This window comes from Pleurodeles waltl, chromosome 12, assembly GCF_031143425.1.
Source record: "Pleurodeles waltl isolate 20211129_DDA chromosome 12, aPleWal1.hap1.20221129, whole genome shotgun sequence".
NCBI lineage: Eukaryota > Metazoa > Chordata > Amphibia > Caudata > Salamandridae > Pleurodeles > Pleurodeles waltl.
This window is the reverse complement of record NC_090451.1, coordinates 43658892-43730980: the sequence shown is the minus strand read 5'-3', so window position 1 is coordinate 43730980 and position 72089 is coordinate 43658892.

The window sequence follows — 72089 nt, the reverse complement described above, 5'->3', positions numbered from 1 at the left end:
ACTGAAAAAATAAGTGAAACCCCGTACACCCCTCTGGGGACACAATGGAAAAGGAAGTGAGACCCTCTTACACTGCTCTGGGGACACAATGGAAAAGGAAGTGAGACCCCCCCCATACACCGCTCGAGAGAGACACTAGTAAAGGAAGTGAGAACCCCCACACACCGCTCTCAGGACAAACTGGAAAAGGAAAAAGAAAGTGAGACCCCGTATACCACTCTGGGAACACACTGGAAAAGGAAGTGAGACCCCGTACACCGCTCTATGGACACACTGAAAAAATAAGTGAAACCCCGTACACCCCTCTGGGGACACAATGGAAAAGGAAGTGAGACCCTCTTACACTGCTCTGGGGACACAATGGAAAAGGAAGTGAGACCCCCCCCATACACCGCTCGAGAGAGACACTAGTAAAGGAAGTGAGAACCCCCACACACCGCTCTCAGGACAAACTGGAAAAGGAAAAAGGAAGTGAGACCCCGTATACCACTCTGGGAACACACTGGAAAAGGAAGTGAGACCCCGTACACCGCTCTATGGACACACTGAAAAAATAAGTGAAACCCCGTACACCCCTCTGGGGACACACTGAAAAAATAAGTGAAACCCCCGTACACCGCTCTGGGGACACAATGGAAAAGGAAGGGAGACCCTCGTACACCGCTCTAGAGAGACACTAGTAAAGGAAGTGAGAACCCCCACACACCGCTCTCAGGACAAACTGGAAAAGGAAAAAGGAAGTGAGACCCCGTATACCACTCTGGGAACACACTGGAAAAGGAAGTGAGACCCCCCCAGTACACCGCCCTAGGGACACACTGGAAAAGGAAGTGAGACCCCGTACACCGCTCTATGGACACACTGAAAAAATAAGTGAAACCCCCCGTACACCGCTCTGGGGACACAATGGAAAAGGAAGGGAGACCCTTGTACACCACTCTAGAGAGACACTAGAAAAGGAAGTGAGAACACCCCCACCATACACCGCTCTCTGGACAAACTGGAAAAGGAAAAAGGAAGTGAGACCCCGTATACCACTCTGGGAACACACTGGAAAAGGAAGTGAGACCCCCCCAGTACACTGCCCTAGGGACACACTGGAAAAGGAAGTGAGACCCCGTACACCGCTCTATGGACACACTGAAAAAAATAAGTGAAACCCCCCGTACACCGCTCTGGGGACACAATGGAAAAGGAAGGGAGACCCTTGTACACCGCTCTAGAGAGACACTAGAAAAGGAAGTGAGAACACCCCCACCATACACCGCTCTCGGGACACACTGGAAAAGGAAAAAGGAAGTGAGACCCCGTATACCACTCTGGGAACACACTGGAAAAGGAAGTGAGACCCCCCCAGTACACCGCCCTAGGGACACACTGGAAAAGGAAGTGAGACCCTGTACACCGCTCTATGGACACACTGAAAAAAATAAGTGAAACCCCCCGTACACCGCTCTGGGGACACAATGGAAAAGGAAGGGAGACCCTTGTACACCGCTCTAGAGAGACACTAGAAAAGGAAGTGAGAACACCCCCACCATACACCGCTCTCGGGACACACTGGAAAAGGAAAAAGGAAGTGAGACCCTGTATACCGCTCTGCGAACACACTGGAAAAGGAAGTGAGACCCCCTCCAGTACACCGCTCTAGGGACACATTGGGAAAGGAGGTGAGACCCCCCCCCCGGATACCGCTCTAGGGACACACTGGAAAATGAAGTGAGACCTTCTTACACTGCTCTAGGGACACAATGGAAAAGGAAGTGAAACCTGCATACACTGCTTTAGGGACACACTGGAAAAGGAAGTGAGACCCCCGTACACCGCTCTAGGGACACACTGGAAAAGGAAGTGAACCCCCCCCCCCCCATACACCGCTCTAGGAACACATTGGAAAAGGAAGTGAGACCCCGCATACACCGCTCTAGGGACACACTGGAAAAGGAAGTGAGACCCCCCATACACTGCTCTAGGGACACACTGGAAAAGGAAGCAAGACCCCCCATATACCACTCTAGGGACACACTGGAAAAGGAAGTGAGACCCTCTTACACTGCTCTAGGGACATAATAGAAAAGGAAGTGAGACCCTCTTACACTGCTCTAGGGGCACAATGGAAAAGGAAGTGAGACCCCCCCATACACCGTTCGAGGGACACACTGAAAAATTAAGTGAGACCTCCGTACACCGCTGCAGGACACACTGGAGAATAAAGTGAGACCCCCATACACCGCTCTAGGGACACACTGGAGAATAAAGTGAGACCCCCATACTCCGCTCTAGCGACACACTGGAAAAGGAAGTTACCCTCTTACACCGCTATAGGGACACACTGAAAAAGGAAGTGAGACCGCTCTAGGGACAAATTGGAAAAGTAGTTTGTGGGGGGGTGGGGACGGTAGGGAATGCTCCGGGAATTATTGGTGCTTCCTACAACCTCGTTAAAACGCAAAGTTGCTTTGGCACAATATATTATTAAAGGTAGTATGTTACTGTTGCCAGGCAAAGTGAATTACAGATTTGCAGTGTTTTTACTGCACACAGTTATTGCTACAGTGACTTTGAAGGTTGAATTAATGCAAAGGACTCTTGGCTGAGTACTCAACATCAGACTCGACCTCCTACGGTGGCCACCCACATACTAAAGGGGCAGTTTAAATGCCTTAGCTATGTCAGTGAATGGCACTGCTCCCTTGGAAACGTTAAGTTACTATTACCCGTACGGCAAAATACTGTCAATTGTGGCATTGCCTACCACGTGGTTCATCCGTAATTCAAAAGCAACTAAATATATAAAAATGAAATGAAGGATAAGGGAGGCCGGTCGGCCAGGGCCTGTTGAAAGGGTGGTCTGTTGTGGGCGGCCCACCCGTAAGATGTCGGGCAGCCAGAGTCCACATGCGCGTTAATGGGAATAAAACCATGAATAAACAAACGGAGGCAGACCTTCAGGAATGTGCGGACGGCTGCCACGGGGGAAGCGATGTTCTGTCCCAGGGATGGGAAGAGGGGGCCGGATGCAAGCGTTCTTCCCTGCTGCTGTCTCTGACTGCTCCACTCCATGGAACAGAGGTCCGCCGGCGCCCTCTGACCTCTGGCGACATTACAAGGTGACCTCAGTTTACCCAGTTTCATCACATGGCACAATTTTCGGCGAAAAAACGGCAAGTTTGAGTCTTTTCCCACATAGAAATGTTTAAATATTCGTGGTTTGTAGTTGTATGGAATGTCACACAACACAATGCGAAATATTCAGAAGTACATTAACGGCCACGCAGTAAATTCAGCTATACATTTCACAGAATTCCTTCACAACCCCTTCAGACCTCAGTCCCCTGTCACTGTCTTTGCGTCACACTCGCCCACCGATCCCCTTGCTTTCCTTTTCACAAAAGGAAACAGTGAGGTACCACCGCCGTCCTGCCTCTTCCGGTCTATCCTGTCACCGGACTCATAAAATCCAACAGTGAGGCGCAGCAGTCATCATACCTCTTCTGTTTTTTTTTATTCTTCTGTTTATCCCATTATCACACTCAGAAAATGTAACAGTGAGAAGCAGCCGCCATCACACCTTTTTTGGTTTATCCTGTCACTGGAGACACAAGATCCACCAGTGAGGCACAGCCACTATCTCACCTCTTCTGATTCATCATGTCATCAAACTCACACAATTTAACAGTGAGGCATCGCCGATATACTACCGCTTCCGATGTATCCTGTCACCTTACAACGCGTCATGGTGGGTGCCACCGCCATTCTACCTCATCTGCTTTATCGTGTTTCCGTGGTCACAGAATCTAACAATGCGGTGCTGCCGCCATCTTACTTGTCTAGTTTATCCGGTCATCTCACTTGCAAAATCTAGCTGTGTAAAAGACAAAGCGGTTTTGAGAAAAGAAATTGCATCTTTATTTAAAACTTACAATACGCATAACATGTCACAAGCCTGTTTTTTTCAGGTAGCCTGTACCAACCAGCCAAAAATAAAATCCTAAAACAGCTAATTAAGCTAAGCCTCTTTCAGACGTAGGGAATGCACAGAAACCTATAAAATCACTATGACAGAATTAAGCCTTAGATTAGGAAGGCAAGACATTTATATTTTAGAACTCACTTTACGTTTAAGCTTAGGCACTTATATTATTAAGCTTTAATTTTGTAATAACGAATGTAGGTCCTCCTCTTGTCAGATTCGCTTTAGCTCATGTTTATGTCGAGCGCTCAAGCGCTTTGCCCTGCTGTAAGTATTGTGGACTTTTAACCATGCTTCTGTCACACCCATCACTTTCACTCGTGTGTGGGCTTGTCTTTCAAAAATCACTTGATGTCATTGATGGCTTTACATTTGTCCTGCCTTGAGGCTGTTTTTGTCCAACCTTGCAGACAGCCCCTGTTACATGGATTATTGCACGAATACCAATACACTTCAGCGTGGGCGAACAATTTCTTCTGTCTCCCCTCCCCCCCTTCGTGCTGCATGGCAGCCATGGCACTCACAGCTCTAACAGGCACAATAGCAATAACTCGATCTACGGTATTGGAACGCTGGTCACATTGTTCACAGTTACGTACCCCGAGTAATATCTTGTGGCTCTCCCCTTAAAACACTTGAAATTGGTGAATGCTTTACGTAAAACAGAAATCCTCAAAGCAAAAGGGGTTCTCCCGGCACAGTGGGAGAGCCCATACTACAATATTCACTGCACTCGGTGAAAAAACAACCCATAATGCTTTGCAGGGCATTACTTTTACAAAACAGTTTTGCTCATAACTCATCCTATTGTGGTCCTAGGACAACGAGTCCACCACCAAAATGTTTACAACACTGCGTGCTCTGTCTACACCATCTTTGGGTCCCCACACTAGGTTAGTAGGGCTCCTAAAATAATAACCTACAACGCATATACAACAATGGCCATGTACACAAACACACACAACATACTAGCGCTGGGCATCTTTCGCTTTGTATTAGCAATCACTGTACTGTGCCATAGAAATAACCTTGAATGGACTTAGGTAATAAAACAGAGTATAACTTTGCGCATTGGTGAGACGCTCTCGGCCAGTGTCAAATTACCAGGACCACTGAAATTATGTGATTCTGGAGGTATGGCATTTTTTGCATAAATATGGACTTGCCACATTTGCCACATAATCTATCATCTGCTGCATAATTTGTAGATTTCAACGGAAAAAAATGCTTGCAGCTCAAACAGACCAAAAGTTAACTAAACATGCGGTGATGCTTGTTGCTGTGTTGCGTAAGGCAGTTCGCAAAGGTTGAATGTTCACCTTTCAGTTGCCTATTGCTTTATTTGGATGTTTAACTAGTCCTAATGAGCTGATCCCTTGTTAACATGTGTTAAAATGACAAAATAATCAACTGACATTATCACAAAATATGTCGCATTAGTTGCATTTTCTTGCCGCATAACTGAGTAAATAATAATGATAATTACAGTGGTCCTGCAAATAACTCATTCTTTAGTGAATATAAGCTTCCTTTCACACAGAATAGTTTGGGAAGATCATTAAATTAAACTTTCTAAAAGAAGGCATCTTCCTAAAGAAGGCAGCTGTGCCACCGACCCATGGGCCGTGTTCGGACCCTGCACCAAGCTTGGGATAATCCTAACTATGTTTTAAAGGGATGCCCTAGGCTTTGTACACAGCAGGCTCGGGCTCTTAAAGGTTAAATGATTTGGACACTTTAACTCACTTGTTTAAGCTAACTGCCCCAGGCATGGAGCACAGTATATAATAATATTTCTTTCTACAACTTACATTCACAGATTGTTGCTACTTCAGGAAGCTTCCCACAATATTCCTGAAACCATACATGAAAAATTAAAATTAACTGTGCCTTCCTTCCACTTGATTCCTCTTCTTGCTGTCTCCAGAGTGCCCCCCTTCTTACCTTACATCCTTCTTGTGCATTCTTTTTCTTAGCATAGCATTTTGCAGCAGGCATATTAACTATCTGCTGTACCTTGTAATAAGTCAAAGCTTCCACTAGATAAAACTACATTCCCTCTCCATAAACAAAATTAATCACCACAGTTATTTTTACAGTTTTAAATTATTTATACTCTGTGATCTGCCTAGTACACGTTCTTTGAAGCAGGCACAGTAACCCTCTGTGTTACCTTATAATGAGTCCAAGCTTCCTCTAGACAAAAGTACGGTCTCTCTCCAGAAAGAACATGAATCCTCTGCGCTACCTAAGGAGTCAAAGCTTCCGCTAGATAAAACTATGTAAAATTACGTTCTCTTTCAAGAAACAACATTAATCACAAGAGTTCTTTTAAAATTTTTACATTATATGCATTCTGATCTGCTTAGTATAGTTATTTGTAGCAGGTATATTAACCCTCTATGCTACCTTATAATGAGTCCAAGCTTCCACTAGACAAAAGAACGTTCTCGCTCCAGAAAGAACATAAAACACCAGAGTTATTTAGACTTTTTTTTACAGTACATGCACTTTGTGATTTGCCTAGTACACGTTCTTTACAGTAGGCATATTAACCCTCTGCACTACCTTATGAAGACTACAAGCTTCCACTAGACAAAACTACGTTCTCTCTCCAGAAAGAACATTAACCCTCTGTGCTACCTTATAATGAGTCCAAGCTTCTACTAGACTAAAGTATGTTCTCTCTCCAGAAAGAAGATTAATTACCAGAGTTATTTTGACATTTTTACATTATATGCACTCTGGGATCAGCCTAGCACACGTTCTTTGCAGCAGACATATTAACCCTTCAGCGCTACCTTATCATGAGTCCAAACTTCCACTAGACAAAAGTACATTCTCTCTCCAGAAAAAAATTAAATCGCCAGAGTTATTTTGACAATTTTACATTATCTACACTTTGTGATTTGCCTAGTACACGTTGTTTTCAGCAGACACATTAACCCTCTGTGCACCTTATGAGTCCAAGCTTCTACTAGACAAAAAGACGTTCTCTCTCCAGAAAGAACATTAACCCTCTGCACTACTTTATGAGTACAAGCTTCCACTAGATACAACTATGTTAAAACTACGTTCTCTCTCCAAAAACAACATTAATCACCAGAGTTCTTTTGACATTTTTTACATTATATGCACTCTGATCTGCTTAGTACATATTCTTTTCTGTAGGCATATTAACCCTCTGTGCTACCTTATAACAAGCCCAAGCTTCTACTAGACAAAAGTACATTCTCTCTCCAGAAAGAACATTGATCACCAGAGTTATTTTTACATTATATGCACTTTGTGATCTGCCTAGTACACGTTCTTTGCAGCAGACATATTAACCCTTTGCACTAACTTATGATGAGTCCAAGTGTCCACTAGATGAAACTACGTTCTCTTACCAGAAAGAACATTAATCACCAGAGTTATTTTGACATTTTTACATTATATGCACTTTGTGATCTGCCTTCATACATGTTCTTTGCAGCAGGCACAATAACCCTCTGCACTATCTTACGATGACTACAAGCTTCCACTAGACAAAAGTACACTCTCTCTCTCCAGAAAAAACATTAATCACCACAGTTATTTTGACATGTTTACCTTATATTCACTTTGTGATTTGCCTAGCACAGGTTCTTTGCATCAGGTACATTAACCCTCTAGGCTACGTTATTATGAGTCCAAGCTTCCACTAGACAAACGTATGTGCTATTGTCAAAAAGAACATTAATCACCAGAGTTATTTTTACATTTTTACATTAGATGCACTATAAACAGAAAAACATCACAAAAGGAAAAATGAACAGCTTTAACAGTGAGCTGAAGGGGCCGGGAGTGGCTGGACATGGAATATATAGGCCCGATATGGCTTTAAAATTATGTTGCCTCAGTAGTTAGTACTTTAACATTAATATGCAGCAGCTGTGTTACTGCATAGTGCTTTACAGCCATTTTCTGCTTTGAAGGTGTTTGATTTTTTTTTGGCCTCCAGGAATAACAAGTTATTTGTTGGAGCATAATATTACAACTTTACTGAACTCCTTAAGAAATACCATTGAAATGTGTGCACTCCGGCCACTTCCAAGCCCTGTACAGTCAGTCAACCCTGGCTCATGAGCTGTAGCTGCAGCGCAGGATGAAAACAGTCAGGTAAGGTTTTGAAATCCTGGCTTTGCCGTATTTTTACTTTGATTTACACTACTATACAAGAAGGCATTCTAACTGGAATATCGTAAAGTTGGAAGCCAGCCCTTGAAGTAGTATTCATAGAGTTGTCTAGCCCTCTAGTTGAAAACATGATTTGCTCATTTAGAGTATGCTTCTGCTTTCCATTCTGGGACTTGTAGTTTTATTTTTATAACGTGATACAAGCTCCAAATAGAAGCAGAAACCTGGCTAGATGAACTACACACGTTTGAGTCTGAAACTTGAGCTGTGTGTGTGTATTTATGAAACGAACCTCGAGGAAAGCTTGCAGTTGATTATGCTGTACAAGGGTCAATATTTTATAACTAATATTTCAGTTCAAGACTAACTGAGGATCATTATTATCATGTAAGATCGCTTTCCTCAAGAGTGTGAAAAATCATGGGCATTTTGTTTGACTCCCCAGACTGCAGGTAAAGGGCAGTGATCCAGTAAGCATGCATTCTTGGAATACAATTATTTATGCATTGCCCCAACGGCAATGTCGCCTGTACCAACTGCAAAGTAAATATGTTTTGCACCTGGGAGTAGTTTGTGTTTTAAGGGTCTTGTTTAAGAAAATATTCCAGTAGGCCTACTAGCCCTTTAGTGACATGCAGAGCCAGTGGAATCATGTGGCAGAAAGGACCAGTTAATATGCCAAAAAAAGTCCAGTTATGCATTTACAATGCCAATAGCTCCAACTCAAATAAATGTGAGACCTATTGCGTTGTTTGTTTGTTGAGCACACGTGACTAATAACATTAATTAACAATAACCACTGGATTAACCACTAACCTTGGGTTTCGGGTTAGCGTGCTAATCGTTGTACAGTGTTTCATCAGGGGTAGAAAGTGCTATATAAATGGAATTACAATAACTATAACTGGTGAAGTTCAGTGTTTTCTTATTTAATTTAATACTTACGCCGGCACTGACATTGTCACCTATTTATAACGTCGCTTTAATCGTTTTTTTCCAGTGGGGAAAATATATATATATGTGTGTGTTATATATATATATATATATATATATATATATATATATATATATATATCACCATTCACTTAACACAGCAGAACCAGAAATAAGTTATCGGAAGAACAATGTGACAGTCTTTTCACTGAGTTAAATAAAGGTCTCACAAATAACAGACTCGCAGTGTGGGCTCTTTAAAATGTTTTGAAGCCCCCATTAGCCATCTTATGATCTGGCAGCGACTGTGTAATTTTTCGCATTCCAGTCTTTGGAAGCCGCAGGAATAAGTGACTTGGGAGCTGGGAATAGTTGTGCCTTTTTATTTGGAAGCGGAATTACAGAGGCAGCGCCTGGAATCTGACATTCAGACCCCAGACCCGGACCCGGCCATGGTAGATGTGTATGTACATATAAATATATATATTTTTTCATACACAGCCGTAACCACAGACGTGCTCACATTCATGGCTACCGCTAAAAAATGTTGCCAGCTGCACAAATACGCCGAGCTGAAGTTAAAATACAGCTTCTGTTTCATGTTTCAGCTTTGAAGGACCATAGTGCTATTTTCTACCTGGAATATCGCTTTTCTCTTCTTTTCTCCGCATCCGGTACGGTTTGTGCAAACCAGCCGCACTGAAGCCAGGTTAGTCGCAGCACATTCCGGTGTCTCGACGCTTGGAGGGGTGAAGGCCTTGCCTTGGCTTTCGTAAGTTCTTCACTGATCCCTATGTTCTACAATGTCAACTTTTTACAGTGGCGCTTGGAAAACAATCTATTTCAAGTTATTCCCCTCGTGGGTGGTTGGTGGTCTCATTCTGTGTGCTCCAAAGGCCTACATCTCTAAAATAAATCTCTTAAACAAATCACCTCGAAAATATTCCCTCAGTAGGAAATCTACAGCGTCGGACTGGGACAGTAACTAAGCCCAGGCATCAAAATAAACAAGCATTTACAATGCAATAGGTCTCGCATTTGCTTGAGTTAGACCTACTGGCGTTGTATATGCATAACTGGACTTTTCTTGCCACGTAAATTGATCAACGCTGCCGCATAATTTGGTCTTTTCTGCCTCATAATTCCAGTGGCCCGGCATCATAACTATCAAGAAGGCAGATAACAGTGAAGCCTCTCGCTACAGTGCTTTGAAACTGGTATGAAAAGCTACATGAAAATATTATTATGATAATAGTTGTAATTTTTACTTTTATTAGTAGTAGTGTAAGTGTTCCTATTCTGAACTTTGTTTTTGTTGACTATCAGCTCTGTTGTCCACATTGTATTTGAGAGAATAAACTGGTCCCATATCATAAGATTGCTTTCAATTGCAGACCAATTCAATTAGCATTTTTATTCCACAGAAAAACGAGAGATAACATTATCGCAAAATTGGAGAAATAATATTGCTGCATTTGACCTTAAATTTGCTCCCGAGTGGCACCTGTCTGTTGTACATGGACATGTGAACCTGCGTGGGTCACCTTACGACAGTTGAAAGTCTGTTCTCTTATGTTTGGCCTAGAGTGTGCAGTTGGTTGTGCGCCCAAGATCACCCACTGTGGCAAGGAGCGCAGCCGGGACTGATCAGCCACCATCATAATAAAATTTTAAAAAGGCCAAAATGGAAGTGGCACCTTTCGAAGGGCATTTGGAGCACGTGAGAAATGTAATGAGCTGCTAAAGACAGAACACACAACAGTATTTTCGTGATCTAGTGAACATTTCTGCTGAAGGTACGTGCATCAATTTTTTTTTAATCAAACTTAATTGACAAGAATGATAACTTTCTCCCAAAAAAGTAGGAACTGTCCAACAAATGTCGAGACAGGTGGCAACAACCCGAGCAATGTGCTATGTGAGAAAAAGTAGCAACAGCTATTCAGGGAAGGCACATGCCTGAATTAACACCCTCCCTCCCCCAACCCATCCCCGAAAAACCTGACCAATGCATGCAGCAAAATACAAAGGTTACAACCTGAGTCGAGAATAATCAGCAGTGGCTTTAAATTAAGTGGGGCCTCTCAAGGGTCTCTGAACCTCTTCGGGCCCGTATAAGTATGTGGTGGTGCCATTCTGTGGTTTAGAGCTTCAAATAAATAAAGGACAAGTCCTAACCATTCTGGTGATGCATAAAATAGAGAGAATCAACAATGCCGAAATTGCCTTCCAAAAGAAATAATGAGATTGCATCAATGAAAAGACTGAGAAACAAAGAAAATGGCAGCAAACAGGAAATGTTATGGCTTCCTGTCTGACAAAATTTAAGTGGTGCACTTCAAACAACTGCACCAAACATGCACATTGTGACCGTGTAAAAGTATTGTTAGGAGTTTGTAATATTTCCTTGTGTGTGACTTGATGAATGACTGAAGAGTGAGTTTTACAACCCAGGTAAACTGGCCAGCCTACGAGGAGCGTGTATATGATGAATAGTGAACTTTAAAATAGAGGTGACAGGTGAAATTCTTTCTATGACAGAACCGCTGTGCAAAGGAAAGCGTAACGAACCGCGTTTACAACGAAAACCAACCCGACATCTCTTTCCCCACTCCAGTACTCGAAACAGATCAATACCACTGACCTGGTCAGTGCATTGCTCTGCCTTCCGTGGCTCCACCCTGTGAGTAGAGCCCTTTCCCTGGCTCCTCTGAACTCCTGACTCTTGTCAGGAGTTCGAGGCCCTCCTCCACCCACAGGCTTCTGCCTGCGCCTCAGCCCTGGTGTCTAGTGGGAGAGCTCTGCTTTCCTACTAGGCTACCTTCTGCCTTTCTCCTCCTTTTGCTTTGCTCTCTGCTCTTCTTCACTACTGTCTCTTAGTGCTCCTTTTCCTTGTTCCTCTCTCACTCTGCTCTCTCACTTTTGCTCTTCCTCTCTGTCTCTCCCCCGCAGCTGCTGTCCACGCGGCCCCACCCCCTTTTTCGTCCCACCCCCTTTTTCACACTGTTTTTATCCCCCTCCCGCCTCCCAGCTGTCCTCTCCTCCTGCCACCTCCCTACTTAATGGTGCCAAAGACAAGCCTGTCTGTGCCCGTCTGCGCCTGGACCGCGCCCAGCGCCAGGACCCCTGTCTCCTGTCCCCCCCCACCGCCGCCACGCACATCTTCACTAGGACGCCGCCACCCTCCGCGCCCTCAACACCGGCTGCTCTACCACCTGCCTTCAAGCCTCCCCGCAGACCACCTGCGAACCCTTCTCCTGCTGGAATAATACCTTTACCAGCCTCCACGTCAACGACCCACCAAGGCAGGACGCAACCATCTCAGATGTATCCTCCTCAACACCCGCTCTGTCCACAAGCGCGCAGTAGAGCTATGGAATCTACTCAACTCAGCCTCCCCAGACGTCGCCCTCCTGACCGAGATCTGGATGAACCCCTCCTCAGTGCCTGACATCGCCATAGCCATCCTGGACGGCTACAAGATAACCCGCAGGGACTGCTCCGGCAAACCAGGAGGAGGCATCGCCATCATCCACAAGAACACACTCAGGATCACGACCAACACCGAAGACACCCTCAGCACCTCCGAACACCTGCACTTCCAAATGCACACTGACCCAAACACCACCCTCCGAGTGACCCTCATCTACAGGCCCCCCGGCCCACGACAGCAGTTCAGCGACTCCCTTACTGATATCATCAGGACGTACGATCTTGCATCCACTGACTACATAATCCTTGTAGACTTAAAATTCCACCTCGAGAACACCAATGACAACAACACCACCACCCTGCTCAACAACCTCTCCAACCTCGGCCTCAAACAGCTCGTCACAACACCAACCCACTCCGCAGGACACACACTCAACCCTATTTTCTCCACCAGCAATCACGTCTCTTTCAGCCACACCACTGAACTCCACTGGACAGACCACCGCTGCATCCACTTCTCCTTCAAGAAACCCACAACACAGCACCACCCACAACGGATCCCCACCGCAGTTGGAACAAAGTCACCGAAGACCAACTTATTGCGACCCTCTCCCAGAACCCACCCACCCACCCACCACAGACACTGATGCAGCTGCCTGCAACTTCGGCAATGGGTCAACACCTGTGCCAATACTCTCGCCCCATTCAAGAAACCCTCCAACAGATGCACCGTAAAGAAAGGCCTTCTGATTTACCGCCGACCTCCACAAATCTAAGCAGAGCTGCTGAAGACTTGAAAGAAAGTGGAGCCAAGATCAGACTCTGGACAACCTCACAGCCTTCAAAAACGCCATCCGCAGACACCACCAACTCATCCAAGCTGCCAAGAGAACCGCCTTCGAAGACCGAATCAACAAGGCGCACAGCAACATCGTGAAGGAACTTTCCAGCCATAGCTCCAACGCCAACAACATCCCGCCATCCCAAGACCTCTGCGACTCCCTAGCCTCCTACTTCCATGGCAAGATTGCAGACATCCATCACAGCTTCAGCACCTAGACCCCCCCCGGCAACCACCAACACCACAGATTCACCTCCGACCAACCTCCTGATCTGGACCCCTGTCAACGACAACAACACCATTGAAATCATGAGCACCGTCCACTCCGGCTCTCCATCTGACCACTGCCCTCACCACATCCTCAACAAAGCAAGCTCTGTCTTCACACCCCAATTTTGTAAGATCATCAACAGTTCCTTCGAGTCCGCCACTTTCCCGAAGAGCGGAAACACGCTGAGATCACCCTTCTCAAAAAACCCAAGGCGGACCCAAAGGACCTCAAGAACTTCCGGCCTATCTCCCTGCTCCCCTTCCCGGCAATAGTCATTGAGAAGGCTGTCAATAGACGACTAACCTGCTTCCTCGAGGAGAACCGCACCCTGGACCCTTCCCAATCCGGATTCTGCAGCAACCACAGCACCGAAACCGCCCTCATCGCTGCCACCGATTAAGTCAGAACCATACTGGACAGCGGCCAAACTGCGGCCCTCATCCTCCTGGACCTCTCGGCCGTGTTCAACAACATCTGCCACCACACCCTACGCTCACACCTCAGTAATGCTGGAATATTCGACAGAGCCCTGGACTGGGTCACCTCCTTTCTGAACCCAGAGAGGTCCCCTCCCCCACTTTCTGCTCGGAAGCCACCAAAATCATCTGCGGCGTTCCCCAGGGTTCGTCCCTCAGCCCGACCCTCTTCAATGTCTACATGGCCCGCTCGCTAAAAACGCCCGATCCCACAACCTCAACATCATCTCATACGCTGACGACACCCAGCTGATCCTCTCCCTCACCAAGGACTCTGCCAAGATCTACCTCCACGAAGGAATGAAGGCCATTGCTGAATGGATGAAGAGCAGCTGCCTCAAACTCAATTCCGACAAGATGGAAGTCCTCATCTTCGGCTCCACCCCCTCCACAGGGGATGATTCCTGATGGCCTGCCGCTCTCGGAACCACTCCGACTCCCACCGACCAAGCACGCAGCCTAGGATTTATCTTGGACCCCTCACTATCCATGACCCAGCAAGTCAACACCATCTCCTCCTCCTGCTTCACACCCTCTGCATGCTTCAAAAGATCTACAAATGGATACCCACTGAAACTAGAAGAACAGTCACTTAAGCCCTCGGAAGCAGCAAGCTGGACTACGGCAAAGCCTGCCACACAGGAACCATGGCTAAACTCCAGAAGAGGCTGCAACGCATCCAGAATACCTCCGCACGCCTCATCCTGGACATCCCCCGCCACTGCCACAGACCACCTGAAAAACCTGTACTGGCTCCCAGTCAACAAGAGAATCACCTTCAAACTCCTCACCCACGCTCACAAAGCACTGCACAACACCGGACTAGAATATCTCAACAGACAACTCTCCTTCTACACCCCGACCTGGCATCTCTGCTCCGCCGACCACGCCCTCGCAACCGTCCCACGCGTCCGCAGAACTACTACTGGTGTAGATGATTCTCGCACCTCGCTGCCAAAATGTGGAACACTCTTTCCACCCACCTGCGCCAGACTAAAGACCTCCTTACCTTCAGGAAACTTCTCAAGACCTGGCTGTTCAAGCAGTAGCAGGTCGTTTCCCCCTTCTCCACCCTCCCCTCCTCAGCGCCTTGAGACCCTCACGGGTGAGTAGTGCACTTTACAAATTCCTGATTGATTGATTGTTTGAGACGTTATGGCTTCCTGTTTGACAGAATTTAAGTGAACAAAAGTTGAATGCTGCAAGTGTATTTCTGCCTCTGATTATTAGGACACAGGAGAGCAGCTCTTCAAGGTTTCAAAGATGCATTCTTACATGAAATGGAGGTGGCAGTTAGTAAGTGTTTACTCTTGCTGCACTTCTGACTGACCGCATGCAGTGCCCTGTGCAATTCAGTTACAGACATTTCTCTTGGGAGGAGTCCAGCAGTGCCCAGTCTTGGTATGTTAAACCAGGCAGCTGAACAGGGTATTCTTATCCCTATATGCATGTGGATGTTTGCGCACTCTATTGGCACTTTAACCCTGACTTTAAGCCCATCGGGTAACCTACTCGAGCCCGGCAGCTGCGCAAGAAATGTGCATCTCTAAATATCTACAAATCACAACCCGAAACCTAAGACAGACAATAGAAGCCTCCCTAACAAAGGAAATGCAATATTTAGAATTCTCTGACAGCACACAAGGGCAGGTTACACAAGCCGGGTTTGTGAGGACTCACACATTATGCAGTTATCTGCAGCTATTAGAGTCAGCCTCTTTACACGCCATCACATTTGCAATGTAACTGGTGCTCATGCAAAGCGCTGTAATACCTCCAATGGAGTGTGAGCTTGAAACTGCCATGGCCATGCGATGCGAAAGGGAGAGACAAAAGTAGTTCATCCACGGTGAATTACATGGGTGATCGTGCAATATGCCATGTAATATGGTCAGTCTGCAAGGCGGTAACAAACCTGCCTCAAGACTGGACAAATGTATGGCATTTATCAACAACATCAAGGGATTCTCGAAAGACAAGTCCACAAATGAATGAGAGTGCTGGGAGTGAGGTGGGCGTGGTTAGAGCCCACGGATAGATAACAACAAGTTGAAAAGCAGCACTTGGGCGCTGCTACGCTCCACCTAAAAGTGTTCTGTCCTGTAAACATGACTTATTTTATCTGCTAAAATGTATCCTTGTGGCACTGACAATTTGTCTTGGGGAGAGCCATTACAACCTAACTTTTCATGAGCCACAAAACCCAGTTAGCTCCCTGAATGTTCGTTGCCCTCAAGCAAAATACCATCACACCTAGACCTAATTAGGAACATGCCCTGTAAAAAGGTGAAACTGCCTTTATTTCTATATGAGCAGCAATTTCAGCTGTACTTAAAAGTCAGCTCGAAAAACGGGGGGTTAACCAACTGTAACATTGTTAATGAATATCATTTCGGCAGCACCCCAGCTGTTAACCAGAGACTGAAGATATTTATGAACTTAGCATGTGTGGGGATAGGTAGTCTAACACTTTAAGTGCCAGACTGGGACACTGGTTCTAAATATGGCTTCAGCACTTGATTGACATCTGCAATTCTGAGTAAATCATCTGATTTTTCTGTTTTGAGACACACACACACACACACACACACACACACATATGCATACAGACATACACCCCCACAAGCCCCACCCCACATATTGACACCATGGCAGTAAACATAAATGTGGACCAGTAATAGATGCTATTTAGGGCAACTGTACCAATAAATATGGACTCAAGTATTTATTACTCCAGTGCAAATGTCAAATTTGAGTTTATTTCCACACTACAGCAAAAGTGACATGTGAATCACTTTTTACTGCCTCACACATTGTATGCAACAATTTTAAGCCCTTGCATCCTGGTTGTTATCAAATACAAACAAATACACATGAAAAAATGCTGTGGTGTAAACCAAATGCAGCTGTGCTATATATTACGCGAGGGGTTTTCAAACTGGGGGGCGAGCCCCCCTAGTGGGGCCTCAAGTGATCCCAGGGGGGGCGCCAGGCTCTGGCCAAAAGAAGCATTTCACAGATAACAGTGTTTTGTTTTAAGCAGAAACATGTTATTGCATTTTTAAATGGCAACAGTACTTACCTGCAATGTTTAAATATATATAGACACATTTAAACATTGCCATCCTTATAAAATATTTGTGAAACATTCTGAAGGGGGGCCCAGTGATTTTTATTTTTCAACTGGGGGGGCGCGGCATTAAAAAGTTTGGAGACCTCTGTATTACGCTGTTGAGTGAAGGGCTAAGCCTCTCTTGAGGCATGGCACCTCCCCACACTCAACAGTAGTAGTAAATACCATATTACTGTGTGTAAATATATGTAGGTATATATATTACATTTCTCTTCCAGGGGATCCTCATCAGTAGTCATAAACACTGAGTATTCCCTCCCACGTGCGTGGACTCCGGAGCATATAGAAACACACATGCATATATATGTGAAATATATGAAAAATAATATTTTAGCAGAGAATTTCAATACCAATAAAATATATACATGTGTAAACAGTAATGCAGTCTATGTTGAGAAAAACTGGCTAAAAATGCTTTTTTTTTTGAGGTTTTTTTAACATAAAATAAATACCTTTAATTAAGGGTACAAAACTTTCTGTAATCCAAGTATGAGGTATAGAAAGTATAAGTAATCTATAATAAAATAGAAAAAACTACATTGAAAATAAAGGAGCATTATTAGCCAATAGGTTGCATGCAGGTTAACACAGCAGAATAAAAAACTGGCACTGTGCCTTTAAGACCCTGAGCACGTCCAGTATCCCACCCTGCCTCAGGGGTGAGAGTGAGGTGACAGTTGGTTCACAGTTAGGTCAGTTCTTTATTCCGGCTCCTTCTGTGAGGATCCTGGAGCATTGAGCTCTCATTTTTCTGGTTATTTGGTCAGAAAAATTGTTTAAAAACTGTTTTTCTCTGCTTTACTCAATGGCTTCCCTGATTGCCTCAAAACATGCCTTCACTTTTTGTGAAATGTCCTTCTTGTGGGAAGAAGAAGGCCCAGTCAGACCCACACTATGTGTGCATAGTGTGTTTGCCTCAGAGTCACTGCCCTGACACCTGCAGACATTGTAAGAATCTGTCCAAAAGAACTCTAAAGGACAGAGAAAGGATTTGTTTGCATGGATTACATGAAAGAGAGAAGACTTCATCCTCCTCTCTTCCTAAGAAGATTTCTAAAGGCTCTTCTGAAAACGACAATCCAGATCGACGTCAGCCCGTAGGACATTTTCTGTCTGTTCACCGTCGACTTCATCCCTTCCGTCGTCGAATCACCAGATGTTGAAGAGTACACCGGGGTTGACGGCGATTCAAGCGGCGTCGAAGACTCAACTCCCTCATTGGGATAGATCTTGGTCGACGGTCACACACCGATTGACGTCGAGTAGGCACTTGAGTGCTCATACACCGTCAAAGACGAGTCACCATCCCTCGACTTCAAGACATCTGACGTCGAAGTCGACATGGAGAACAAGGTCGAGGTCCCCACATCATTCAGCATCGAGACACTCGTCGCCATTGGCCCATTGTTCGACGTCAAGACACTCAACATCGAAGCATGTCCCTGCAACGGGCCGCCAGTCGCTGTCGAGGCACTCGACATCGAGACCTGAGAGACCAGGGAAGTCAGTCGACGTCAGGATCTCGTAGATCTCCAGAGGACAGTGCAACGTCGATCGACGTCGAGACAACCATCACCAGTGACACCTGTCTCACGAGCTACGTACCAATCCTCCTCAGAAGTCATAGACAGGACTGCAACCGACTGCCGAGACTGCTCTACCTCATCAAGGTCCAGTGGTCACTATACAGAGTGGGTCATCAGGGGGCATCAAGAGCATCATCTCTAGGACACCTTTCGCCTATAAGCCTGTCTCCGAGGTGGTTGGAAAGCCTTAATAAGACACCGGCTTCCCCAGACTCGCAATATTCGCACCTATATTCACCATCGGCATCGTTGCCACGAACGCCTTCACCAATGACGCCCGCCGAACGGACAAGGCCTAGACACCGACGCAGCCTGTGAAGATCACTCACCAGGAGTAGGTCGCGATCCAGACGGCGATCTAGATCACGACAACAACGACCCAGGTCTCCTTCGTGGTCGACAGCATTGGAGTCTTCAATTAGAGATTATTCACCAACCCTGACTAATTCTCCTCCTACAAGAGTGTCTCCAGTGGACGATATCACAACCTTCAACAAAGTGTTAGTTAGAGGGGCACAGAAGCTGAATATAGACATTCCAGAGCCGACAACTTAATCGTCGGTAATTTTTGAGACCCTCCATCATCGTACATCGTTCAGACAGTTGTTGCCACTGGTGCCTGGTCTTCTACAACCGGCTATGGACACATTTTTTACTCTTGCAAGCCTACGTTCAGCCCCGGCTAGGATCCTAAAGAAGTATAAGGCCCCAAACCAGGATCCTTTAATTCTCAGGGTTGATCCACCACCAGACTCTGTTATTTTAGCTGCTGCCCATAAGCCCATTCGGTGGCTTCATCATCAATGGTCCCTCTAGATAAGGCGAGCAAACATCTGGATTCGTTGGGCAGAAAAATGTGTGGCATCTCTGCAGCATTTATGAAGGTCTCTAGTGCCTCTGCACTGTTGGGGAGATACAACCGTTCTTTGTTGGACTCTCTGAACAGGTTTGTAGAGAAATTGCCTAGGGAAGATAGACAAGATTTCCAAGAGATCCTTCAGGAGAGGAGTTTGGTGTCCAACCAGGTTATCAGTGCTGCTGTGGATAACGCAGACTTGGCGGCTCATGGCTACGTAGATGGCATTTGTGCAAGGAGGTCCTCTTGGCTACACCTTACAGGGTTGAAACAGGAAGCACAACACCGCATCCTGAACCTGCCATTTACTGGGAACTCCTTATTTGGGTCGCATACCGATGATGAGGTGGTGAAGATGAAATCAGAAGTGGACACGATGAAAGCAGTGGGGCTAGATAGGTGCAAAGACTATAGATGAAGGTACAGGCCGTATGATAGGTGCCCTTGTCAACAGAGGGTTCAAACCCCATATTGATCCCAAAGACCCCAGCAGAAGCAAGGGCAACCGTTTTTTCAGTCCCGCAAAATGACGCAAGATAATGGACCAAGCAGGCCACATCAGTCTACCCCCAAAACTTCGGGCAAGCAATGAGGATTCGCTTCCCCTAATCTTGACCACCACTCCAGTGGGAGGAAGTCTTACAAATTACGTCCACGAGTGGCACGCCATAAGAAGCGACAAATGGGTGCTGAATATTGTTGAGAATGGATAGTCTCTTCGTTTCAAGTCTTCGCCTCCTCCAGTGCTCCCAACGAGAGCAACATGTACTCACCACTTATTGCTACGAAATGAGGTTCTCATCCTGTTGCAAAAAAGAGTGATAGAAAAGGTTCCATCTTCTCAAAGAGGAAAAAGAGTGTACTCCCGATATTTCCTAGTGAAAAAGAAAGGCCAAGAAGGGGTTTTCAGACCCATTTTAGATCTGAGACATCTGAACAAATACATTTGAGGAGAAAAGTTCAGAATGCTGGCCCTTCCCCAGATTTTCCCTCAGCTTCATCTAGGGGACTGGGTGTGCTCCATAGATCTGCAGGGTGCGTACTATCACATCCCGGTTATAGCAAACCACCGAAAATGTATTTGCTTCGTAGTGGCATCACAACACTACCAATTCAAGGTGCTGCCCTTCGGGCTAAAATCAGCCCCTCGGACATTCTCCAAATGTTTAGCAACAATAGCGGCCCACTTGAGAAAAAAAAAATCTTCATTTATCAATACCTAGACGATTGGTTGCTAAAAGCCATCACTGCAGAGCAAACCTTGAATCATCTCAACATAGTTATGAACACCTTCAGTTCTCTGGGTCTGCATGTCAATTTCCAAAAGTCTAACCACACTCCAACTCAGACACTCCATTACCTGGAGGAAATGCTAGATACCCATCTAGAAAGAGTGTATCCTTCGTAGGAGCGACTATCATCAATAGCACAGAAGTGTCACACACTTCTTCACACTCTGAGGTCTACAATCAGACAAATCGCATCTGTACTGGGCTCTGTGGCCTCCTGCATTTTCATTGTCCCGAACGCCAGATTGCACATGAGACCTCTTCAAGAGAATCTGGAGGATCAGTGGACTTAACTCACAGCCAGATGGGAAGACAGAATAACCCTTTCAACTGTGGCAAAGACATCATTACAGTGGTGGACTCGCCGTCAACATCTGTTGGTGGGGGTTCCTTTTCACCAAAGCACTCCTTCCGAGACCCTTGTAATGGATGCATCACTACAAGATTGGGGCTCTCACATGGGGCCCCTCCAAGCACAGGGCCTATTGGTCCAAAAAGAAACAGAGTTACCACATCAATCTGCTGGAACTGAGAGCGATCCATCTTGCTCTCAAGTCTTTTGCTCCATCCCTCAAGGGAAAGCCCATTTTAGTCCAAACAGACAATATGACCTCAATGTATTATCTGAACAGACAGGGGGGGGACACGATCTTGTCCTCTGTTTTGAGAGTCTCAGACCATCTGGCACTGGCTAATAGCGAGGAGGATGTCAGTCACAGCGGTTCACCTTCCAGGGGAACAAAACTCAAAAGCAGATTTCCTAAGTCAAAGTCTGCTAGACTCCCACCACTGGGTGCTTCACAACGATGTCATAGCAGACATTTTCCATAGGTGGGGTCATCCTCAAATAGACATGTTTGCAGACGACATAAAAAAAAAATGCCCAGACTTCGCATCCAGGTTCTACCAACCAGGGACGAAGGGGAATGCCCTGTTGATAGACTGGTCAGGGACATTTCTCTACGCTTTTCCACCGATCCCTCTGATGCCTGCGGTGATCAACAAGTTTTACAGGTCTAAAAGCAGGATTATACTCATAGCCCTGGAGTGGCCTCGGCAATACTGATGATACACAGATCTTCTCCAGTTGTCAGAACAACCTCACAAGAGGCTGGCGTGCAGACCGGATCTTCTCCACAGATTAGGGGGGAAAATTCTGCATCCCAACCTTCCCTCGCTGACCTTGACAGCATGGCTCCTGAATTCCTGCAGTATGGACATCTAGGACTCTCGCAGGAATGCATGAATATTTTAAAGGAGTCCAAAAGACCATCGACACAATGCTCATATATGTTCAAGTGGAAGAGGTTTTACATGTGGTGCAGGCAGCATGATTGCAATCCTATTTTGGATCAGGAGGAGGTTATCTTAGCTTACCTACTACATTCTGCGAAGTCAGGGCTGCAGTTTTCTTCCATTAAGGTACATTTCTCTGCCATTACAGCTTATCGTAAGTCGCCCTCGCAAAAGTCTTTCTTTGCTACGCCGGTGGTTAAGGATTTTTTAAAGGGCTTGAAATAAGTTTTTCCACCAATTCGTACACCTTCACCTCCATGGGAATTGAATGTGGTCTTGTCTAGACTTATAGCCGCTCCTTTTGAGCCCATCCACAAAGCTTCTTTGCAACACCTTACGTGGAAGACAGCTTTTCTGGTAGCCATTACGTCGGCTAGAAGGGTCAGTGAGATTCCGGCTCTATTTTCAAAGGAACTCCACACGGGTTTCCACGATAACAGAGTAGTTCTAAGAACCCACCCATCGTTTTTGCCTAAGGTGGTGTTGGACTTCCATATTAACGAACCAATTTCACTTCCAACATTTTTCCCAAACCTGTTACTCCAGTGGAGAAATCCTTGCACTCCGTGGACCTGGAGGGAGTACTGAAATTTTACCTTGATAAGACTAAGGCAATCAGACAATCTGATCGCTTATTTGTTAATTATGGACATATGAGAACAGGGAGAGTGGCCTCAAAACAGTCTTTTTCTAGATGGATAGTTTTGTGTATTGTTACTGCATACCAATTGGCAAACAAGCAATTGTTGGCTAAAACTAAAGCTCACTCTACGAGAGGGAAAGCGGCAACTACAGCCCTTCTTAAGAATGCACCCATCTCCAAAATTTGCAAAGCTGCCACATGGTGATCTGTACATACTTTTACCAGGTATTACTGTCTAGATTCAGATGCCAAAACAGACACTCAAGTGGGTCAGGATTCTTTAGGAAATGTATTTGCATAAGACAAATACGTTTCCTGCACTTCTGTCACTCCGTCCGCATGGGTATGGGATGGGCTTACTAATCTATTCAGTGTTTATGACTATTGATGAGCATCCCCTGGAAGAGAAGGATAACTTACTTACCTGTAAATCCCAGTTCTCTTCAAGGGGTATCCTCATCAAAGTCATAAACAACCCACCCTCCTCCCGGGATGTGATTTTTAGAAGTGCAGCGCTACTCATTTGTCTCTTCGATATCTCCTTGCCACCGGGAAAAAAGTACTGACCTAACTGTGAACCAACTGTCACCTCACTCTCACCCCGGAGGCATGGTGGGATACTGGAGGTGCTCAGGGTCTTAAAGGCACGGTGCCAGTTTTTTTATTCTGCTGTGTTAACCTGCATGCAGCCTATTGGCTAATAATGCTCCTTTATTTTCAGTGTAGTTTTTTCTATTTTATTATAGATTACTTATACTTTCTATACCTTATACTTGGACTACAGAAAGTTTTGTTCCTTTAATTACATGTATTTATTTTATGTTTAAATCAAAAACTCCAAAAATAAAGCATTTTTAGCCTGTTTTTCTCAACATAGACTGCATTACTGTTTACACATGTATATATTGTATTGGTATTGAAATTCTCTACTAAAATATTATTTTTCATATATTTCACATATATATGCATGTGTGTTTCTATATGCTCCGGGGTCCCCATACGTGGGCGGTAATATTCAGTGTTTATGACTTAGATGATTTTATGAGAAGGATAAGTTACTTACCGGTAAATCCCAGTTCTCTTCCAGGAGTATCCTCATCAATAACCAGGGACATTGGAATTATGTGATTCTGTGAGCCTGTGTTTGTACACAAAATAATGCATTTGCTGTGTTTGGCACGTAATCTATCATCTTCTGCATGCATAGTCTACAAATTTTAACAACAAAATTGTGTTTCTAGCTCGAACAGGTCAAAAGTTACTATAAACGTGGCAACGTGTTTGTGCACAGTGGAAAGCCTTTCACAAATGTTAAGTGGTCATCTTTCAGTTGCTTATTTCTGTATTTGGTAATGAAAGCGGTGACAATGGGATGAAACCTTTGCTCAGACAATGATACCACACGTAGAAATGACAAAATAATGAATACCATAAAAATCTGTGTCATATACTTTGTCTTTTTTGCCACATAATTTAGTCAACCCAGCCACATAAATTGGTACTCCCCTACCTCATTATGTCAGTGGCCTGTCTATAATGTAATGTAATTATAAATGCATGTGAAATTCAAGCATGTAAAATCAACACCTATACGATCTCCTAAATCCCCACTTCCCCCACCCCACAGGGCTGTCTTTAGGGCGGTGCGAGTGGTGCTGTCACACCGGGTGCTGGCCTGGATTGGGGGGCGCTGACCACAGGGGAAGGAGGCTGTGTTTAGCAATAACTTAGAAAGTGCAATTTAAAAGCACCTGCTGAAAGGTTCCTGGTGCGTCCAGCCTTCAGGAAGCAATTCAAATGTCAAGATACCTCTAGTGATTAATGTTCCTGCTAGGGCGAGAGATGGGAGTTTTGTCTAGTGTAGCTTTGATTCGCCATAAAGTAGCGTAGAGGGTTAATATGCCTGCTGCAAAGAACAGAATTATATTTTATCTGGATAGCTAAGCGTACAGGCACTTTTAAAACAAATCAATGTACCAAAAAAGGGGGCTATGGAGAGATGAGGGGCACATTTGCCGGGTGGTAGTAAGTGAATCTGAGGAGGTGGTCATGGGGTGGGGAGCACCAAAAAAACTGTCGCACAGGGTGCCACCGGCGATAAAGCTGGCCCTGCCACCCCACCCAATTAATGGACAGCAGTTCGGTCTGGACTACATAAATATCCATACAGACACATTTCCTAGTAATGTTCAGAAATGCATTTTGGAAATCACCACCCATTCTTCCATTTTTCAAATTACCCTATTGGTTCTAGAGGCAAACAATATATCATACAGTTATTAGTCTGTCTTGGCTGCGTCTTACATGCAATGTTTTGTAATATTCAATGACGCTGCATCCATCATGCAATATGCGACACCACAACCCCGCCTTGGTGTAACACAGCGTCATTATCGTTCCAAATGGCCTATTGTTTCCAGTATAAACACCCTTCACATGTTGCATAAATTATCACACAATTCAATGACATTTCGTGAAATATTGCTACAATGAGCTCCTTTTGGAAAGCTTATTAGTGCATGTGCAGAATACAGATTATTTTATAGAGCACGCTAAAGCGGGTCACTGAAAAAACAAGCTAACTCAAAGTGCCACAGCTGTCATGAGTTTGAGCATGAAGAAGAGATACAAAAGGAAAAAGAAGTTTGCTCGCAGTCAAACGTATAAGCAAACGTGCAATTATCTAACAGGGTCGATGACCAATGCGGCAACAAAACTGCCCCAAGGAGGGACCAACTTAAAGCATTTACCAATGATAACAAAGGATTTTTGAAAGGCAAGCCCATAAACGAGTGATAGTGATGAGCATGCGGTGGGCATGGTTAAAAGCCCACAGGTAGATTACAGCATGTCAGAGCGCTTGCCCGCTGCTCCTAAAAACGGCCACCATTGTTGAATTACATCCCAACAAAATTAGCCCATTTTCACAAATTGGATCAGTTTTGAACTTGTAAAGACAAACTGTATAAGTGTTTTGAAAGGTATGGGACACTATGGATTTGAGCTTGCTATAGGCAATGTTTGTTGTACCGTCAGGGGAATTAACAATGAATGTGGGCCTAGCAGACCATAAAACAGGCCCACAAACAGCCAAAAGAAAAACCGGCCTGCACATTGACCTGCCAGACCAGCCCATCGGGCACTACCTGATTGCCCTCTAGGCCAGTCCGACCCAAGGGCTTTTACTAAAGTCTATGTCATATATACCATGGTCTTAAGACTCCATGGCTTGGTTTTCTCTCACTTAAAATAGCACTAATTTAGGAATGCCTAAATCGAGAAAGACTTATCACTGTCTTTCCTGATTTAAGACAGTCCAAAGAATGACTTTTCTGGCACCAGCTGAGAGTGCAAGGAAAGACTTTACACGGTGCGTCTACAGGTAAGATTTCTGCCATGATGTCTCCAGATGCTGATATTAAAGTGATCAGCAGAGCATCCCATGAATGGATCTTCATGAACGTATCTCGTGGATTCCTTGGTACTGCACCATATGGAGTCTTCTACCCATGGTTTTTAAAATGAAGCCTGTCTAGCGAAGGTTTGTGAATCTCAGCTTGATTGGTAGAAGGCTGAGCACCAAGATTGTCTGTTCTCAAAGTCCTAAACTTGTCCATTGATGATATCAGAGGCGAAGAGGTATTTTTCTTCTTCCTTTTTTCCACCTGCCCCTCCAAATCCCTCCTGTTCCTTTTGGTATTTTGGGGGTACAGTAACAGACATCAAGCTCTCATGGAGGTCCCTGGATTGGCCGCTTGTACCACCTTCTCAAGACCCTTTTATTGGCTGCTGAGGGGATAACTGGAAGGTAATGAATGGGAAATGCAGAAAGTAAACAGGGAAACTAATGCCCTGTGTACTTCCTGGTCCTGCCACTGCCTTCATGGCCCTTGGTATGATACCAGGGATGCCAAAGAGCAAGTCGGGTGTACACTAATTAATATCCTGGGGGCGTGAGTCTAACTTCTGCAGAGCCTCCTCCTATCAGACGGGAGCCAGAACTCCAACATAATTCTCATTCATTCGCTCTTTTTTTGTGTTTTTGTTTTTTCTTTGAGGCACAAATCAGCGTGGACAGACCGGGGACAGAAGAGACATGTCCGGAGTGGTACATGTCATACAACCTGGGTTTAGCAGTGTCTAGAGACTGGCTTTGTTGAACCTGGACTGGTTCGCCAGCGTGGGCGATTTTCTCTCCAGTCGGTCATTCCCCATCATTTCTGGTGTAATGCCTGCCACTGACTGACCGTCATGCACTAGGTCAAGAAGTGGAGTACATCTGAGCCTAGATATGTTGGTGATACTGCCTGAGACAAACCCCAGCTACTACACCGGCACAGTACCCAATGCAAAATGGCATCCCCACCAACTCCTGATGCATGTACTGTAAATGAACATATATACTGCGTACAGGCGATTCATGTGCTGCTCCCTGAATACAGCTTTCGCGATTCCAGACCAGACAGGTAGGCCCATGAACAACCCCCCTCAAAAATATGCCTGCCAATTATTGCTAGCTAATGTAAGGAGAAAGAAACTTGAAAACGTTTGGAGGAGGCAATGCCTTTATATACCCTGTGGCGTAATACAGCCCTAGTCCCGTCCTCTAACCAGGTTCTGTCCTACATCAAAGACGAAACGTCATCGAGGGAGAGGGTGTGTGTGTTCCTGGATCCACTAAGGGTGCTCCTAACGAGGTGCCCCCTCTGCTGAAGCTGTCTAACTGCGTTGTGGGCTTACCTGGAACGTAGAGTGGCCGTTTAGCCCTCTTATTTTTACCATGTCTGTGCCCATTCGGGTCCACTTCTTCCAATCCTGGCTGTATGGGATTATCTGTGCCCACCCAGAGTCCACCCCTACCAGCCCTGGCTAGGTCTGTGCCCACCTGTGCTGTCCTGCTTCCATCATTGTGGTTGGGTTTAACCGTGGTGCCCACAAGCGATCCACTACTGCCAGTCTTGGCTTGGTCTTTGTGCCCACCCAGCGCATCCTGCTGCCACAAGTTGTCTGAGCCTGTGTGAACTCACCTAAACTCCACTCTTAACAGTGGTGCCAGGGTTCATCTATGCCCACGCAGGCTTTCCCCTTGCCGGTCATGGCAGGGCCCGCCTGAGCCGCCCTTCGCTCCACCGGTTATTGTGCCTACTTAGTCCTGACGACCTGTGACTGCCCACCGGGACTTCCTTCTTACAACCAGATGTGCCCACCCGGGCATCGAATCTATGACACGCCCGTGTGTGAGCACCAGGCCTTCCTAGGTGTTACCTCTTGCTCTGCCCCTGTGCCCACCCGCACATCGATTTCGTAACGGGCCTGTGTGTGACTGCCAGGCCTTCCTAGGTGTTACCACCGGCTCTTCCCTTCTGTGCCAGCCGGCTCCAACGCGCCTCTAGGCACCTTGACCGAGGCCGCGCTTTGTTGCGCGGAGGATCGCACTACACTGCGCTCTCGATTAAAGGCGGCCTCTGTTTGTGCTGTTATTAATTAACGCCGCTTTTCAAAGGGGCTTTTGTTCATCTGAGAAATACCATCCGTCGAGCTGCCAGAACAGAAAACAAACTCCTGCCGTCCGTCCTCCCGCGGAACCCGAGGCCGCAGGAATGTTTGTGGCCGAGGAGGTTGGTGGAGAGAGAGGATCGTACACACGGCGGGCACACGTGAGGCAGGGCAGAGACTACATGTGGCTAGCCGAGCTAGAGCCGAGCCAAGGGCGAGCTCTACGAGCTTGTACACGAGGAGCGGGGGATGTGCACAGGGCAGCCACTCATGAGGCAGAGCAGAGGCTAGAAGGGGCGAGCCGAGCCTTGGGCTCTGGTGCTAAGAGTTACTACAGGAGGAGCGGGGGATTTACACAAGGCAGCCACCTACGAGGCAGGGCAGAGATTGGAAGTGGGCGGGCCAGCAAATTAACAGGGCAAGCCGAGCCAAGCCAAAGCTGAGCTCTAGCTCTAAGAGCTTGTACACGAGCTGAGCCACGAAAATAACTGGCATGTTAGTCATGCACAAGCATCATGTTAGACTATGATAGTGTCCTCAAGCTTTTTGGAAACAAAACACATTTTTTGACACTTAGGAGCGTTTTGCCTTAGTACATCAGTTAGAGGTATTAAAAATGTGTTTTTAAACATGCACTGAGAAACATTCCTACTCCCCACCCTGATATCAGTGCGATTGGTAAACTAAGAGGCAAGTCATTTGTTATGTGTACCCTAAATGTGGATTAGATTATTATTAGAGTTAGAGCAACATTATAGACCATTAAGCACAAGAGGTTTTTTGTACTGCACCAGTGCTTTAAACCGGCAGGTACTGTTTGGTACTGAGTATCTGCACTTCGTTAATTTGAAAGGGAGTACCTGCACTTCTCTACACTCCTGCAGTACATTTAAATGGGAGAGTACACTTTTTAACTTTTAAATGGGATAGTACCAGCACTTCTCAGAAGGAAACCAGCACTCTAAAGAGTGAGTATCTGCTCTTCTATATTTCCATTTAAAACACTTACTGAATGCAGGTATTTGAAGGTGCTCTTGTATGTGACAATGAACAAAAAGGTGGTTAGGTGAAATAAAGTATTTGCCTAGGTTCACACAGTTTGGCCAAGCAGGGATTGATCCCAGTTTTTCCAGTTTCCCACTGCAATTCAACCTCTAGATGGGTAATTTTTTCTGACATCAAAATATAATGCTTTGTTCATAATTCTTAGAGATTGGTATTATGGATCAAATCTGTTTACTATTATTTTGTATATATAAACATACAGAATACAACACAATACAACTCGGGGCAGTGGATAACATATTCCTCTCCAGCAAAGACCGCAGCACAGACGGTGAAAGATCTGCCCATCGAAATCCCACTCTCCGGGCCACACCGAAGGCAGCCTCCCACCAACCCCATGTCATAACCCAGAGAATCAGCTAACAGCGCTTATACACTTCCAGATTGCGGGTCCTGCTAATGTGCATCCCCCCAACAAATAAATAAAACGTACGAACAATGCTTCCCTCTAGAGTCCAAGTCCTCTCCGTGTCTCTCTCGGGCCCCACCACTTACCTCCCCGACTTCAGTTCTCCAAGGTCTGCCTTCCCGATAACCTGCACCTAGATCAAGTCAATCTCAAAACCCTCAAATAGGCTGGGCATGTTAATTTCCGTGAACTCTGAAGACAGAATCTGAAGAAATGGCTTCCATAATTCATTGAAATCACTCACTCGCTGCTGGGAGGCCAAATATAGCGTTTCCATAGCCAGGATAAACCACAGCTTCTGTAACCATGCCGTCCGCGTCGGCACTCTGTCTGTACCCCCAGAGAGCAAGAATCTGCTGTAACGCAGCGTTAAGCGCCAAAGCCATCTGCCTCCCTTTTAGCGATCTTAGGGGGAAAGTAAGGGGATTGGTTAACCCCAACACTATGTACGATGGGAACCTTGGAATCTCAGTGTGAAATGCCGTATCTATATCCTCTAGTATACTGTAAAGAAATGGCTCCCTGTTGCAGTTACCCCCCACTTTTTGCCTGATACTGATGCTGACTTGACTGAGAAGTGTGCTGGGACCCTGCTAACCAGGCCCCAGCACCAGTGTTCTTTCACCTAAAATGTACCATTGTTTCCACAATTGGCACACCCTGGCATCCAGATAAGTCCCTTGTAACTGGTACCTCTGGTACCAAGGGCCCTGATGCCAGGGAAGGTCTCTAAGGGCTGCAGCATGTATTATGCCACCCTAGAGACCCCTCACTCAGCACAGACACACTGCTTACAAGCCTGTGTGTGCTGGTGAGAACAAAATGAGTAAGTCGACATGGCACTCCCCTCAGGGTGCCATGCCAGCCTCTCACTGCCTATGCAGTATAGGTAAGACACCCCTCTAGCAGGCCTTACAGCCCTAAGGCAGGGTGCACTATACCATAGGTGAGGGTACCAGTGCATGAGCACTGTGCCCCTACAGTGTCTAAGCAAAACCTTAGACATTGTAAGTGCAGGGTAGCCATAAGAGTATATGGTCTGGGAGTCTGTTTTACACGAACTCCACAGCACCATAATGGCTACACTGAAAACTGGGAAGTTTGGTATCAAACTTCTCAGCACAATAAATGCACACTGATGCCAGTGTACATTTTATTGTAAAATACACCACAGAGGGCACCTTAGAGGTGCCCCCTGAAACTTAACCGACTGTCTGTGTAGGCTGACTAGTTCCAGCAGCCTGCCACACCAGAGACATGTTGCTGGCCCCATGGGGAGAGTGCCTTTGTCACTCTGAGGCCAGTAACAAAGCCTGCACTGGGTGGAGATGCTAACACCTCCCCCAGGCAGGAGCTGTGACACCTGGCGGTGAGCCTCAAAGGCTCACCCCTTTGTCACAGCCCAGCAGGGCACTCCAGCTTAGTGGAGTTGCCCGCCCCCTCCGGCCACGGCCCCCACTTTTGGCGGCAAGGCTGGAGGGAACAAAGAAAGCAACAAGGAGGAGTCACTGGCCAGTCAGGACAGCCCCTAAGGTGTCCTGAGCTGAGGTGACTCTGACTTTTAGAAATCCTCCATCTTGCAGATGGAGGATTCCCCCAATAGGGTTAGGATTGCGACCCCCTCCCCTTGGGAGGAGGCACAAAGAGGGTGTACCCACCCTCAGGGCTAGTAGCCATTGGCTACTGACCCCCCAGACCTAAACACGCCCTTAAAATTTAGTATTTAAGGGCTACCCTGAACCCTAGAAAATTAGATTCCTGCAACTACAAGAAGAAGGACTGCCCAGCTGAAAACCCCTGCAGCGGAAGACCAGAAGACGACAACTGCCTTGGCTCCAGAAACTCACCGGCCTGTCTCCTGCCTTCCAAAGATCCTGCTCCAGCGACGCCTTCCAAAGGGACCAGCGACCTCGACATCCTCTGAGGACTGCCCCTGCTTCGAAAAGACAAGAAACTCCCGAGGACAGCGGACCTGCTCCAAGAAAAGCTGCAACTTTGTTTCCAGCAACTTTAAAGAACCCTGCAAGCTCCCCGCAAGAAGCGTGAGACTTGCAACACTGCACCCGGCGACCCCGACTCGGCTGGTGGCGATCCAACACCTCAGGAGGGACCCCAGGACCACTCTGATACTGTGAGTACCAAAACCTGTCCCCCCTGAGCCCCCACAGCGCCGCCTGCAGAGGGAATCCCGAGGTTTCCCCTGACCGCGACTCTTTGAACCTAAAGTCCCGACGCCTGGGAGAGACCCTGCACCCGCAGCCCCCAGGACCTGAAGGACCGGACTTTCACTGGAGGAGTGACCCCCAGGAGTCCCTCTCCCTTGCCCAAGTGGAGGTTTCCCCGAGGAACCCCCCCCTTGCCTGCCTGCAGCGCTGAAGAGATCCCGAGATCTCTCATAGACTAACATTGCGAACCCGACGCTTGTTTCTACACTGCACCCGGCCGCCCCCGCGCCGCTGAGGGTGAAATTTCTGTGTGGGCTTGTGTCCCCCCCGGTGCCCTACAAAACCCCCCTGGTCTGCCCTCCGAAGACGCGGGTACTTACCTGCAAGCAGACCGGAACCGGGGCACCCCCTTCTCTCCATTCTAGCCTATGTGTTTTGGGCACCACTTTGAACTCTGCACCTGACCGGCCCTGAGCTGCTGGTGTGGTGACTTTGGGGTTGCTCTGAACCCCCAACGGTGGGCTACCTTGGACCAAGAACTGAGCCCTGTAAGTGTCTTACTTACCTGGTTAACCTAACAAATACTTACCTCCCCTAGGAACTGTGAAAATTGCACTGTGTCCACTTTTAAAACAGCTATTTGTGAATAACCTGAAAAGTATACATGCAATTTTGATGATTTGAAGTTCCTAAAGTACTTACCTGCAATACCTTTCGAATGAGATATTACATGTAGAATTTGAACCTGTGGTTCTTAAAATAAACTAAGAAAATATATTTTTCTATATAAAAACCTATTGGCTGGATTTGTCTCTGAGTGTGTGTACCTCATTTATTGTCTATGTGTATGTACAACAAATGCTTAACACTACTCCTTGGATAAGCCTACTGCTCGACCACACTACCACAAAATAGAGCATTAGTATTATCTCTTTTTGCCACTATCTTACCTCTAAGGGGAACCCTTGGACTCTGTGCATGCTATTCCTTACTTTGAAATAGCACATACAGAGCCAACTTCCTACATTGGTGGATCAGCGGTGGGGTACAAGACTTTGCATTTGCTGGACTACTCAGCCAATACCTGATCACACGACAAATTCCAAAATTGTCATTAGAAATTCATTTTTGCAATTTGAAATTTTTCTAAATTCTTAAAAGTCCTGCTAGGGCCTTGTGTGTTAAGTCCCTGTTTAGCATTTTCTTTTAGAGTTTAAAAGTTTGTTAAAAGTTTGAAATTAGATTCTAGAAACAGTGTTAGATTCTTTAAAAAGTCTTCCAACTTTTAGCAAAATAATGTCTGATACAGAGATGAATGTGGTGGAACTCGACACCACACCTTACCTCCATCTTAAGATGAGGGAGCTAAGGTCTCTCTGTAATATCAAAAAAATAACCATTGGCTCCAGACCTACCAAAATTCAGCTCCAGGAGCTGTTGGCAGAGTTTGAAAAAGCCAACCCCTCTGATGATGACATCACAGAGGAAGAAATTAGTGACTTGGAGGCCAATGTCCCTCCTCCAGTCCTAAATAGGGAGAACAGGACCCCTCAAGTCCTGTCTCCAACTGTGTTAGTCAGAAATGGTGAGTCCCTCACAGGAGGGTCCCACATTTCTGAAATCACTGAGGATGCTCTCAGTGAAGATGACCCCCTGTTAGCCAGGATGGTCAAAAGATTGGCTTTGGAAAAGCAGCTCCTAGCCATAGAAAGGGAAAGAAAAGAGATGGGCCTAGGTCCCATCGATGGTGGCAGCAACTTAAATAGGGTCAGAGATTCTCCTGACATCCTAAAAATCCCCAAAGGGATTGTAACAAAATATGAAGATGGTGATGACATCACCAAATGGTTCACAGCTTTTGAGAGGGCTTGTGTAACCAGAAAAGTAAACAGATCTCACTGGGGTGCTCTCCTTTGGGAAATGTTCACTGGAAAGTGTAGGGATAGACTCCTCACACTCTCTGGAAAAGAGGCAGAATCTTATGACCTCATGAAGGGTACCCTGATTGAGGGCTTTGGATTCTCCACTGAGGAGTATAGAATTAGATTCAGGGGGGCTCAAAAATCCTCGAGTCAGACCTGGGTTGACTTTGTAGACTACTCAGTAAAAACACTAGATGGTTGGTTAACTGGAAATGAAGTGTGTGACTATGTTGGGCTTTATAATTTGTTTATGAAAGAACACATTTTAAGTAACTGCTTCAATGAAAAGTTGCATCAGTATCTGGTAGACCTAGGTCCAATTTCTCCCCAAGAATTGGGAAAGAAGGCAGACCACTGGGTCAAGACTAGGGTAACCAAAACTTCCACTGGGGGTGACCAAAAGAAAGGGGTTACAAAAACTCCCCAGGAGAAAGTGGGTGACACTAGAAACAAAGAAAAAGAGTCCTCTGTAGGCCCCCAAAAACCAGAACAGGTGGGTGGGCCCCAAGACACAACCCAAAACAAAGGTGGGTACCAGGGTAAGAACTGGGATGCCACTAAGGCATGGTGCCACAACTGTAAACAGTCTGGGCACCACACCAAGGACACTTCTTGTCCCAAAAACAAACCCCAGAACAAGATTCCAGGGGTAACCAGTGTAGCCATGGGAGATGACTCCTCAGATGAGGAGGTCTTCATAGCCTTCCACTGGAAACAGGGCCCAACAGGTGAGTTGGAGATTCCAGAGGGAAGTAGACACTTCCACCACCTACTGGTGAATGGAATCCCAACCACTGCCCTGAGAGACACTTGTGCCAGTCACACTATTGTGCATGACAGGCTGGTGCTCTCAAACCAGTACATCCCAGGTGAGACTGCCAGGGTAAGAGTTAGCCTAGACAGGGTCACTAAGAGGCCTGTGGCTTTAGTACCCATAGAAGTGGGTGGCACTCTTAGCTGGAGAAGGGTAGTAGTCAGTACAGACCTCCCCCTTGATTGTCTCCTTGGAAATGACTACCCAGAGGTTAGTCAGAGCCCAAGAGAGGGACTGGTCCAGTGCCAGTCCTCTCCCGAGGATTCTGGAAGTCCTGCCTCTGCAGTAAATGCAAGTAGGCCCCAGAAGAAAAAGAAAAGGAAACAGAGTAGGAAAGGTGGACAACCTTTAGCCAAGGTTCCAGCAAGCCAAGGAGATTCTGCTCCAGTAGGGGAGAACTCCAAAAATGGCTCTGATAAAGTCCAACCTGACCCACAAGAAGTCCTGGCTAGTCAGGCAACTGTTAAGCCTGAGTGGGTGGCTCCTCAGCTAACAGAAGAAAGAGTGGAAGAAGGGTGTTTACTACAAGATGTGGTGACCCCCCACTCTAATACAGCAGACAGGCACCCTGAACCCAAAGAAGCCTGTAACTTAGCCCCTTCCCTTGTAGGTGAAGAGCTAAAGGTGTGGTTCTGGGCACTGACAGCTGTCAGTGGCCTCTGCTGGGTGTTAGCCTTTATGGCTGCACTATCCTTGGCCTGGTGGTCTGACCCCATGCCAAATAACAAGTTAGGCCCCCTGACCCTGTTGGTCATGGTGGGGTTACTCCAGCTCTGGGTAACCTCTTTGGGTAAGCTAGGGGTGACCCGGGCTAAGATAAGATTAGCAGAGGTGGATACCTCTGACCTCAAAATAGAGAGAATGGGTGAAGACATAAAAAGCACAGACAAGAGGCAGTTCAGACTAGGTCCTATCACTGTGGAAGTGGGTCAGTTCCCCAGAGGGAATGACCTGAACAGGAGGATGTAAGGCAGAGTAGGCCCTGCAACAAACCAGCCATTTCCTCTACTCTTCCTCGCCTGACAGACTAGGAAGACTCTTCCAGCGTTGGCTGAGTCTCCTGGCCTGTGGGCTGGGGGGGGCTTGTGTAAAGAAATGGCTCCCTGTTGCAGTTACCCCCCACTTTTTGCCTGATACTGATGCTGACTTGACTGAGAAGTGTGCTGGGACCCTGCTAACCAGGCCCCAGCACCAGTGTTCTTTCACCTAAAATGTACCATTGTTTCCACAATTGGCACACCCTGGCATCCAGATAAGTCCCTTGTAACTGGTACCTCTGGTACCAAGGGCCCTGATGCCAGGGAAGGTCTCTAAGGGCTGCAGCATGTATTATGCCACCCTAGAGACCCCTCACTCAGCACAGACACACTGCTTACAAGCCTGTGTGTGCTGGTGAGAACAAAATGAGTAAGTCGACATGGCACTCCCCTCAGGGTGCCATGCCAGCCTCTCACTGCCTATGCAGTATAGGTAAGACACCCCTCTAGCAGGCCTTACAGCCCTAAGGCAGGGTGCACTATACCATAGGTGAGGGTACCAGTGCATGAGCACTGTGCCCCTACAGTGTCTAAGCAAAACCTTAGACATTGTAAGTGCAGGGTAGCCATAAGAGTATATGGTCTGGGAGTCTGTTTTACACGAACTCCACAGCACCATAATGGCTACACTGAAAACTGGGAAGTTTGGTATCAAACTTCTCAGCACAATAAATGCACACTGATGCCAGTGTACATTTTATTGTAAAATACACCACAGAGGGCACCTTAGAGGTGCCCCCTGAAACTTAACCGACTGTCTGTGTAGGCTGACTAGTTCCAGCAGCCTGCCACACCAGAGACATGTTGCTGGCCCCATGGGGAGAGTGCCTTTGTCACTCTGAGGCCAGTAACAAAGCCTGCACTGGGTGGAGATGCTAACACCTCCCCCAGGCAGGAGCTGTGACACCTGGCGGTGAGCCTCAAAGGCTCACCCCTTTGTCACAGCCCAGCAGGGCACTCCAGCTTAGTGGAGTTGCCCGCCCCCTCCGGCCACGGCCCCCACTTTTGGCGGCAAGGCTGGAGGGAACAAAGAAAGCAACAAGGAGGAGTCACTGGCCAGTCAGGACAGCCCCTAAGGTGTCCTGAGCTGAGGTGACTCTGACTTTTAGAAATCCTCCATCTTGCAGATGGAGGATTCCCCCAATAGGGTTAGGATTGTGACCCCCTCCCCTTGGGAGGAGGCACAAAGAGGGTGTACCCACCCTCAGGGCTAGTAGCCATTGGCTACTGACCCCCCAGACCTAAACACGCCCTTAAAATTTAGTATTTAAGGGCTACCCTGAACCCTAGAAAATTAGATTCCTGCAACTACAAGAAGAAGGACTGCCCAGCTGAAAACCCCTGCAGCGGAAGACCAGAAGACGACAACTGCCTTGGCTCCAGAAACTCACCGGCCTGTCTCCTGCCTTCCAAAGATCCTGCTCCAGCGACGCCTTCCAAAGGGACCAGCGACCTCGACATCCTCTGAGGACTGCCCCTGCTTCGAAAAGACAAGAAACTCCCGAGGACAGCGGACCTGCTCCAAGAAAAGCTGCAACTTTGTTTCCAGCAACTTTAAAGAACCCTGCAAGCTCCCCGCAAGAAGCGTGAGACTTGCAACACTGCACCCGGCGACCCCGACTCGGCTGGTGGCGATCCAACACCTCAGGAGGGACCCCAGGACCACTCTGATACTGTGAGTACCAAAACCTGTCCCCCCTGAGCCCCCACAGCGCCGCCTGCAGAGGGAATCCCGAGGTTTCCCCTGACCGCGACTCTTTGAACCTAAAGTCCCGACGCCTGGGAGAGACCCTGCACCCGCAGCCCCCAGGACCTGAAGGACCGGACTTTCACTGGAGGAGTGACCCCCAGGAGTCCCTCTCCCTTGCCCAAGTGGAGGTTTCCCCGAGGAACCCCCCCCTTGCCTGCCTGCAGCGCTGAAGAGATCCCGAGATCTCTCATAGACTAACATTGCGAACCCGACGCTTGTTTCTACACTGCACCCGGCTGCCCCCGCGCCGCTGAGGGTGAAATTTCTGTGTGGGCTTGTATCCCCCCCGGTGCCCTACAAAACCCCCCTGGTCTGCCCTCCGAAGACGCGGGTACTTACCTGCAAGCAGACCGGAACCGGGGCACCCCCTTCTCTCCATTCTAGCCTATGTGTTTTGGGCACCACTTTGAACTCTGCACCTGACCGGCCCTGAGCTGCTGGTGTGGTGACTTTGGGGTTGCTCTGAACCCCCAACGGTGGGCTACCTTGGACCAAGAACTGAGCCCTGTAAGTGTCTTACTTACCTGGTTAACCTAACAAATACTTACCTCCCCTAGGAACTGTGAAAATTGCACTAAGTGTCCACTTTTAAAACAGCTATTTGTGAATAACCTGAAAAGTATACATGCAATTTTGATGATTTGAAGTTCCTAAAGTACTTACCTGCAATACCTTTCGAATGAGATATTACATGTAGAATTTGAACCTGTGGTTCTTAAAATAAACTAAGAAAATATATTTTTCTATATAAAAACCTATTGGCTGGATTTGTCTCTGAGTGTGTGTACCTCATTTATTGTCTATGTGTATGTACAACAAATGCTTAACACTACTCCTTGGATAAGCCTACTGCTCGACCACACTACCACAAAATAGAGCATTAGTATTATCTCTTTTTGCCACTATCTTACCTCTAAGGGGAACCCTTGGACTCTGTGCATGCTATTCCTTACTTTGAAATAGCACATACAGAGCCAACTTCCTACATATACTTTCCCAATAACGATGTAGCTTGGGACAGTGCCATAGTAAATGCACCAGTGTACCTGTGGCTCCACAACCCCTCCAGCACCGATCTGACTTATCAGAACTCCATGCATGGATGGGCGCTGGAGTATAATACCAGTAGGAGGCTACTTTATATGATGTCTCTGTCCCTGCTGCATTATAGGCTGTGTGGTGTGTTCTATAGAATATGCTGTCCCACTCCTCATCCCCAGTTGTCTCTCCCATCTCAGCTGCCCCTTCGACTTGGGCGGTCGCTTCTCCCCCTGTAGGAGTCGATACAGCTCGGAGATGACACTCCTATCACCCTTCTTTAGCAGCAGCCATTTCTCGAATGACGTAAGGGGCCTATCTATTAATGCTCTATTAGCCGGCAGGAGGGGCCAATGCCGGACCTGATAATACATCAACCTATCCACCTCTCGTAAGCCGTACATCTCCTTCATCTGGTCAAAGGACAATACCCCTTGTTCATCGAAGAGGCTTCCCACTCTCCTACAGCCCCCCTCGTACCAGCGTCTCAGTCCCTCCAAGTTAAGCCCAGGCTCGAAGTCCGGATTCTCACCAATGGGGGTCATCGGGGACGGAAAAGACGTCAATCCCAAACGACAAGCCACAGAGTCCCATATACGCAGGGTTACCCCTGTGACCGGAGAAGAATAAAGTCCCCTAGCCCTGTGCCGATGTAGGAGCCAGGGTTCCTTCCATATATGGGAGCCCGCTACCGCTTGATCCATAAAGCACCAATGTTTCTCAGTGAGTGGACGGCTCCACTCTAAAAGAAAACGCAACTGTGTTGCCTGGAAGTAGCGCAAGAGACACGGAATTGCTAATCCTCCCTCGTTCTTAGGGCGATACAAAACCTGTTGCGGCAGTCGCGCCGGTCGACCCTCCCAAATAAACCTAAGGACCGCCGACTGAAGAGTGGCAATCATCCGGGGAGGTGGGGTCAACGGGAGCGCTTGGAATACATAAAGAATACGCGGTAAAACAGTCATCTTGACCGCCGCCACTCTACCGAGCCATGACAGCCTATGTCTCCCCCATGACTCCAGATCTCGCTGTACTTCGCGGACCAGCTTCGTATAATTCGCGCTCGCTGTCTTCGCAGCAGAGGTCGCCAGATCTATACCCAAGTAAGAAAGTCGTGTAGACGACCATTGGAAGGGGTATCTCGCTCTCAGATCCGCCTCGTGATCCGGGTTCATTGATAAGCTCAGGATCTGCGATTTCTGCATGTTCACCTTAAATCCCGAAACATGGCTAAACTCCTCTAGTATCTCCAATAGCGCAGGCAACGAGGTCATAGGCTCTGCCACTGTAAGGACAACATCGTCAGCATAAAGAGTAAGATGGTGGTCCCCACCGAACTTCACACCGGAGACCGAAGGACAGTCTCGCAAGCGCTGCGCGAAGGGCTCCATGTAGAGCGCAAACAAAAGGGGCGAGAGCGGGCATCCCTGTCTAGTCCCGCGCCTAACTGGGAACGGTAGGGAGAGTACGCCATTAACCCAAACCGCCGCCCTAGGGGATTGATAGGCACACCGTATCCAGGATCTAAACCCGGGGCCCAGGCCAAAACTCTTCAACACCTGAAAAAGGTAAAGCCAGTGGACTCTGTCGAATGCCTTTTCGGCGTCTATAGCCAAGAAGAGCGTGGCCCTACGAGATCGGTCTATTTTTATCTAACAAATGCAGAAGCTGCTTCGTGTTATCACCACATTGACGATGCGGGATAAAATCAGACTGGTCCGGATCGACAAGACCCGGCATATAAGGGTTAAGGCGATGTGCAAGAATCCCAGTAAACAGCTTGGCGTCAATGTTCAGAAGCAAAATCGGTCTGTATGAAGCGCACTCTTCTGGGTCTTTACCCGGCTTATGTATAACAGCAATGGTAGCATCTAACATACTAGGCGTTAAAGCTCCCGTTATCTGAAAGGAATTAAAAAGACGCACAAGGAGCGGGACGCACAGAAGGTCTTAAAGAATAACGCTGTGTACCCGTCAGGACCCGGAGACTTAACGGCCTTTAGGCACGAGATAGCTGATATAACTTCCTCTGCTCTTATCGGCAGATCCAGCAGGGACGCCTCCCTCTCTCCTAGAGGGGTAACTGCAATGTCCTCTAAAAAAGGTTCCAGAGCCGTGTCATCCCGCACGTCTGCCACATACAAGCCCCGGTAAAAGTCTGCAAAAGCTTCAGCAATCTGGTCGCTCGAGTGGGCCTCCCCCCCTGAAGATGAACTAATTAATTTTATCGCCGAAGCCGCCCGTTGTGCACGCAGTCGGTGTGCTAAGAGTTTCCCGCACCTGTTGCTGCCAATATAATATTTATGCTTAAGGCGCACTACTGCATACTCTGCCCTATCCCAGTCTAGTCTTTTCAATTGCTGCCTCACCTTCTCTAATTCCCGCCAAGTTCTCGGTGCGCCCATGACTTTGTGGGCATGTTCCAATATGGCCACCCTCTGCTCCAGCCGCTCCCTTATCTCCCTCCGTGTCTTATTGTCTCTTGCAGACAGTGCCATCACCACGCCCCTCACCACAGCTTTCAAAGCCTCTCAAACCATCTCCACAGAAGTACTACCATCGTCATTAAGGCTAATGTAGTCCACGATCGCGCGTCGAAGCGACTCTACTACCGTCTCGCTCTGCAGCAAGGAATCCCTAAAACGCCAAGTCGGGGTGCCCACTTGACCAACTTCCATGGAAAGCTCTACGGTAACCGGAGCATGATCAGTCAAAGCCCTAGGTTCGATCGTAGCCTCCCTAACTCGGGCCAGAAACTCGTGTGAGGCCAGGAAGAGATCAAGCCGTGTGTAAGTCTTGGAGGCTGCTGAATAAAAGGAATAATCTTGCAGTGTAGGATGAAGCTTCCTCCATACATCCTCCAACCCACATTCAGCCAGCCACTGTCGTCCCGCCTCCGACAGTGCCCCTCCCTGCCCAAAACGTTGGCCCGAGCGGTCAAGCTCGTTGTCCATTACTAAATTAAAATCTCCGCCCACCAAGATGGCGCTATCCGGTGAACTAAGTGTCGAGGAAACTACCTGTCTCAAGAATGCCTCTTGCTGAACATTTGGGACATATAGGGAGGCAACGGTGAAGAAGAAGGACCCCAATCTTAATCTAATAGCCAGGAACCTGCCTTGAACTTCATGTACCTTCCCCACCACTTCCCCGGGAAAGGACCTAGAGAGCAGAATTGCCACCCCTGCATGCTTCGAAGCTGCCAAAGACCAAAGTTGTCTAGGAAACCAGCGCGAGCCCATGCGGAAAGTGTCTTTGTGCAACAGGTGTGTCTCCTGCAATAAACAGATATGACTCCCAGATTTCTCAAGAGCTGACAATATCGCAAGCCGCTTGGTTGGATTGTTAAGCCCTCGAACATTCAGACTCAAGCACTTAACTGCCATACATCTCAGGACAGAGTTTGCAATGGGGGGGAAGGGATCTGTAGGGCAACCAGAACCTAGGCCTAACACAAAACCTCAGCCGCTCTAGGTCGCACGGCCCGCCTATTGTAGCCCATAGACACCAGTCTCGCAGGGAAGCGAACCAACATAAACTTATAACACACAACAAATGCTCAGAGCAACAAAGTCCTCTCTCACACATCCCGAAGAGGAAATGTCCCAACGAGGCCGTAGAACCATACCGTATCGTCAGCCAGGTCTACCGACCCCGCCGCCCAGACCCCGCTCGAAGGATCGTAGGCTCGCCCAAGCTGCCTCCAACCGATCAACAGCACCCGGTTCCCATCGCCTAGGCGCTTGTCCCAGCCGCCACACTGCTGACTGCCGCTTGACGTTCCGAAATCTGCTCCGGCACAGTAGGACGCCGTCTATTTCTCCGTTTCTCCTTCCTCCGCCACTGCGGGCGGAGCCCGTCAGCCGCCCCCAGCATCAAGGCCGAGCCCTGGGTATCCTCTAAACCCAGGATCCGGTTCGCCTTCGTCAACAATTTCACCTGACAAAGCTGCTCCTCCCAGCGAAAGACAAGGCGAAATGTGTGACCCCACGAGTACGACACTCCATGTTCACGCAGGTGCTCTGTGATAGGCTTAAACTCCCGCCGTCGCTGCAAAGTCCGAACCGAGAGGTCCTGGAATAATTGGAGCTGATGACCTCTAAAGTGGACCTGCAGGAGCTTGCGCGTTCGCTGCAGGATGTTTTCTTTCAGCCCAAAGTTTTGGACGCACGCCAAAATATCCGGCGGGCGGTCCCCGGCACCACCCGGGGCGGCGCACCCGGTGGACTCTGTCCAGGACGATCTCTCGAGGCTCCTCCGGATCAAGGACGGAGTGGAACAGCGCAGTCACAAAGCCAGCAATGTCCTCCTTCTCGGCCCCAATCGGTACCCCTCTAATGCGGATGTTGTGTCTGCGGGACCGATTCTCCAAATCTTCCACCGCCATCTGGAGGAGGTCCTGCTGCTCCCGCAAGCGAATAACCTCCTGCTGCAGGTCTGCTAGCTCCTCACCCCGGCCGTTTCTCCATCTTCAACCTGTGCTATTCGTTCACCCAGGGAGGTAAGCTCAACTCGTACCTCCTTCACCTCCTGAGATATGTCCTTACAGAGCTCTTGTAAGTCGCTACGGAGGGAATCAAACAGGGAGGTAAGAAAAGCCTTTGTGACAGGTGCCGCTTCATCGTCTGCCATCTCCCTCTGCATCTCAGGGCTTTTCGTGGACGGCGGCTCCTCATGAGCCTCACCCAGGGGCGGACGTCTCCCCGTGAACATATCCCTCACTGACCGGTCCCTCTTTGCCTTGGAGGTCGCCATCACCGCTGACCTCAAACTTCGGATGGGCAGGTCAATCAGTCGGACCACCGCTCTTCACACCCGGGGGTCTAGTGCTCCTGGGCGCACAATTCTGCCAATGGCCGTGTGGCCTCCCGCAGCAGTCCAGCCTCGCTTTGGCTAGGGCCCTCGCCGGCCGACCGCACCGCCGATTAAGGCCCAAGCCCAACCAATGCCCGCCAGCACCTCTAACACCTCGCCATGCAGCTCAGCCGTACCTCAGTATCCTCTGTCTTCTTGGGGCCCTGATGAGTAGATCCAGCAAACAGGCACCGCCATCTCAAGGACCAGCCCCTTTCATAGCACTGGTCTCACGGTGCAGATTTCCTCCTCAGAGGCTCTGACCCGGAGAGTCGCCACCTCCGCGGCCGAGCCGCCAGGTCCCGGGCGCGCGTCAGGGCAGGGCAGGGCGCGCCTCTTAGCCCTCGCGCCGGCTGCCTGTTTCAACCCCCGATGCGCCTCTCCTCGCGCGCGGAACTAGCCGCGGGCGCTCTCTGCTCTGTGAGGCGCCTAGGGGTTCCCCCAGATCGGGAACCACGACCGGACTCTGCGGCCCCCCCAGGCTGGGAGAACCAGAGCAGATAAGAGGCCCGGGAGGCGGAGATCGGACCCGCGCGTCCGTTCAGTCTGCCATCTTGGCCACACCCCCAGAGAGATTGGTATTAGAGCATGGGTATAGGCACTTTTTATTTTGGGCAATTTTACACAGCACAAACCTTGCCCACGTTGAGGAGATCACAGACTGCGAAACATGTTTGTCTGTTTTTTGGGCATAGTGAGATTTGCTGGGATTCACATGATGCTGAGCAGAGGCTGGGATTTGAACCAGCGACTAGTTTTTGACTTGAAGTTCTAAAATGACCTCGAGCTGAGCCAGAGCCAGCCTTCTGACTCCAGCTATATGTGGCCTGCCCACAGCATGCCCTCAATGTGCAGGGATGGGGGGATGTGCACATAGCAGGTCACCCAAGAGGCAGGGCAGAGGCATACATGTGTCCTTCTCTTGATGTGCAGGGAGGAGGAATGTGCTGTGAAATAAATTAGCAGAAAGGCGAATGTGCCAAGGCTGTGATGTGCTTACTCACTTACTTATGCCTTCTTCCTCTCCTGGGGTATAAGCCATCAACTAGTACTCTCCAGCTACCTCTGTCCTGGGCTTTTCTTTCAGTCTCACTCCAGCTGTGATCCATTTCCTTGCAGTCAGCCTCGAAGCCTCAGAGTCAGGTGTTTCTTGGCCTTTTCCTTTTCTCTTGTAGGCTCCAGGTCAGGGTTTGCCTGGTGATGTTTGATGTGGGCCTGTGAAGGCTGTGACCTATCCAGACCAAGCATGTTTGCTCATAAAGAAATCATGGAGAGTTGGAAAGCCTGCCGCCATAGGTTGTTGTTGCTGATGGTGTTTGACAAGCTAATTTTTAGGATATTCCTCAGCCAGGTATTGATGAAAGTCTGGACTTTGTTGGTGGTGGTCACTGTTGTGCAGAGGGAAATGTTCAGTGAGATACATGTGCAGAGAAGTGACAGTGTGGAGAGGGGATGTGCAGACATCAAGCCATGCAGGACTGGCAGGGACATACACAAGGACTCCCCCTTTAATGTGCACAGAGGGGAATGTGCAGGGGGGGGTCTGCACACAGCACCCAACTCAGGACGCAGGATAGAGACGTGTGCATAGCCTGTCCTTAGAGTGCAGAGAGGGGGGAATATATAATAAAGAGGGGAATGTAAAGAATGGGGAGTGTGCACAGAAATAAATGTGTTGTGAGGGGAACTGCAGAGAGTGTAATGTGCAGCGAGATATTTTTGTGGAGAAGTAACAGTGTGGATAAAGGAATGTGCAGAGAGGGGGTTTGCAGATATCAGGCTGTGAAGGAGCAGGGCAGGGATGTGCATAAGGCCTGCCCTGAATGTGCAGAGAGAAGAATGCACAGAGTGAGGAGTACACAGAGACTGAGCAATCTGCATAGAAAGCAATGTGCACAGAGTGAAATGTGTATATAGAGAAATATTCATTGACGATTGTACAGAAAGAGTAAGGCATTGTGCAGAGAGCAGGCCATGCAAGAATTGGAACAGGCTTGCAGAAGGCCTGCCTTTAATGTAAAGAGATGGGTCTCTGCAGATAAGAGACTCTGCAGAGAAGGCGATGTGCAGACAGCGAGCCAGTACAAGAGGTAGATCATAGATATACCACAAAATCTTTCATAATGTGCAGATAAAAGAATGCATAGGAAGAGGAAATGGGCATGCAACTGGCCATGCAGAAAAGTGGGTAGACGTGCATAAGGCCTGCCTTAATGTGTAAAGCGCAGAATGTGCATGCAACAGGCCATGCAGAAAGGAGGACAGACAGCCATGCAGCAAAGAGAACAGACATTTGTATAAGGCCTGTCCTAATGTGTAAGGCATGGAATGTGTATATGGCCAGCCCTAGCGTTTGAAGCATGGGATGTGCATACAACAGGCCATGCAGAAAGAAGGACAGATGTGTGCATAGGGCCTGCCTTAATGTGTAAAGAGTGGAATGTGTGTGTAACAGGCCATGCAGAAAGGAGGGCAGACGGTGTGCATAAGGCCTGTCCTAATGTGTAAAGAAAGGAATGTGCAGAGAGCATAGGTACGCATCAGGATGACTCAAAATGTGCAAAGAAGGAAATGTGCAGACAGCTGGCTATGCAGGAGGCAGAGTAGAATGTGAAGACATGTACTCCAGTAATAGAACTTTCATAGATTCACATGCTTGAATCATTCCCAGTCATCGAGATAGGAGTCCCACAGTACCTTGGAAAAGCAATGCAATGATAGTTATAGACTAGAAAGGCCCCTCAGTTTAGTAACATATCATAATAATTTTTTAGAAAGGCCCTCATTATGAACATTGGCGGCTGAAACCGCCATGCCGGTGGCAGCGGTAATGACCGCCACCGGCATGGCGGTCTCGGCTGCCAAATAATGAAGGCTGTGGGGACCGCCACAGGTGGCCTTCCACCACCGCCAGGCTACCCCCGACAGGCAGCCTGACGATGGTGGAAATCATTATCCGACAGGGCAGCGCTGCCTTCCAGATAATGATCCCTTTTCCTCCAGCCTTTTAGGCTGGCGGAAGGGGTGCTCCGGGGCCCCCCTGAGGGCCCCAGCACTGCCCATTTACGGGCAGTGATCTGCGCGACGGGTGCTGCTGCACCCGCAGCACAACAGAATTGACGGAGGCTCCATGTGGAGCCGCCGGCAATGTCCCGGCCCAGCAGAATGTTGTTTATACGGCCAGCGGGGTCTCGAGGGGGCTGGCGGTCAGTGAAATGACCGCCAGCATGGACACGGCGGTAAACACTGCCGTTTTCATAATGACCCCCAAAGTCTTAACCAGTCAGGTTACACCACTTTCTAGTGAGAAGTTCCAGTTATATAAGTACTTCAGAACATCCTTTTCTTGCTCTAAATCTTCTACTACGTCAGAAACTGCAAAGAAAGGGCTATTCTGACCCTGTGGCTTTTGTGCTAAACTGAGGCTTCATTCTGATGACCCTCATCAAGACTGCATATACTGCCTTTATCCATTGCACAGGACTTCAGACTGCAAGGTATGTTGTACCTTCTCAGCTAAAACCCTGAAAGATTATGAAGGGAGACTGTTGTTATGGCTTCAGAAGTTTAAAACCAGAAAAGATCCTCTCTCAGAGGATGAAGGAAGTTAGGATTCTTCATCTTCTTCAAAGAGGTCTCAAAAGGGAGAAAGAGATGTTTCCCATTTTCACTCCTCTCAGAAGCCACCTAAAAATCCTCCAAAAAGACCTCTCGTAGGTCTTACAGGGAGCAGAGCCTATCTAAGTCTCCACAGGATGGTGAGGTCTCTTCAAGACAAAAAGAGAAATAACATGCAACTTCCCACTCAAAAACAAGATCTGAGCCTCCTACACCTCCACCTCAGGTCATTCATTCCTTTAAGAGGCCATCTTCTACACCGTAGACGGAGAGATCGTCAACAAGTGTCTCACCGTCAATGAGAAATTCTCCTCCGGCATTGTCAATGACCAAGGCCTCTACTTCTAGCACCTTTTCCACAATATCAACGGCCTTGTCCTTCTCGATGATGACATCCCCATTGAGGAGCCAAACTCCAATTTAGTCAGCGCTGAAGATTGTTCTAGCCTGGTTGCCGACTGTCTCAACATTGGCACTGCCGTTGATGGTGACGACCTTCGCGTCGACAACGGAGACACTCCTGACGATGAAGATACCCTGTCAATGAAGACATTGCCATCAACGACTAAATCCACTTCCACAGCTTCAACACCACAAATACTGTCCATGAGCCTGACAACATCCTTGTCAACTTCCTCATCGACAAGATAAAAATCACAAGGACATGAAAAATCCGGACATCTCACCTCGGCTCATACTTCTCTGAGTTAGGTCTCAGCATTACTGCTTATTCACCTATTAGCTGAAGATGACTGCTAATGGTAGCCCTTTTGGTGTTGCGCACAGTCCTTCTGAGCAGCATGTCAAATGCTAACACGACGACAACAAAGAAGAGGAGTACTATCACCAGAGATATTATGCTCCTCCAGAACAATACCATCAGCAGTACCAGGAGGATGTGGTTTGTCATTCCTTCATCATTGGTCTCTGACCTGCAGTTCATGCCTACTAACTATCGAAGGCATTTCCCTCTAACGTCACATTCCATTAGGCATGCTACCCCACTGGGAAAGTCTCTACTGATGCAGCCGTCAACCCTACAGGCTCCACGGCCACTACTTTTGTCTCCATCAAGACGTCAGACTCCCTAGACAGTTCCTCTCCAAGACCCCACATCCTCAGAGGAAGATAGAGAAGAAGGTGAACTCCAGTACATTAAGGCAGAATGGGACGATTACACAATCTCAACACCATCATCACCAACACCGTCTCCTGTAGACTGTCCGCCCGACGATATTGGAGGCTTCCATAACCTTCGAGAGAAAGCAGCAAGAAGGTTTGACCTGCCAATGCCCACAAAACAAACAGATGGTGTTTTGTATCACTTTAAAGAGCCTATGCCCATTATTGATTGTAACTGGGAATAGGGCATAAAGGTCATGAAGACTCCAGCTTTAGTAGCAGCAGTGTTACCATGCCTTGATGAAAAATACAAGGCTCCTGAAGATGCTCCTACGTGTCTCACTGGGGACCCAAAGCCAGATTCCTTTGTTACACAGGCAGCCCAGCGTCAGTTCAAAACCCTTCAGCACCTATTTCAGCGCCTCTAGACAGAGGGTAGACATCTTGACAACACTGGGAAACTTTTCCTCCAGGTCATCACTCTCAGTAATGGCGGCAAACTCATTAGCGGTTCTTAGAAGTTACGACCACCAGATGTGGTCGTACATCACTCCGTTCCTCTATAAACTGCCCAAAGACTTCAAAGCAGGAAGCCAATAACGCATTGCAGGAGGGTGAGCGCGCATCGTCTGAAATCATAGATTGTGCCATGGACATTGCCATTACCTGTTTCCAACAGCCAGCAGGTGCAGCAGTGCTCAGGTATCAAGGCTTCTCAAGGCTACCCTTTTTCGACCGGAGGTTCAAACTAAAATCTTCCACCTCCTTTATGATGAAGAAGCAATCTTCAGCAAACACATGGATGAGGTCCTCCAGGCCATCAAAACTGACTCAGCCAAGTCTTTGGGGACCCTACAATACAGAAAAATGCCTTTTCAAGCTGCATAGGGAAGAGGACAACCCTCTATAGAGGAGGCTACCAGCAGGATAGCTACCCCATATATTCATGCTGCCTCTTAGCACTTTCGTCCCCAGTATCAACAAATTCAGCCACCACAATCAGCCTATAACAGACCCCTTCCAAGTGAAAAATTGGGACACCAGAGAAAGGATTCCGGCTGTTGGCAATGACCACTTAGAGGCAACAGCTACTCCCCTGCCTTCTCCATCCTGGTTAGGAGGGATTATAACCAATCACCTTCAGCGTTGGCAAGAGATAACCGACCAATGGGTCCTAGACCTTGTTCAATTCAGCCACACATTAGAATGCATCCAAACACTTCCTCCATCCCCAGCTCAAACCCCCATGCAACAATACCTGCAACTCCTGAAGTTGGAGGTCAAAACCATGCTCAAAATAGGAGATGTAGAGAGAGTTCCTGTAGCACAAAAAGGAAAAGGTTTCTATTCCTGTTTTTTTCTTGGTATGCAAGAAGTCAAGGCAGTGGCAACCAATGCTAGACTTGAGAAACCTGAACATCTATCTCAAGAAACAATAATTCCACATGGTAACACTTGAGTATATACTGCAGCTCCTAAACCAAGGAGACTTTGTCAACCCTCGATCTCCAAGATGCATATTTTCATCTTCCCATCCACCCAAAACACAGGAGATTTCTCAGATTCACAGTAGTTGGCAGCAACTATCAATACAGGGTGCTCACCTTTGGTCTGGAATCTGCTCCTTGTATCTTCATGAAATGCCTTGCACCTGTAGCTGCCTTTCTGAGACAACGCAAACATCACGTGTTCCCTTATCTCAATGACTGGTTGGCCAAGTCAACTTCCAGTCAAGCCGCACAAATGTCAACAACAGCCTGCACCAACCTCTTCAGAGAGCTGGGCCTTACTCTGAACCCAGAAAAGTCCACCTTTCATCCATCACAAAACATTACGTTTTTGGTGGCCATGCTGGGTACAACGCTCAAAAAGCGTACCCCACACCAGAGAGGAAACTAAAATTGATGACTCTGGCAAAATTGGTACAAAGAAAAAAGTCACTTTCCGTTTTCCTTTCCAAGTCCCTCCTAGGGACTTGCATTCCTCTAGTTCCATTCTGCTGTCTGCAGATGCATCAGCTGCAAGAAGAATTGGACAAGCAATTAATTCAAGGGACAGGTTCTTTCGAAAATCTCATCCAAGTCACTCCGAGCATGGTCAACGCCCTATCATTGTGGACGCGGAACGAACTGCTCTCAATCAGCCTGTCTTTTCTTCCTCATTCTTCTCTTTTAGTGATTACCTCCAAGGCTTTCCTAGAGGAGTTGGGGAGCATATCTACAAGATCTTCATGTCAGTGGCAAATAGCAACCTTCCCAGCTTCATCAACACATCAATCTGCTTGAACTCAAGGCAATACACCTAGCCTTGCAGGCGTTCCTTCTTAGAATGCACAATTCTGCAGTGTTCATCTGCACAGATTATACGACCACAATGCACTACATCAACAAGCAGGGCGGAACAAGATCTCACCTACTATCCCAGGAAGCACAATAGATCTGGAGAATCGTGCATCCATTACTAGGTGCTTCTACGAGCAGAACATGTCCCCAGAAAGCAGAATACTATAACGGACACTCTCAGCCGACTGATGACATCTTTCCACGAGTGGGAACTTGATCAGGAGATCCTGGATGTCTTTCTCTGGTGGGGCAAACCAAATCTAGACCTCTTTGTGACCTCTCAGCACCAGAAATGCCAGTTCTATGAAAGCTGGCATCCTTAACCGGGGTCGTGGGGAAATGCATTTTGGATCGCATGGTTCGGAATTTTTCCAAACGCATTTCCTTTGATTCCTCTCCTCCCAAGAGTCCTCATAAAAATGAAGGTCAAACCATGCAAAATAATTCTCACAGCTCCAACATGGCCACGCCAACATTGGTTTTTGGAATTACTCCTTTTCTCACAGGAGCGTCATATTAAGCTGAGGTCATTCCCTTCTCTGCTGACAATGAGCCAAGGCCATGTTCTGCATCCAGACCTCAAGTCACTTTGTTTGTCAGCCTGGCTCCTGAATTCCACACATTTGCGCATTAGAACATTCCACTAGTCTGCAGGGACATTCTAGCCAGAGCCTGTGCAGACAGTACTAATAAATCCTATCACCAGAAGAGATCCTCCCGTATCTTCTACATGTAGCTCAGTCGGGTTTGGCTCATGCCTCCATTAAAGCCCACTTAGCAGCCATTTCCCATTTCAGGCAATTTCCCTCATCACCATCACTATAGTTTTCTAGGCTTGTTAAACAGTTCCCCTAAGGATTATTCATAACATTCCCACTGGTGAGGCCTCCTCCTCCTCTGCTTTGGCAGCTCAACACTATACTTTCACAACTAATAAAGGATCCATTCGAACCCATCCACAAAGCAGATATCAAATTTCTCTCCTGGAAGGTAGCTCTCCTCTTGGCCTTAACCACAGCCAGAAAAGTCAGTGGAATACAGGCTCTCACCATGCAGGAGCCTTTTCTCCAATTCAGGGACGAAAGGGTTGTTCTCTGCACAAACCCTAAATTTAGTCCTAAGGTCCCATCAGACTTTCAGCTAAATAAACCAGTGGCTCTCAAGTCTTTTTTTGGACCCTAGGACACTAGCTGAAAGACCGTTACACTCTTTAGATGTCAAAAGATGCTTAAAGTTCTATATGCCATGCAAAACCAAAGAACCCTCCATGGCTATTGATTTTCTTGTTTCTAACTACACAAAAAAGGCAGCCAGTCCTGTGTGTAAATTATATCTTTTTTTTTTAACTCATCAAATATTTTTTTATATTGATTTATGTTGTACATAGGGAAAGCTCAAAAGTTAAATCAAAATAATATATATATAGCGGTAATAGAAACAATGGTGCAATTATAATGGAAAAACATTAATAAGAACAATATATCTACAATTCACAATTGTCTATATGCAACGAATGGATATACACATCAGTAGGTCAATTTGACATCTAATAAAGAAACTTTCTAGTGAAAATTGTCCAGAAAAGGACATCACACCAGTACCCCATATACCTACTTTAGGGTTAGTCAAAATTTAACTGGAGAGGAATGCATTTGAGAAAGAGTCCCAATTCCTGGATGGTTAACTACTTGGCTTTATTTGGGCTCCTTTCACCTTCTTTTGGACTAAAGGAAAAGGTTTCTCCTGATTGTTTAAGACTTAAGTTTGGTCTCTTTTTAAAAAATGACTATGACATGTTACTAAACTGAAGGGCCTAGGGCATTTCTAGTCTAATCCTATCATTGCATTGCTTTTCTAAGGTTCCTGTGGGACTCCCATCTCAACAATAGGGAATGATTCAAGCATGTGAATCTATGAAAGATTCCAGTACTGGAGAGCTACAGTTCTCTTCCAGGGGATCCTCATCAATAGTCATAAACATTGAATATTCCCGCCCTTGTGCGGGGACCCCGGAGCATATATATATAAAATACATACATATTATCATGTGTAAAACAGCAATGCAGGCTATAATCATAAATAGGCTAAAATGCTTTATTTCTATGCAAGTTTTTTTTTTTTTTTTTTTTCATATTATAAAATCACAATAGATCATAAATATCTACCTAAGCCCCAAAAACTGGACTTAGGGAAGTAAACAGCAGTAAATAGCAGAGAAAAATAGAAAAAAAACACATTGAAAAACAATGAAGCATTCTTAGCCAATAGGCTGCATGCAGGTTAACACAGGAGAACCATAAAAACTTTGGCACCGTGCCTTTAAGACCCTGAGCACCTCCAGTATCCCACCATGCCTCAGGGGTGAAGGGAAGGTGACAGTTGGTTCACAGTTAGGTCAGTTCTTTTTTCCGGCTTCTTCTGAGAGGATCCTGGAGCATTGAGCTCTCAGTTTTTCTGAGTTTTTCTTCAGAAAAATCCCTAAAAATAGTGTTTTTCCTGTTTACTCGACAGATAACATCTTTTGTCTGAGTTTGGCAGTCTTTTCTGACAGAAAATGCCATCTCTTTTTGTAAAATGTCCTTCTTGTGGGAAGAAGAAAGCCCAGTCAGACCCACACTCTCTGTGTATTGTCTGCCTGCCACAGAGTCACTGTCCTGACACCTGCAAGTATTGTAAGAAGATGTCAAGGAGGACTCTCAAAGACAGAGAGAAAATCAGGCTGCATGGGCTTCAGGAGAGGAAAAAGTCAACATCCTCTTCACTTCCCAGGCCTCCAACAGAAGGAATGGCCAGATCGACGTCGACAGGTAGGATTGTGCCTGTTTGTTCTCCATCGACGTCATCGTTGCCACCGTCTCACCGGCATAGATCGCCGTCGACGGTGACCAGACCGACGTCGAGGGACAAAGCGTCGAAGCATGGACAGCACAGGGGTACATCTCCGTCGACGGCAGGCCGCCGTTCGGCGTCGAGCCATCTCCGGCGCTCCCGTTCGCCGTCGAGAACGTCTCGCCCCTTGGCGTCGAAGGACAAGACGTCAAAATCGCCACGACGGCATGAACATCCGCCGTCGACCACTCGCCACTCAACGTCGAGACACACGACGGCGAGTAGGTCCAGATCCCGCGATCGACGCTCGGCGTCGAGACATTCAACGTCAAGGCTTTCGACATCAAGACCTTCGACGTCGAGAACAGCCAAGCCATCGCATCTTTCGACGTCGAGGATGCAATCGACGTCGACACAACCTTCAGCTGTGTCACAGGCAGTAGAGCCAGCAGATAAAGCTCCCTCACCGGTGGTCTCTATACGGAGTGCATCATCCCATTCCAGAGCGGACTCATCGGGGCATGTTTCTCCCATCACTCTATCACCTAGATGGTTAGAGAGCCTGAATAGACCGGCAGCATCCCCGGATTCCCAATACTCTAGGATGTATTCTCCTACTGCCTCATTACCTAGAACGCCATCGCCTACAGCTAGACCAGGACGGGCTCGTTCTGCTCCTCGTCAGCCGACCACAAGACCTGCACACTCTGCTACAGCTTCTCGTAGCAGGTCTCGTTCCCGAAGGAGAACCAGGTCGCGAACACCACACAGAAGATCACCCTCTTGGTCTTCTTCAGGATCGTCTGTTGGGCGCTACTCCCCCACACTGACAGATTCTCCACCTGCTAGGATCTCACCGGTGGATGATATCACCACTTTTAATGAGGTTCTTTTAAGGGGAGCGCAGAAACTAAATATTGATGTACCGGAGCCGGCCACCTCATCCTCAGTTATCTTTGAGACTCTACAACACAGATCAGTCTCGAGAAAACTGCTGCCACTAGTACCGGGTTTGCTGCAACCTACTATGGACACCTTTCTGACTCCAGCCACTCTCAAGTCTGCCCCGGCTAGGATTCAAAAGAAGTACAAAGCTCCGGAGCAAGATCCTTTATTCCTGCGGAAGGATCCGCCACCGGACTCTGTTATCTTAGCCGCAGCCAGAAAAACACACTCTGTGGCATCATCTTCCACAGTCCCCCCGGATAAGGAGAGCAGACACCTAGACTCCCTGGGGAGAAAGATGTGCGGTACGGCAGCATCTGCTATGAAGGTCTCCAGCGCCTCAGCACTTCTGGGCAGATATGACCGCTCTCTGTGGGACTCACTCCACAGATTTACAGAGAAGTTGCCCAGGGAAGATAGACAGGACTTCCAGGAAATCTTGCAGGAAGGGGGCCTAGTATCTAACCAGGTCATCAGCGCGGCGGCGGATGGGGCGGATTTGGCTGCGCATGGGTATGCGCAAGGAATCTGAGTTAGGAGGTCTTCCTGGCTACGGCTCACTGGTCTGAAACAGGAAGCACAACAACGTATTTTAAACCTCCCATTCAGCGGGAATTCGTTGTTCGGTACCCACGCGGATGAAGAGATGGCCCGAATGAAAACAGAGGTGGACACTATGAGGGCAGTGGGCCTGGAACGTAAGAAAGACTTCAGGCGGAGGTACAGGCCGTACGACAGACGCCCATTCCAGCAGAGGGTTCAAACCCCTCACTGGTCTCAGAGGCCACAGCAACGACAGGGGCGTCCCCTGTTTCAGGCGCGTAGACCCACAAGAGACCGAGGGGCAAGTAGACCTCAACAGTCTACAGCAAAGACACCAACAAAGCAATGAAGCATTGCTTCCCTCAGCACTGTGCACCACTCCGGTGGGGGGGAAGTATTACGCATCATCTTCACGAGTGGCACTACATCACAAAAGACAAATGGGTGCTCAATATTGTCGAACATGGCTATTCTCTTCTTTTCAAAAAACCTCCTCCACACTTGCCACCAGCAAGATGTTTTCCTTCTCACCTCAGCCTGCTACGCAAGGAAGTTCTTGCACTCCTACAAAAGAAAGCTGTAGAAAAGGTTCCACCGGCACAAAGAGGAAAAGGGGTGTACTCCTGTTACTTTCTGGTGGCGAAAAAGGGTCAACAGGGCATCTTCAGGCCAATTCTGGACTTACGGCTCCTGAACAAGTACATAAGAAAACAGAAGTTCAGGATGCTAGCCCTTCACCAGATTGTTCCGCAACTGCATCAGGGAGACTGGATGTGCTCCATCGACCTACAGGATGCATATTTTCACATCCCAATAGCATCCAAACATCGGAAATTCTTACGTTTCCAAATAGCGTCACAGCACTACCAATTCAGAGTCCTACCATTCGGCCTGAAGTCTGCACCCGAGTCTTTTCAAAATGTGTAGCAGTGGTAGCGGCACATCTTCGAAGACAAAAAATATTCGTCTACCCCTACCTGGACGACTGGTTATTGAAGGCTTCCTCTCCGGATCAGGCGAGAAAACATTGAGACATTGTACTAAGAACTTTCGAGTCTCTAGGTCTTCAAATCAACCACAACAAGTCAACCTTGATTCCAACACAAAACCTCCACTACCTGGGAGCTATACTAAACACAGAGCTCCAAAGAGTGTATCCTTCGGAGGAACGACTTTTATCGATCCACAGGAAGTGTCAACAACTATTAAAAGCCGATGCACCTACTGCTCGTCAGGTGACATCGCTTCTGGGCTCCATGGCTTCATGCATCTTCATTGTCCCGAACGCCAGGCTACACATGAGGCCCCTTCAGGAGGCATTAGAGAACAACTGGAGCCAAAAGACTGGTCGCTGGGACGACAGAGTACGACTACCAGCAGCGGCTTTTCAATCACTACAATGGTGGATGCACAGACCTCACCTGTCGATAGGTTCTCCGTTTCACCAGACAATTCCAGCCGACACTCTGGTAACGGATGCGTCTCTTCAGGGTTGGGGTGCTCATCTGGGTTCCTTCCAAGCTCAGGGTCTGTGGTCCGACAAGGAAAAGAACTATCACATAAATCTACTGGAGCTCAGAGCGGTCCATCTGGCTATCAAATCTTTCTCTCCATTGGTTCAGGGGAAATCTCTCCTAATTCAGACAGACAATACAACCACAATGTATTATCTGAACAAACAGGGGGGAACAAGATCACTACCTCTATCTTGAGAGTCCCAAACGATATGGCATTGGCTCCTGGCCAGGGGAATGTCTATCACAGCGGTACACCTGCCAGGTCAGCAAAACGTAGAGGCAGATTTCCTGAGCAGACATCTAGAAGACGCGCACGACTGGGTCCTACACGACGAAGTCGCCGAGGACATCTTCGGTCAATGGGGTCGACCCCAGTTGGATCTCTTTGCAGACGAAGTAAACAAAAAATGCCCAGACTTCGCATCCAGGTTCTGCCGTCCGGGATCTCAAGGGAATGCCCTGTTGATCAACTGGTCAGGGATATTTCTCTACGCCTTTCCACCGATTCCCCTCATACCGGCAGTAATCAACAAACTTTACAACTCCAGAACCAGAATGATTCTGATAGCGCCACAATGGCCCCGCCAATTCTGGTACACGGATCTACTCAACTTATCGGAAAAACCTCACAGGAGGTTGCCGTGCAGACCGGATCTCCTGAGCAGAATGGAAGGCAGAATCCTACATCCCAACCTTCCCTCTCTGAGCTTGACAGCATGGCTCCTGAATTCCTGCAGTATGGGCACCTAGGGCTCTCACAGGAGTGCATGAACATCTTGAAAGAGTCAAAACGACCTTCCACGCGGCGTTCTTACGCTTTTAAGTGGAAGAGATTTTACATCTGGTGCTCTCAACAAGGTATAAACCCCATACGAGCTCAGGAGGATGTCATACTGTCCTATTTGCTTCATCTGGCGAAGTCTGGTCTGCAGGTATCATCTATTAAGGTACATTTGTCAGCAATTACAGCTTATCGTAAGTCGCCTTCTCAGGAATCCTTCTTTACGATACCTGTAGTCAAGGATTTCTTAGAAGGCTTGAAAAAGGTTTTTCCTCCCATTCGGAGACCTTCTCCTCGATGGGAACTGAATGTAGTCCTGTCAAAACTTATGGGCCCTCCCTTTGAACCTATCCACAAGGCCTCTTTACAGCACCTTACGTGGAAGACGGCTTTTTTGGTGGCCATTACTTCAGCGAGGAGGGTCAGCGAAATTCAGGCTCTGTCTTGCAGAGAACCGTACACGGTTTTTCACAATAATAGAGTGGTTCTGCGAACTCACCCATCTTTCCTTCCGAAGGTGGTGTCAGAATTCCATATCAATCAGACTATATCTTTACCAACTTTCTTTCCCAATCCGGAGACTCCGGCTGAGAAAGCATTGCATTCTTTAGACATGAAAAGAGTGCTGAAATTCTATTTGGACAAAACAAAACCGATTAGACATTCTAACCATTTGTTTCTGAATTATGGTCATTTAAGAACAGGAGAGGCAGCGTCTAAACGAACGATATCAAGATGGATTGTGTCTTGTATTGTTAACACTTACCAGCTGGCTAATAAACAATTACTGGCTAGGCCAAAAGCGCATTCCACAAGGGGAAAAGCGGCTACTGCTGCCCTCCTTAACAATGTACCAATTTCCGAGATTTGTAAGGCTGCTACATGGAAGTCTGTGCATACCTTTAACTAAGCATTACTGTTTAGACTCGGATGCAAGAGCGGATGCCCAGGTGGGGCAGGCCTCTCTTAGAAATCTATTTGCATGAATATGTATTCTTTCCTGCACTTCTTTCAGACAGTCCGCAGAGTCTAGGGATGGGCTTGCTAATCTATTCAATGTTTATGACTATTGATGAGGATCCCCTGGAAGAGAAGGATAAGTTACTTACCTGTAAATCCTAGTTCTCTTCCAGGGGTATCCTCATCAAAGTCATAAACAACCCACCCTCCTCCCCGGACTCAAGTCTCCTAGAAGTGCAGGACAGATTATCTTTCTGATCAGTTACACAGATTGTCACCGTAAAAAAGTACTGACCTAACTGTGAACCAACTGTCACCTTCCCTTCACCCCTGAGGCATGGTGGGATACTGGAGGTGCTCAGGGTCTTAAAGGCACGGTGCCAAAGTTTTTATGGTTCTCCTGTGTTAACCTGCATGCAGCCTATTGGCTAAGAATGCTTCATTGTTTTTCAATGTGGTTTTTTTCTATTTTTCTCTGCTATTTACTGCTGTTTACTTCCCTAAGTCCAGTTTTTGGGGCTTAGGTAGATATTTATGATCTATTGTGATTTTATAATATGAAAAAAAAAAAAAAACAACTTGCATAGAAATAAAGCATTTTAGCCTATTTATGATTATAGCCTGCATTGCTGTTTTACACATGATAATATGTATGTATTTTATATATATATGCTCCGGGGTCCCCGCACAAGGGCGGGAATATTCAATGTTTATGACTTTGATGAGGATACCCCTGGAAGAGAACTAGGATTTACAGGTAAGTAACTTATCCTTACTGGTAAGTAACTTAATTTCATATGCAGAAAGGAGGCCATGCATGAAGAGACAGTCTGTCAGGTGCATAACTCTGTCCAACCCTACCTTCCTTTCTCAGCATTTGCCATAAAAAAGACATATTAGAACATACAAAGATAATTAAAAGAGATAATAATTCACACCATAAAACCCTCTATAAAATAAGAGACCATACGTTCTAATATGTATTTTGTTATGGCAGATGCTGAGAACAATAAATAAAATTAGTAAGTCCTACCTTCCTTTCCGTGACACTGGCACCACTATTACGGTGTTGATGGCGGCGTCCTTCGCGTCAACGGTGTCTTCGTCAACGACTCAGTCTCCGCTGCTGTTGATCATAGATATTGCATCATCGTCAAAGCAGTCACCAACAACAAACATCCCATCGACGGTTCTCCTGTCAATGGTTCTCTTGTCAATGGTACTGTCGTCGACGTACCCACCGATGACAACTGGTCAAATGTTGATAATTAAAACACCGACGACGAGGCAAAGACCAAACACACTGCCTCTATTCTCGACGACATCGTCAACAACTCAAAAAAGGCAAAAGTCTTTGAAACAGACACAAATAACACCATCTATAATGTCACTAAGCAAGGTTTAATCTCTCCTCCCATCCCACCTTCTGGATGATGATGACTCTGAGGAAGATGGCCTTTACAGAGCGGCAAGGAGCCTCATGTCAAATGTGAAGACTACTCAGATGAAGAGTGTAGGAAGCTGGCCTGGTGTGTGGTGAGCACCTATGATATTATTACCTTATTCCAGGTCCAGGTTTCCCTATTAGTGAAGTGTAGGTAGTGTCTAGGAAGCTAGGGCTCTCTAGAGGTAGCTGTGGATAAGCAGCCAACACTTATCTAGGAGACATGCAAAGCTTATGCAATACCATTGTAGTCACAGCCCTTACACAAATGAAAGAACCACACAGTGTTACAATAATAAAGGTACTTTATTATAGTGACACAAATACTAAACTACTGTATAGTCAATACCCCAACTGGAGGTAAGGAAACACATTATTATATACACATTAGCAATCAGTAAATAGCATAGAAAGCAATAAGCATTAGTAAAAACAATAGCAAATACTGAGGGCCGTAGGGGAAGGCCAAACCATATACTAAAAAAGTGGAATGTGAAAGGCAGTACCCCACCCCAGGAAGTGCAATCAGTAGAGGCGAGCTGAAGGAACTAGGAACCCAAAGAGGTAAGTACCAGGGTGCCTCCCAGCGACCAAAAGAGAAGAGGAAAGTACCATGTTTTCCCCAAAACCAACAGGAGGACTTTGGAAAAAAGACCCAGACTAAACTGGAAGGAACCAAAGGTGGATCCTGACAGAAGAGGACCTGCAAAGGAAGGGGACCAAGTCCAGTTCGAGTCCAATCGTGGCAGGAGCCACTACCTACCCTTCTGTGGAGGCAGGACCAGGTTGGCAGTGGACAAAGTAGGTCAGCAGTGCAGCACAGGAGCAGAAGAGGAGTTCCAAAAGTGATGCAAGTGATGTCCCACATTGCTGGTTGTGATGCAGTCAGTCAGTGGTGCAGAAAACCACCAACAAGCCTTGGCAAATGCAAGAGTCAGAGAAGAAGGTTTTGCAAGGCTGAAGACCAGCAAGATCCAGGGGTCTCGACCCAAAGAGGGGAGTCCAAGGTGACCCTCAGTAGCTGGGAAAGTCACAAGACGAGGAGGCAGCCCCCACAGGCGATCCAAGGGCAGCAGGCACAGAAGTCGCAGTGAGGCCCACTAAGCACACCTGAAGAGGAGTCCCACGTCGCTGGAGCAGCAGGCAGGAGACTGTTTTTAAGGAAGGAGTGCTGGGGGCCTGTGCTACACAGAGCCCGAAGATCTCTTGGAGGAGGAACAAACAAGCCTTGGTAGCTGCAAGAGTCTCAGTGCACAGGTGTACTGTCCTGCAAGGAGATGCAAGGGCTTCCCGTCTCCCAAGTTAGACAGCTGGGAGAGAGGACCAAGGGGACCACTCCAGATCACCACCTGTGATGCAGGATCCATGCAGTTCTGGAGGAGAGAAGATCCACACAGCCGGTCATCGTTGCAGTTGGTGCCTGCAGATGCAGGAGAGTGACTCCTTCACTCCAATGGAGATTACTTCTTCTTCTGCAGGCTGAAGACTCGTATCCCTCAGAGGATGCACAGCCAGGGAAATGTTGCAGTTGCTGGAAGAAGCCGGAGAAACAATGTTGCAGAGCGGAGTCATCGCCGGAGTTGCAGATTGTCGGTTCCTGGAGGGTCCACTTGCAGTCCCAGTGGCCAGAATATGAAGTAAACGATGCAGCGGAGTCCTGCTGGAATTTTGCACGTTGATTCTGAGGACCCACCCAAAAGAGGGACCCTTAATAGCCCAGGAAGGGGGATTTGTCACCAAGGGGGCTGTGAGGTCACCTACCTGACCTGGCCACTCAGATGCTCCCAGGGGCCTCTGCCCTCCGTGGATTGAAGATGGCAGAATCAAGTGGCCATATCGGAGGAACTCTGGGCAACACCCATGTTCCGACTTAACATTATGTAGTTGTACACAGGTGGTGACCTATGTCCAGCACACAGGTAAAATGGCTTCTCCGCACTTATGAAGTCCAGTGTAATTGAGCCAGAGTTCGTAGGGGCACCTCTGCTCATTCAGGGGTAACCTTACATACAGGTACCTTCACCCTGCCCTCTGGGCTAGGAGGCCTTACCACAGGGGTGACCTGGTGCCGTGACCTGTAGTGAAAGGGTGCATGCACCTTTTCACGCAAGCTGCAATGGCAGGCCCGCAGACATTTTGAATGGGCTCCCGTGGGTGGCACAATATATGCTGCAGCCCATGGGGAACCCCTGGTGCCCGAAAGCCCTAGGTACCTAGGTACCATATACTTGGTGTAGGAAGCTGGCTCTGTATATACTATATCAAAGTGAGATATAGGCCCTCATTATGACATTGGCGGTAAATCCCGCTTACCGCTGCGCTGGTGAATATCTATTCACCATATTATGGCACACACACCAATCCAACAGAATACAGGCGCATACACAAATCTGCAAGGCCAAAGGTCAGTGCTAAAGTGGAGGTCCCAAAACCCACACCATTACAACAACAGAACAACGCCCATCACATTATGACCCACAAATCACCACAGCGGACATTCAACGGCAGTAAACCATTGGCGTACAGACCGCTGCGCTCACATTGGACACCCACATACAAAACAACACTACATTGGACAATACGAAAAACACACACCTTACACTCATACACACACCACATCCACACAACTATAAAACACCCACCCACATTACCCACAACCCTTTACCAACAACTATTGCCACCAGGAGACTGAGAAGAAGAGCACAGAGACACCTAGACACACACACCACTGACACCCATACACCCCTCATGCACTCCACATCCCACATCATGGAGAGGACGTGCCATCACTATCCAGTCCCCCAACAGAAGAGGCCCACAGTGATGACAGTAACTCTGGACTTCTGGATCTGCACAATCTAACTGGTCCATCAGGGACCACTGGACAGCCGGTCACCCAAGCCCACTCACAGACCACCACAGAGCCTCCCCCATCAGGAACCAACACCACAGCACCCACCCAGGGTACCCACGCCTCTGTCCCCAGGACACGCCAGTCAGCAGTGTGCCCACCTGTACAGGGACCCCAGGCCACACCTCGCCCACAAGACAATCAGGGACTTGGGGTCAGTGGGCACACCGTTCAGGGGACAGAGGCACAGGCCAACAGGGACACTGGGAGGACTGCAGTGTGCCAGGTGGAGGACAGGAGCAGGGAACCAACTTGCCAGGAGGCACTCTCCGAAATCCTGGGAACCTGCCAACATTCCCAGAACACAATGGGCCAGATCCTAGACAACGTGCAGGAGAACAGGCGGCTGCAGGAGGGACAGTATCAGGGGATCAGGGAGGACTTGCAGGCCATCAACAACACCCTGATCTCCATAGCAGGGGTGCTGGAAGACATGGGCAATATCATGAGGGAGACAAGAGCACACCAGCGGGCCCCTACCCCTAGCCAGTCATCTGAACAGCCCTCCACTTCTGCTGCCGCTAGGAGGCCCCGTTACGGGACCAACAGGCCACCAGCATCCCCCCCTCTGCAGAAGGTACAATGTACCTGTGCTACAAACAGACTGGAACAATACCCTGGACTTTTCTCCATCATCACCCCCATTCCATTGCACTTTTCCCTCTATATCTTAGCACAACAATAAACACCCTTGGATAAAACTCGACTACTAGTATTTCATGTATTGCAAATTTGTATTGATTGAAACAGCTATAACCATTGCAAATGAACTGCACATAGTATGAACATTGAATTAATGACCTGTAGCTGGCTGTTGTGATCACATCAGGAGAATGTTGTCATATCACCAACATCTGTAAAATGAATATCCACAGGTAACAGTAAGTAGGGGAAAGAAGTGGGTCATGCTAGCATGCCAATACCACACAAAATACACCAATAGTCTAGAAATGTGAAGTAGCACTGTCTCACCTGTGTGTCATTGAAAGTACTGATGTATCACCAATGTTGTGTTGTTCTCATCCTCTGCCTCTTCATCTTCACTGTCCTCAGGGTCCACTGCTTCCACAGGGGCATCTCCAGTCTCCTCTACCTACAGAAAAGGTACATGCCGTCTGAGGGCCAGGTTGTGCAACATGCAGCATGCCACTACTATCTGGCAGACCTTCTTGGGTGAGTAGCACAGGGATCCACCTGTCCGATGGAGGCACCTGAACCTGGCCTTCAGGAGGCCAAAGGTCCTTTCAATGATCCTTTAGTTCGCCCATGTGCCTCATTATAATGTTCTTCTGCCCTTGTTCTGGCATTCCTCACAGGGGTCAGCAGCCATGATAGGTCTGAGTAACCAGAGTCACCTGCAAATATTGAGGGACAACCTTTAGCCACACACTATCCTATATGGCCAACAGCATAGACCAACATATACTGGGTGGGAACCATGGCTCACCTTTTAGCCACACCATGTGCCTCTGTAGTTGGGCCATCACATTTGGGATGCTGCTATTCCTTAGGACAAAGGCATCATGCACCGACCCAGGATACTTAGCATTAACGAGGGAGATGTACTGGTCCGCCAGGCACACCATCTGCACATTCATGGAGTAGAAACTCTTACGATTCCTGAACACCTGTTCATTTTGCCAGGGGGGACAAATGCAATATGTGTTCTGTCAGTCGCCCCAATTATAATGGAGATATGTCCCATTGCATAAAACCCAGCCTTCACAGTAGCCAAATCCTCCACCTGGGGGAAAGCGATGTAGCTGCACATGTGTTTGATCAGGGCAGACAAGACTCTTGCTAGCATGATTGAGAACATTGGCTGTGACATTCCTGCTGACAAGCCCACTGTCACTTGGAAAGAACCTGTTGCCAGGAAATGGAGCACTGATAGAACCTGCACAAGAGGGGGGGATCCCAGTGGGATGACGGATAGATGAGATCAGGTCAGGTTCCAACTGGGCACACAGCTCTGTGATTGTGGCCCTGCCCAGTCTATCAGTGAGTATAATGTGCCTATCCTCCAGTGTAGCCAAGTCCACCAGGGGTCTGTACACGGGGGTATGTCTCCATCTCCTATTCATCCACAACAATAGGTATCTAAGAGACACAAGAGTGAGTAGGCTGTCACAATTTGAAGAACTACACCTCAACAGCAGTCCACATCGTGCAAACATGTTTTGGGACAGTGTAACTTAAAATGTGTGTGCCTATTTATTATATGACGCAGCAATTATCGATAGGCCTGTTCACCCCCGTGAAATGGCGACCGCCTGTCCTGTGAGGTAATGCCGCTGATGTTGTGGGCCATGGCGGTAGGCGGGCGTGAACTGCTGTGCAAATCCTTATTGGTTCATATTGGGCCCTATGAGGTACAGTGGGCAATGGGGATCTACGCTGGCGGTGACGGTATGCACCGCCGTGGACATGACCGCCATTTTATTTCACATTCCTCACTTGTTTCCTGACCTTCCATAGGAGAGGACCAACACTGCATGTGCTGCTGTGACCTGTGTCTGGAACCTACCATGGGCCGTGTGACCGGGGAAAGGGCCCCAGCCTTCACTTCTGAAGAGTTGGAGCGACTGGTGGATGGGGTCCTACCCCAGTACGGACTGCCGTATGGGCCTCCAGACCAACAGGTGAGTACACTGTGGGCACGATGCATGTGGTATGAATGCATGGAGTTGTGTGAAGGCATTGTGTAAGGGGGTGGTGGCACTGACTGTTGGCGGTGTACATGTTGTGCGCTGGGCTATGTGTGTGCCAATAGTGCTGCAAACGGGTACGGTGGGCCATTTGTGTGACAGGCTGGACTGTTTGTCTAATGGAGTTTTCCTGTCTGTATTGCCTCTGCAGGTCATCGTCGATCAAAAGAAGGGAATATGGCGTGCCATTACCAAGGAGGTGCGGACCCTGGGGGTCTATAGCAGGCGGAGCACCCACTGTCGCAAACGGTGGGAGGCCCTGAGATGCTGGGCACGGAGGATCGCGTAGGCCCAGCTGGGGATGGCCTCCCAACGAGGAAGGGGTGCCCGTCGGACCCTGACCCCCCTGAAGGCCCGCATACTAGCGGTGGCCTACCCTGAGCTGGATGGGCGCTTGAGGGCATCACAGCAGCCACAAGGGGGTGAGTACAATGGCTATCGTTACAACCTACGGCTGGTTGGGTGGTATCAGGGTGGTGGTTGTGTGTCAGAGGGTGCCCCTAGGCCAGGCCAGACATAGCAGCGTAGGTCCTCTGGAGGCTAAGGGTTGAATGGAAAATACTGCTTACCTAGCTTGTTAGTATTCATTTCTGGGCAGGGCTGCGTTGGTCCCAGGTGTGGTGCAGTTGGCGGTGTGTGCCCCTCCTCATGCCTTGGCGACTAGCCATTTCACTGGTAGTGCAATGCATAGTGCGTAGGCCTGTTCCCTGTGTGTGAAGGTGCTGTGTACATCAACGGTGGTGTTGGTGCTCTCCCCCCCATTCTTGTTTTGTCATCCTGTCCTTATGTCCATTAGCATCATCTGGCGGAGGAGCAGAGGCACCGGCGACAGAGGGAGCTGCATCCCACAGGACCCTGGAGGCAGAGTACACAGACGCCGAGGGAACCAGTGGGACGGAGGGCGAGGGGAGCACCATGGCGGAGCTGGAGGGGACAACACAGACTCATATACCTCCTCCTACTATGGGAGCTCCCTGGTGGTGGGGAACACCTTTGTGGCCACCCCAGCTGCAGGTACAGCCGCCACCCCCGTACCAGCATCGCCCTCCCAGTAGCCCCTCAGCGAGTTGCCCGTGCACGCTCACCCAGGAGGGTGGCCATCTCCTTTGCCCCATGCACCTCAGGCCCTCCCCCAGTGAGCCCTGCTGCCCTGACTGAGGAGGCTATTGACCTCCTGAGATCCATCTCTGTAGGGCAATCAACCATTGTGAATACCATCCAGGGGCTGGCATCCCAGATGCAGCAATGCAATGCATTCCTGGAAGGCATTCACAGTGGATTGGCGGCCCAACAGAGATCGATTCAGGGTCTGGCCTCCTCTCTGATGGCAGCCATTGTCCCTGTTTCAACTGTCCCCCCAACAACTTCCACTTCCCAGTTCCATACTCCTCAACCACAACCCATCCCAAGCACACAGACAGATGAGCATGCACACAAGACAACACACAAGAGTGGCACAGGCAAACACAGGCACCACACTTTATCCCACAGGCATTCACACAAACACCATTTATTTGCAGACACGACAACATCCGCTGTCTCCACTGTCTCCCCCTCCTCCTCCTCCTCCCCCTCCTCCTCCACTTCCCACCCAGTTATGTCCACACTCACACCTGCATTCACCGCATCAATATCCACTACCAGCATCATCACCACACCAAGCAGAACACACACCTCACTGACAGACACCTCCACAACATCCAAGCACCCGTCCCCTGTGTCTGCTCCCACCATGTCTGTCCACCACCTCCTAAAGGACACAAACGCAAGCACTCAGACACCCAACAGCCATCCACCTCACAACAGCATACAGCCCATGCACCTGCACCCAAATCCAGCAGACATACACCTTCGAAGACCACTCCCTCATCCTCCACTCCCTCATCCTCCACTCCCATTACTCCTCCCTCCTCCCACCCAAACGTCCCTAAAAAGCTTTTCCTTTCCCAGACTGACCTCTTCCCTACCTCCCCCCCGACCTGCACATATGGGCAGGGTAGCAAGGACATGTGATGGTAGGTATACCAGAACAACACTGAAGGGGAAGGAGGCAGCACAACCTGGAATGAAAGGGAAGAGTCCGGCACCAGCTAGGAAGAAGGGAAAGGAGCCTGCACCAGCTGGGAAGAAGGGGAAGGAGCCTGCACCAGCTGGGAAGAAGGGGAAGGAGCCTACACTAGCAGGCAGAGAGGATAAGAGCCAATCCACGCCTGCCAGGAAGGGTAAGGGATCCCCAACCCATGACCAGGAGGAGAAGAGGAACTCTACGCTAGAAGAAGCGGTCAGGTAAACACCGCCACCACCACCAGCTGTCACAGGGCTCCCACCGCCAGCCGTGGATGTGCTGCCATCAGTGAGTAGATGGGCTGCCCAGGATCCTCCCTCAACCACCACCAGCATGCAGCCATTACAGAGTGCAGGGGCTGCCCATGAGCCTCCTCCAACCTCCACCACCATGCAGCCATCACCGCCGGCGGATGCCATGTAGTCCACCCTCCAGGGGCTACTGTGCGGGCTGCAACCCTCCTGAACCAGTGGGCAAGTCACCCACTTGAGAGGCTGTGGCCTTGCACTCCCTAGGACAAAGCAATGGGCAGGTTTACCCCTCCAGAACTAGTGGGCAGGTCACCCACTTGAGAGACTGTGGCTCTGAACTCCCCAGGACAAACCAATGGGCATGTTGCCCCCTCCAGAACCAGTGGGCAAGTCACCCACTTTAGAGACTGTGGCCTTGCACTCCCCAGGACAAACCAATGGGCATATTGCCCCCTCCAGAACCAGTGGGCAAGTCACCCACTTGAGAGACTGTGGCCTTGCACTCACCAAGACAAAGCAATGGCCATGTTGCCCCCTCCAGAACCAGTGGGCTTGTTCCCGCATCCGGCTGAGGTGCCTGCCTATTTGTAAACTGATGCCCCTGCAGTATTCTATCCGGGTGTGCTCAGGTTTTGAGTTGGCCCTTGGACTGTACCCTGTGTCTATGTGGGCCCTTTGAACTTTGGACCGGACAGTGTCCCTTTTCTATACAAGTGTACATATCTGTTTCATGGGCAAATCGTATTATTAATTTTGATGTTGAAATGATAACAATGATGTTCATCAAATCCTGTTGTCCTTGCTTTATTCATCTGATTTTCAGGGTCAAGTTGTTTTTGTATTGCAGCTGGTTGTGTGTGTGTGTGTGTGTTGGGTGTGTGTTGTGCGTGTGTGTGTCACTCTCCTTTTCCTCCCACCCTCCCTTGTGTGCTAGGCAGATATACTCACCGTCGTCGTCTTCTTCGGCATTGGTGTTCCAGGTGGAGCATGACTTAAAAGATCATCGGGAAGACTTGCAGTTCAGGTTCAATGGCTGCGTGGTTCTTCTCTGTGTCTCCAATGGTGAGTCCATTCAATTCTTTGCTCTGTTTCCACCAGGCTTTTGATGGCGTTGGTACAGCCCCAGAAAAGGTGGCAGTTTGCATGGTCTTAATATGGTGGGAGGAAATGTTACTTCCGCCTGGCTGCAGGTGACTACCGCCATGGTGGCTGTTGTTTCCGCCCTGGCGGTTGGTGTGGAACATTGGCTGTCTATCGGAGATATCACTGCCATGGTCGTAATTTGGCTGTACTCCCCGCCACCCTGTTGGCGGTATTACCATCACTTTATCACCCACCGCCAGGGTCGTAATGAGGGCCATAGTGTGCACAGAGTCCAGGAGTTCCCCAGAGGCTTGACAGAGGCAAAAACAGATAATATTAATGCTCTATTTGTGGTAGTGTGGTCGAGCAGTTAGGCTTATCAGAGGGTAGTGTTAAGCATTTGTTGTACACACACAAGCAACAGAAGTAACACACACTCAATGACTTAACTCCAGAACAATGGTTTTTATATTGCAAAAATATACTTTCTTTATTTATTTTTATAACCACAAGATTCAAGTTGCAGGTAAGTACCTTAAAAGTTTCGTATTTCACACAGGTTTCAACAGTACTTTGTTTGAAATAGGTAAGTAATATGGTTTTGGAATTATTGGCAAAAAGCTACTTTAAAAATGGACACTGCAATTTTCAAACAGTTCCTGGGGGGAAGAAATGTTGGATCTGTTTACAGGTAAGTGCAACACTTACAGTCTCAGTCTCCGGGTTTTAGGAAGTCCACCGGTTGGGGTTCAAGTTAACCCCAAACACCCACCACCAGCAACACGAGGCCAGCTGGGTGCAAAGGTCAAAGTTGAGCAATTTTAACATGGGCTCCTAACGAGACAGGGGGTACTCGGAATCCGGTCAGCCGTAAGTACCCGTAACTCGGAGGTCAGACCATACAGGATTGGAAAAGCACTGGAGGGGTCACAAGTAGGCACCAAACACACACCCCCAGTGGCACAGGGCCCGACGGGTGGAGGGTGCAAACAGGATGTCGGGTTTCCAATGCTAGTCTATGAGGAGACCCCGGGGTCACTCAGAGGCTGCAGGCGAGCTCCAGGGGGGAAGGAGGTCTCGGGCACACCACTTGTCGGACAGGGAGGGGGGGCAGCCTGCTGAACATTGGGGCACTGGGGGTCAGTTTCTCCAAGGCCTGGGGGCTGCGGGTGCAGTGTGTCCTTTAGGCATCGGATATCTTCGTCCGGAGCTCGCCGTCAGGGGGGTCCTCGGGATTCCCTCTGCAGGTGTCATCGTGAAGGGGTGGAGAGGTCAACCTAAGCAGGGCACTTCTAGCAATCACCTGGGGACCCTCTCTTGCTGGGTGGACCAGCTGGACACAGGCCATGGGCGTTGGGTGCACAGAGGTCAAGACTCACGAATCCGGAGTGAAGTGAGAGTCCTTGGTTGTAGGTTTCTTCTGACAGAGCCACTGTTCTCTGGAGTTCTTGGTCCTTTTAGGTCCAGGGCAGTCCTCTGGAATTGGCAGAGGTCGCTGGGCCCACTTGACGCTTCGCTGGTCTTTTTGCAGGTTCTTTGAAGCAGGAAACAGGCTGGTAGGGCTGGGGTCAAAGCAGTTGTCGTCTTCCTTCTTCTGTGCTGGGGGTTTCAGCTTAGCAGTCCTTCTTCTTCTTGTAGGTCGCCAGGAATCTGGTGAGCTGAGTACAGGGAGGCCTTTAAATCCTAGATTTAGGGGCGTGTTAGGGGTCAGAGGATAGTAGCCAATGGCTACTGTCTCTGAGGGTGGCTACACTCCCTTTGGGTAGGGGGGCACATTCCTATCCCTATTGGTCCCTGTCCTCCAAACCAAGATGGAGGATTCTTCAGGGAGGGGTGTTACCTCAGCTTTGGACACCTTAGGGGTGGTCCTGGCTGGGGTGGTCACTCCTCCTGTTTCCCTAATTTTCCCGCCGGACTTGCTGCCAAAAGTGGGGCTTTGTCCGGGGGCGGGCATCTTCACTAGCTGGAGTGCCTTGGGGCACTGTAACCCGAGGCTTGACCCTTTGAGGCTCACCGCCAGGTGTTACAGTTCCTGCAGGGGGAGGTGAGAAGCACCTCCACCCAGGACAGGCTTTGTTTCGGACCACAGAGTGCCCCATGTGGTCAGAGACTTGTCTGAAAGTGGCAGGCTGGCACATACCGGTCAGTCCTACACTAGCAGTTGGGTCGACATACAGGGGTTATCTCTACAATGCCCTCTGTGTGCATTTTTCAATAAATCCCACACTGGCATCAGTGTAGGTTTATTGTGCTGAGATGTTTGATACCAAACTTCCCAGTACTCAGTGAAACCATTATGGTGCTATGAAGTTCGTGATGGCAAACTCCCATACCGTATACTCAATATGGCTACACTGCACTTACAATGTCTTAAGAATGGACACTATAGGGGCATATTGCTCCTGCAGCTACGCCCTCACCTGTGGTATAGTGCACCCTGCCTTAGGGCTGTAAGGCCTGCTAGAGGGGTGACTTACCTATGTAACAGGCAGTGATTTGTGGGCATGGCACCCTTAGAGGGGTGCCAAGTCGACTTGGTCTTTTTCTCCCCACTAGCACACACAAGCTGCAAGGCAGTGTGCATATGCTGAGTGAGGAATCTCCTACGGAGGCATAATACATGCTGCAGCCCTTAGGGACCTTCCATGGTCACAGGGCCCTGGTACCATGGGTACCTTTTACAAGGGACTTAACTGTAAACGTAAGTGGACTTTCCTACACTAGGGACTTATATGGTGGCACCAATATGCCAACTGTGGGGAAGCAAACAAGCTGTTGATGGAAGGCCAACATTCTTCCTCTGAGATTATAGACTGCACCTTAGACTTGACTCCTACCGGATTTAAGCAACTGGCTGGAGCGGCAGTTCCATGCCATCAAGGATGGCTTAAGGCTACTAATTTCAGACCTGAAGTTCAAACAAAAATATTGGACTTGCCATTCGATGGAGATGCTTTGTTTGGGAAGCATGTTGATGAAGCTCTCTAAACTATCAAGTCGAACACGGACACTGCTAGGTCGCTAGGCACATTGCACTACAGAAAAGTGCCTTTTTGTGGTGCTAGCGGAAGAGGTCAGCCCTCCTTTCTGGAGGGTAGCCCCAGTATTGCTATCTAGCATATATCTCCACTACTCAACAGATCCAGTCTTATTACCATCAGAGACAACCACCATCGGCTGCTTACAATCGACCTCCTCCCAGAGGAAAGTCCAGACGACAGGGCAAAGATACCTCCCACAGGCACTGGCTTCAACCAGCAGCCATATACCACTCTGTGCCTCCCATCCAAGGTACCAGGGAGAATTACCAACCACCTGCATCAGTGGAGGCAGATAACCATAGATCAGTGGGTCCTCTACATTGTACAAATTCTGAAAGGTGTCCCCCAATGCCACCTCAACCTGAAGTACAAAAACACTTCTGCTTGCTCAGATTAGAATTAGAAAACATGTTGCAAAAAGGAGTGATAGAAAGAGTTCCCTGCTCCCAGAAGGGAAAAGGTGTCTATTCCTGTTTCTTCTTAATCCGCAAG